The sequence below is a fragment of the Pituophis catenifer genome, unplaced genomic scaffold (genome assembly GCF_029215685.1).
Source record: "Pituophis catenifer annectens isolate HBS135680 unplaced genomic scaffold, rPitCat1.0.hap2 SCAF_7, whole genome shotgun sequence".
Lineage (NCBI taxonomy): Eukaryota > Metazoa > Chordata > Lepidosauria > Squamata > Colubridae > Pituophis > Pituophis catenifer.
Window position 1 is genome coordinate 42,602,376 of NW_027256887.1, and position 59,310 is coordinate 42,661,685.

Consider the following 59,310-nt stretch of genomic DNA (forward strand, 5'->3'; position numbering starts at 1 on the left):
CCGGGTACAGCACAGAGACAGCATTGGTCGCATTGGTTGATGATCTCTGGAGGGCTCGAGACAGGGGTTGCTCCTCAGTCCTTGTCCTATTAGACCTCTCAGCGGCTTTTGATACCATCGATCATGATATCATGCTGCACCAGTTGGAAGGGTTGGGGGTGGGGGGCACTGTTCTACAGTGGTTCTCCTCCTTTCTCTCTGACCGGTCGCAGTCTGTGTTGACAGGGGGGCAGAGGTCGACCCCGAGGCCCCTTATATGTGGGGTGCCACAAGGATCGGTCCTCTCGCCCCTTCTATTCAACATTTATGTGAAGCCGCTGGGTGAGATCATCCGTGGTTTTGGGGTGAAGTACCAGTACGCTGATGACACCCAGCTGTACATCTCCACCCCAGACCACCCCAATGATGCCCTCGAGGTGATGTCCTGGTGCCTGGAGGCCGTACGGATCTGGATGGGGAGGAACAAACTCAGACTCAACCCATCCAAGACCGAGTGGCTGTGGCTTCCGTCGTCCCGATATAGTCAGTTGGCGCCATCTCTGACTATTGGGGGCGAGTCGTTGGCCCCCACAGATGGGGTTCGCAACTTGGGCATCCTCCTGGACTCACGGCTGTCTTTTGAAGAGCATATGACGGCCGTAGCCAGGAGGACTTTTTATCAGGTTCGCCTGATTCGCCAGTTGCATCCCTTTCTGGATCGGGACTCGTTACGCACGGTCACTCACGCCCTTGTCACCTCATGCCTGGATTATTGTAATGCTCTCTACATGGGGCTCCCCTTGAGAAGCACCCGAAGGCTCCAACTGGTCCAGAATGCGGCCGCGCGGGTGGTAATGGGAGCAATGTGGCGCTCTCATGTAACCCCCCTCCTGCGCGAGCTGCACTGGCTCCCAGTGGTCTTCCGGGTGCGCTTCAAGGTTTTGGTTACTATCTTTAGAGCGCTCCATGGCTCAGGACCAGGGTACTTACGAGACCGCCTCCTGCCACCAATAGCCTCTCACCGACCAGTTTGCTCCCATAGAGAGGGACTCCTCAGGGTGCCGTCGGCCAAACAATGTCGACTGACGGCCCCCAGGGGGAGAGCCTTTTCTGTGGGGGCACCTACCATCTGGAACGGGCTTCCCCCAGAATTACGAAACATCCAAGACTTACGCATATTCCGCCGAGCCCTGAAAACATTTCTATTCCAACAAGCCTTGGTACTACAGTGGTTTAAAGCACCCTGTTATTAACACAGCTGCCTGCAATTTACTGCTGGTTTGAATCTCTCCAAGGCTCAAGGTTGACTCAGCCTTCCATCCTTTCTAAGGTAGGTTAAATGAGGACCCAGTTTGTGGGGGCAATAAGCTGACTTTGTATAAATATACAAAAGTATGAAGGCTATTGCTTAACGCACTGTAAGCCGCCCTGAGTCTCCAGAGAAGGGCGGCATATAAATCAAATTAAAAAAAAAAAAAAAAGCTGGTCTGGCCTAACTCCCCCTTTTTAATTGGCTTTTAAACTGTCTTTTAAATTGGGTTTTAAACCTCTTTAGATAAATTTGGATGTTTTTTTAATCTTTGAGCCTAAATTACTTAATCTGTTTCTTAATAGTTTTTAACTTCTATATGTATTTGTATTTATTATGGCTGTTCACCGCCCTGAGTCCTTCGGGAGTAGGGCGGTATACAAATATGAAAAATAAATAAATAAATAAATAAATATTCAAATGATCATCCACGAGGACTCCAATATCCCTCTCACAGTTACTGTTTTTGAGCCAGGTCTCGCTGAATCTGTACTTATATCTTTGATTTTTCCTGCCTAAATGTAAAGCTTTCCTTTTCTTCACATTAAAATTCATTTTGCTAGTTAGGGCCCATTGTTCAAGTCTGTCAAGATCTTTTTGGATCTTGAGCTTGTCTTCTGGGGTGTTGGCTATTCCTGCCATTTTAGTATCATCTTCAAAGTTTGATGAGTTCCCCTTCTATTCCCTTATTTAAATCATTTTTGATAAAAGAGATTGATTTTGAACAAACTTGTTGGTTTTGCCAGCACAAACCTTTTGAAAATCTGTAAGACAAATGTTTGGAATTTGACAGGGCAATTTATCAATACCAATCTACCAATCAATTATTTCTGTGATGTTCTGTAGGTAACTGCAAGTTATTTAATAGTTTTAAATAATCTAGTTTGGTCTAGTGGTTAAGGCATCAGGCTAGAAGCCAAGAAACTGTGAGTTCTAGTTGTGCCTTGGGCATGAAAATCAGCTGGATCTTTTCGGGCTAATCACTATGTGAGGTCAACCCCACTCACCTCACATAGTTATTTTGAGGAAAATAGGAGGCAGAAGTGTTAGGTACAGTATATTAGCCTCCTTGAGTTATTTATAAAAAAAAATAAATGCAGGACAAAACAATCTAAAAAAAATAAACCTCTGATCAATCCTTGTATAAAAATAATAATTTCATTAGAAATTAATGTTTATTGCCATTTTATGAACTACTCTTTAGAAATAAGCCTCACTGAATTTGGTGGAAGTATGTAAGTGTTGGTTTGTTTCATTCCTATTTTTCATCAGAAGTTTATTCCACTGAGTTTATGAGCTTATTCCCATAAGTAGAATATATTTCATTGTATCATTACTCTGGGTTAAGTAATTAAAATATCCAACTGCAATATAGAAGCAGGATGCATTAATGTCTTTAATTATGTTAAATTTTTATACATCTCTTGAAATTATTAATAAAGAAATAGCTGCTTTTTTAAAAGCCAAGTTGGCAGTGTATCAATTATAAAAAAGAACAAAACACAAAATAAATGTCATTGACAACCATGATTCAGAGCATAATAAAGCATAAAACACAAAGCACTGGCACAGGAACTAAGATTTTTCTCTAAGATGTCTCAGCCAATTCTATGGGAATAGAGCAATATTCGTATTTGGTTTCATTAATGTTAAACATTCAACTATTAATAAGGCCTACTATGTTAGATGATATAATATTAAATGCATACAATTGATTTTGGCAAAATTATGATATAACACTGAAACTCAGTTCAAATATGCATAATCAGAGCTTGAAGGGCTGTGCACTAGAATGCTGTTTAGTAGAGTGACTAGATCTGGGCTATTAAAATATAGATAACCACTAGATAGGAGCAAAGAGTTACAACTTTCTATACCTCCTGTCTAATGGGCATCTGAATTCTTGCAGCCAGATCTAATAGCCCTATATCTAATTACATTCTTCTGCATCAAAAGCCATAAGCATCTTGGCTGATATTCAGCTATTTTTAAATTTTCCCACAATGCTTCTGCCATAACATTGTTTCAGTGAATCATGTGAACTTAAATTAGTGCCTCTCAGGCAAAAAAGTATTCAAAGAGCAGACATTTGTTATAATCCTTCCTGATGCACTGGGCCCCAAAATAGCTGTCTATTGAATCTATTTTTTTTTTTTGGCATGCCTTTTATATTGAGAATGCTTTTCAGTTGTTTCTAATTTAAATACAAAGTTGTTTACCTATACAGAGTGCATGCAATAATACTTCTAAAACAAATGAATTGTAATATAATTCTGTATTCAATCTTTTTATTTCTAACATACTTGTGAGCCATTGACATCATAGTAGTAGACCACATTAATAAAAACACATGTTGCAGGAAGATGACAATAAATTAATATATTTTTAATAAAAAATGTGCTAGATTGAAGGTTATGATTCATTTGTATTTATACTATCCACCAAAAATAAAATAGGATAGAAATTGATAGCCTTATTATTACTCTAACATTTCAAAATTATAGTAAGCGCTTTATCACTTTAATTAGATAGTTCAAAGCAAGTTAGTTACATAGTAACCTGATTCATACTTTTGTGTTCTCATTTAGCTATGATTTATTGAATAAACTAGACATGGTTAAAAAAAAGTTTACAGACCATGATGGCAGGGCACTCAATTTGTTAATCAAATCCAGATGAACTACATTATTGTGATCCAATGAGCAAACCAGACCTTAGATCCCCTTGAAAGCCTTGAGTACTAGCTCAAGTTCTGAGTAGCAGACCTTTAAATACTTGGAATGTACTCCAAGTAGGACAGCCTGTGGAGACAACCTGCAAACTACTAGAAAGAGCAGCTAGGCGGTTCAAAGGTCAACTGTGCCACTGTGGGTCAATATTACTGAGTTCAATAATGCTTACTCCTAAATAAGTATACAGAGGATTGCTGCCTTGTTATGCAAATTCTCTTTCAAGGACAGCCCTCCACCTTTTCCCAAAGAAAGTACAATAGATTTAAAATATGTACTAGCTCTTTAAGAGAGTAAGGCCCTTATGTAGGCTCTTACATTCTTGCAGACTATCTCAGTAAAGTTTCTATTGATGTTTTTGGTTCTCAAGCAGTTCAAAAGAGACAGATGATAGGAAGAAAGGATAGCAATAAGAAATGATAGGATAACAATAATGTGACAACATAAAAGAGGACATTGGATCATTGCCTTGGGTTGTCTCCTTGCAGCTGTCTCAGTCATAGCACAGTAAGTAAAGCTTTAGGAAAACAGAGGAGGGTCTTGGAATTCCAGGGTAGGCAATCTGTAGTCCATTGAAACCTTGCATCATTCCACCAAGATTTAATGATTTAATTAATGTTCAGGATGATTTATGAAGTCATAACAGTTTATGTGTGGGTTCTGATTATACATAATATCTCTCTGGTAGGATGGGTAAATAGTTTTCTTATTTTTATGTGACTTTTTAAAATATTTGTTATAAAGCTCTGTTCCTTTTTCAAAATATACTTTAGGAAATGTCTGCCCAGCCCCAGTTTCATGAATTGTTACATCTCAACACAAACAAAATAAAGCAGCATCTTTATTTAATATATAACCATAAGTACAAAAATGTTTATTACATAAGACCTGTTTTGTTTATATTATATTGCTATAAGCCAATACAAAGAATGAGTTCATAATTCCATTTTATTTCCAATATATTATATTGTTTCAATACCACAGCCCTGATGCATTTCATATAGAGCACACTGTAGAAACAGAAATTGATTTTAAGTTAAAAAATATTAAACAAACTACAAGAAGCCCTTCAATCCGAAATAGAAATCAAACATACATTTCTATTCCTTCTACTTGCTTAAGCTAGGTTGATTAAAGAAAAACTATATGTTCTAGACTGCCATTTTAAAATTCACCCTTATTAATTCTGAGGAATTTCTGAGCATGTGGGTGTAACACTCCCCTCCCCCCAATTCAATAAAGAACTGAAATATAATACAAAAAGAAACCAATCAAAGCACTGAAAACAAGCCTACATAAATGTGTTAGAGAAACAAAAGTTTCAAAGAATAATAAGTATTAGCTCTGGGATTTATAATGAAGCTAATAAAATTCAGGCCAGTAATCTTAAAACGTAATGAACAGCATTTTTAATATTGAACACATGAGAGGTTAATGAAGGCTGGAACGTTGTGTAATGTAAAACATTTCAGATGTTGCAGTTCACCAGATATAATTGGATTCAGGGACTGCTTGGCTCTCTTCAGCCTGTTTAGGTGATGGTGTCTGCTGCCTGTGCTTGGTGCCTGTTGGCCTCAGGGCATTAAGAAGATTGGCTCCATACCCTAAAAAAATAAGCCAGTTCAAAACTAAAGAACTACCAAAGGAGATCTGTTGTTGTCATTGTTAATGTTTCACATTCAAAAGTATTCTACATTTGAAACAAAGTTCCAGGGTGTAACAATGTCTTTATCATTGTAGAACTGTATCACTTCCATTTCATTGCGAATAATATTACTTTTCTATGATTTTAATGGATCTATCATGTTACATCTTTCTCCTCTACAGTTCAGAAAACCAATTCATGTCATCAATTTCAAAGCACTTAACATATTATTCCAACATAAATCTGTAAGTTTAATAGCCTAAGGTGGCACAATATTTCATTGTTTCTGCAACAATATTGTACAATAAATCCAGCCATTCAACCTTCCATGATATCTCATTTCCATTTCCATATCTTCCTAATTCAATGGTTCTGGTAGAATAAAAAATCTTTTTCTGTTTTATTTTTTGTGCTTGAACATGCTAACACCTTTTCTATGCCTTTACAAAAACACACTTCTAGATAATGAGGTCACCATTAGTATTTGTGTGTGTGTATGTGAGTGTGTATGTGTGTGTGCATGCGGAGGAAGGGGGAGATGGAAGGGGAGGGGAGAGAGAGAGAGAGAGAGAGAGAGAGAGGGAGGGAGGGAGAGAGAGAGAGAGAGAGAGAGAGAGAGAATGGAAATGGGTGGTAGACTGTAATAACCCTAAATTGTGAAACAATGGTGGTAACATTTGAGAGAATGTTTTACAGTGAGGGTATTCATGATCATGTCCTTGTTCTTCAAAGTAAGAGCTTAGGCTATTGCCCAGGCTGATTCACAATTGAGGAAATGTACTACCAGTAGTTCAATCGTTTGCATTTGGAGAGCAAATTTAGATAGCTGTGAGGTAATGGATAAGGCAGGAATACCAGAGGGAATCCTGGTTATTTGGCAAGATAAAAGATTTAGATTGGATTCATTAGATAAAGCATATGAATTTTTTGAAGATCATTTTATTGCAAGTGAAGAACAGGAAAGCAGAGAAGAGATAGGAAGTAAAAGACAAGAAGAAATACAAGTAGAAGAAAAGACTTCGCAACAAGAAGAGAGCGAAAATGAAAAAAGAGAACGAGCAGAACGAGAAGGTGCAAGAGCAAAAGAACAGACAGCGATAAGAACAACCTGGAGTGTAAAACCTATATATAAATGAAGTTATGGAAGAAGAAATAAAGATGTTATCAATTAACAGAAATGAATTGAACTCCTCTATGAAAAGGAAAAAAAGTTTATGTATCTACAAAAATTAAAATTGGACCTAATTTGTCTTCAAGAAGTGCATATTAAAAAAATAACATGGCAACCTATTGGAATACCCCAAAATGGGGAAACTATATTCTGCATTAGCACAACAAAAGAAAAAAGGGGTGGCATTATATGTTAAAGAAACGTTAAAAGCCAAGCAAGTATATTCACATGAAGAAGGGAGAATATTGATGGTTGAGGTTGTAATAAATCAGAAACAGATTCTTTTGATTGCAATATATGCACCAAATAACAAACAAGAAGAATTTTACAAAAAGCTCCATAAGAAGATAATTGAAATGGCCTATGAAAACATATGTATGATAGGAGACTTCAATGCAGTTGTGCACGTCAAACTAGACTATAGATGCAATAAAAAAAGTTAAAAAATTACTCCCCAAAACTTTTTTTCGAAATGACACAAGAAATAGGCATACAGGATATATGGAGAGAGTTAAACCCAAAGAAAAACTAATATACATTCTATTCGAACAGACATCAGTCGTGGTCTAGATGGGTGTCATGAGAAGAGATGTCCAAGAGGTTGATATAGAAATGAACATATGGGCAGATCATAACCCAATAAAAATTAGGTGGAAGGGACAAAGGAAGAAATTGAGATGGACACTGAACCAAACCATACTAAAGGACAAGGAGTTTATACAAATAATGGAAAAAGAAATAGACTTCTTTTTTAAAGAAAATACAAAATGTTTGGGACATGGCTAAAGCATACATGCGAGGATTAGCTGTAACATATATAGCAAGAAGAAACAAGAAAAAGAAACAACAGCAAAAAACACTACAAGAAGAACTCAAAAAGCTAAAGATAGAATTGCTGCAAGAGCTGCAAAAAAGTAATGTAAAAGAGAAAATGGAATTAATAAAACATGAATTAAACCTCATAGAAAAAGAAGAAATGGTACAAAAAATTAAAATGGCAAGACAAAACTTTTTTGAAAATGCAAATAAGCCAGGCAGATGGCTAGCATACAAACTAAAAAAAGAGAAAGAGAAGAAAATGATACATAAACTGATAGATGAGAAGGGGATCCTTCACCATCAAAATGAAGATTAAAAAAGACTTCCGGTTGACGTCGTGGCGAGAATGGCTTGGAAAATAGCGGTCTCCGCTGAGCCATGCGAAATCCAGCCGGCAACTGCTGTCGGGAGACCCTATGGGGGTCAAAGCTGACTTGTAGGGATGGCGAAGAAAGGAGAGGTGCTTTGTGGACCATGAGGAACTCGCAATTTCCTCGTTAGGTCCAAAGCAAGCTCTCCTGAGCAGTTGCAGGGACGATGGCCATTTTTGGCAAATCATAAATTGGGCTAACCGGGACCATAAGATTTGTGCTGGAGCGGTCCATGGACAGAGCATTGAAACTGGGTAAGATAACTTCCAACTCTTACTCTAAAGACTTAAGTACAGGAATTTCAAAAAATAATCTCCCCACCAGCGAGATTGGCCAAGATGTTCTTAAACAGATCCCCGGAATGTTGGAGGTGTGGTCATAAACAAGGAACATTCTACCACACGTGGTGGACCTGTCCTAAGATTAGAAAATACTGGTGTAAGATAAGAAAGTGACTGGAGGGGATAACTGAACAGAGAATAGAGATGAAGTCGGAACTTTTTCTTTTGGGCATTTTTGAAGGGAAAATGGAGAAAAAATTGCAATATATAACATTACATATATTAACTGCAAGTAGAATTGTCCTAGCACAAAACTGGAAACAATCAGATATTCCTCCAGACCAAATTATAATAAAAAAAAAATTATGACTGTGCAGAAATGGACAGACTGTCCATGGAAATGAAGGAGAGGGAAGAAACCAAGTACTATCAAAGTTGGAACAGATGGTATTCCTGGCTTGAGAGTAGACGCAAAAAATAAGGGATAATCTGCTTCCAATATAATATGTAGAAGGTAAAATTGTTGAAGAAATATAGGATATGAAACTGAATTACGAATAGAGGTTATTACAATTCAAATAAGGATGTAATTTAAGATAGAGATATATAGAATTAGAACTTTTGTAAATATGTTTGTTATGATAGAGATAATAATATAGAAATACTGTCATTAGTGAAAAAATTTTGCTATGTCTTTTTCTGTATTTTTTGTACTGTTTGTTTTATATGTTGGAATTTCAATAAACACTATTTTTTTAAAAAAAATCTCCAAGTGTTAAGGAAGTGGCGATTAGACACATGGAGAAGATTAAAGGCCGAAAAATTAAGAGGTGAAAGAAATGCCCAAAAGAAGCTTTAAAATACAGAAAGCCTGGAAAAAAGCTTAAACAATCTGAAAGGTGATTTTGGGAGAAACCGTCTTTCTTATTTGTATCTTTAAACCCCCTGGACTTATCGGATAATCAGCTATTTTTGACATACTGTTTAATGTTGGAGTTTGGAGCAGGAGAGCCATCTACCGGAAGAAGAGGAGTACTACAGCATGAGAACTTTTAATGAAAGTGACCTTGATTCTATTTTAGAAGACTATTTGGATATTTTGAAATACATAGTGAGTTTCTTTTCTTTTTTGAATATTTTTAAGATGAACTAAATTGCAAATAACTAAACTTTATTGAAACTGGTTATTGAATTGTGGACTTGAAAGATTGGAGGAAACCTAGTGGATTAATTTGGATTTGGATTATTAATGCTATTTGACAGAACATTCTACGAGGCAAAAGAAGAAAGGTGATAGAAGAAAAGAGAAAAGTAGAAAAGTTAAATAAGACTTTAAAATTTGGACAATTGGGAAGACAAATAAATGGAAAACCATCAGGCTGTAAAATACTAAAGAACTTTAAAGATTATAAATTTAGGGGATTTGGAGGTATAACTATGGGATTGATTAAATCCTATTAATAATTGGCTCTGTTGGAGTTTTAAAATATCGAAACATTGGAACCTTAGAGGTATATTGACTAATTTTTATCAAATTGTTACAAAATGGATTATCAGGGGATAATAGAGGTACAGTAGTGGCCAAAATTGTGGAAATCTTTTGGGAAAAGTGTATTTTTGAGGTTTGAAGCTGTCATCTTTTGGCAATGAACCAATCAGATCACAGTAGGATTCAGTTATTGATGTCATGTATTGAAGCTGAGAGAAGGACATTTGTCAGTGTGTTATATGATCACTATCAAGTTGGTTGGGGTTTTTTTTGTGTTCTTTCATTTAGTGAGCTTGTAAAACATAATAAAATTAAAGTAATGGTGCAAAGAGTTGACTGGTTGCCCAGAAAGCGATGTAAAATAGTATTATTAAGTGAACAGTTATAAAGAAATTAGAAGAAAAATTGGTGGAAACTTAAACAAAGGTGGCATTTCTAAGTTCTTGAAGATGTATAAGGAGACTCAGTCACTATAAAACCACACTGATAAAGTCAGGAAAAGGTGGACAACACCTTTGATGATAGAAGAATTAAGAGACTGTGCCTACGTGACAGAAGAAAATCATCTGGGTGTATACAAGATGAAAAGGCGCAATGCAATATGAAGTTGAGTGCAAGGACTGTTCGGTGCAGACTGTAGGACTTTGGCCTAAAATCTAGAATTCCACAAAAAAAGCCACTTTTATCTCTCAAAGTTTTAAAAGCATTACATTCTTGATCTATATCTTTCCATTGATATATAATTTTATGGTACTATTCCCCAAAAAAAGTGGTGTTATTAGCCATCAAATCTCAAAAATAAACTTTTCTCAAAAGATTTCCACAATTTTGGCCATTACTGTATATGAAGAAATAATTTTGATGCTCAAAAGTATGCATGAAACTATAAAGAACAATAAGGAGACAAGGGGATTGTCTAAAGATAAAGAAATGAGTGTAGAAGTCTCTCAACAACTGGGGGAAAAAGATGAACATGATATTCAGAAAATAGATGAGAAATTAGAAGAAGCAGTGGAAGAGAAAAATCAAAATGAGATGCAAGAAGATAAAGATAATGAAGAGAAAGGATTGATAAGTAGGAATTAAATAGACAATTCCTTAAAAGTTTATAATAGAACAGAGAAAAAAAAGAAAAATCTCTTCAAAAAAAGAGAAAGGTTTAGAGGAAAAAAAAGAAATATCTTCAAAAAAAAATGACTTATGGATGGGTGCTCAAATGATACAGCAGAAAGAGACAAAGGGCAAACCAAAGGGAATACTCAGTGGGTATAAAAATATCAAAAAAAGTTATAGGATTCAAAGAGAGAGAAATAAAAGGATGATTAAAAAGTCAACAAATGATGGAACTCCAAAAAGGTTAAGAGATGATGGATAGTGATAAAATATATTAATAAAATGGAAAAGTAGAAAATACAATACTAAGAGATAATATGATTTATTATAATTAAAAATAAACTAAGGTTAGAAGGTGGAAGTTTAAGATTAGGTAATCTAATTGGATTATTAATGTTAACAATGTGTTAAAATATATTGTGAATTTAAACTCATAAGAAATTGTGGGGATTTGAGATATAGTCGTCGGATTGATTAAATTTTGTTAACATTTGGCCTTATTAGTAGTCCTAGACATTTGGGATATTGAAATTATGGTTGAATAATGAGTAATTTTTAAAATATTAAATATTAGTGACTTAGTAGGGGATGACAAATACATGGTGCAACAAAATGTTATTTATGTTTAAATGAATTAATGGAAAAAATGATAAAGAATTATAAAGAGAGAATGGTATTGTTGAAGTTGGAAGATTAGGATTATGCATACTTATTTGTACGGTATTATTATTGTTAGCATTGTTTAAAAATGACTTTGACCCAGTCAATACACTGTCAAAGAAAATAATCCAGAAATTCTATGGAAAACTTTACAGTCAAGAAAATGTGTCAGAAGATACAATAAAACAATACTTAGAAAAGGCCAGATTACCCAAAATAACAGAGAAACTGATGTTAAACGAAAGAATAACAATGATGGAATTAACAGAAGCAATTAAAAGGCAAAAAAACAATAAAACACCTGGACCAGATGGGCTTCCAACAGAACTTTATAAACATCTACAAGATGTCTTAGGCTTGTCAATGTTGGAGATCTATAATGATGTGCTGTTAAGGGCCAATCTTCCTAAAATATGGGCAGATGCAAATATTACCTTAACACCAAAAGAAGACTCGGATTTACAGCAGATAAAAAACTATAGACCAATATCATTATTAAATATAGACTACCAAATATATGCCTCAATAGTAGCAGAGAGACTAAAAAGATTCCTGAACGAATTTATACACCCGGACCAGAATGGTTTCTTACCCAAAAGACAAATTAAAAATAATATGAGAATCATTTTGAATACAATAGAATACTATGAAGTACACTCTAAAAAAACAGATAGCGCTGATCTTCTTAGATGCACAAAAAGCCTTTCATAACCTGAATTGGCAATTCATAATACAACAATTAAAATGTATGGACTTTGGTGAAATATTTATAAATATGATTAAGACAATATATTCTAAACAAATGGCAAAAGTGATAGTAAATGGATACGATAGAGAATTTCAACATAATTAAGTGTGCAAGACAACAATGTCCTCTGTCTCCCCTATTATTTATACTAACTTTAGAAGTCTTGATTAGAAAGATCAGACAAGACCCAGAAATAAAAGGTATGGAAATATATTTTTTTTTTTACAAATTACAGACGTTTGCGGACGATCTAGTATTTATCCTAGAAGAACCATTAGAAATGGGACCTAAATTAATTTTAAAAATAGAAGATTTTGGTGAAGTAGTAGGATTAAAAATAAACAAAGACTAAGATCTTGTTAAAGAATCTTACAAATAAACATGAATTGATGGAAAAGATGGGTGTTCATATAACTAAAAAAGTAAAATATTTAGGAATTTGGTTAATGGTGAGATGTGCAACCATTAAAGAAGATAATTATTTTAAATTAATACAGCAAATAAAGATAGACCTGGAAAAATGGAAAAACTTACAGCTGTCAATGGTTGGAAGAATAGCTACAATAAAAATGAACATTTTTCCGAAGTTATTTCTGTTTTAAACAATTCCAATAAAACTAGAAAAAAAGTTTTTTGAGGATTTAAATAAATTGATTTTAAAGTTTATATGACAAGGGAAAAAGGAAAAATAAAACTGAAAATGCTACAAGAAGCTAAAAATAAGGGGGGATTTGGATTACCTGATTGGGAGTTGTACTACCAGGCCTCAGTGCTTACATGGGTGAAAGAATGGGTTAATTTGAGGAACAAAAGAATTTTGACTTTAGAAGGACATGATTTATGGGCAAAGCATGTAAGCCATTTCCTCCTTTCAGTGATCCATGAAAGTGCATCTATAGTATGTAGATAATAAAGTTGAAAAAAGGTGAATAATATTTTTACAGAACTATAGATATGTTGAGGCTGTGTGTGACAAGGAATGGCTGGGAAGGGAGGGGCCAGGCGAGGCACCCCTTGACGTGAGTGACATTGAGTTGGCCACGCCTACCCAGTCATATGACTATCAAGCCACACACCACTGTCACATGACCATCAAGCCATGCCCACAGAACTGGTAGTAAAAAAATTTAGAACCCACCCCTGGCTTATATGATGTTTATGCTTGATATTATTAACTACTGTGTTTCCCCAAAAATAAAACCCTGTCTTATATTTTTTTGAACCCTGAAATAAGCGCTTGGCTTTTTTGCCATGCACTCAAAAGCCCATTTGGGCTTATTATCAGGAGATGTCTTTTTTGGGGGGAAATAGGTAATTATAGATAAAACTGAAGAGAGCGTTTAATTAAATAACGGAAAATGTTTAATAAGGATATGTGAAGAATATGATGAATAGATTTTGAGAATAATAGCGATAGCTATTGTATGTATAAGAGTTATTATTTGTATTTAAAAGAGATTATACCAATCAGTACACTGCCATTGTGGATATGGAAATTTTATATGTAATAAAAACATTTATAATAAAAAATAATATTAAAAAAAAGGCAGGAACACAGGAGAATGTGAGTTCTAGTCCCGCCTTGGGCACAAAGCCAGTTGGATGACCTTGGTCAGGTCACTTTTCTCAGCCTTAAGAAGGAGGCAATTGCAAACTATTCGGGGGGGGGGGGAGGGGGGCAGGAACATGCCACAAAAACTAAAGGGACTTGTCCAGACAGTCTCCGAGAATCAGCTATGATGGAATGGAAGAAAAAAAGTACTTACACTGTCAAAGCAACAGCCATTATGTTAAAATGTGGCACTGTGGCATTACTGAAAACTGTTGCTTGGAACCCAGTTGTTTAGAAACAATAACTGATAATTTATCACCATCAATCATTCTAGACTTACATATTTAATGGTCAATAGTTGTTTTGCATGCTAGGATTTCAGCTGAAGATTACATCCTTCAGATAAGATTACATTGTCACTATGACCCGATTTTGGAAATTTGTCACTTACCCAAAAAAAAAAAAATGGTGCAGAAGGGGAAATCGGCCACGAAAAAAAAAAAGTGAATTTTTTGGTCAGAACCCGATTTGGTCCTGGTCAGAAGTGTTTATGACCAGAGGTTCTACTATAACACTCATACAGACATATCTAAAAACTTAGATTTATTAGGACTTACTTTTATTGCAGTTCCTTCCATGCCATCCATCTTGACATTGACATACATTTGGCTCAATACAGATTCCATACAATCCACAGCTAGGTTCACAGACAGCTATAATGGGTTATATGAATATCAAATGTCTTTCTCCACAAGAACCTTATACTGTATTGTATAATTCTTATTAATATGATGTGAAGACAATAACCCACTCTTGAATCTGCCACTCTTCCCTTTTCTTCCAGCCATCAAGATATCTAAACCAAGTAACAGTACCCAAATTCAGAAAACCTAAACTGTGGCAAGATTTACTGACCTTCCACCATGTTGCTCTTGAAAGAAAATTTTGAGGTATAAAGTAGGTAGTCTTTGTTTAGCAACTGCCTCATTTAACAATTGTTTGCAGTTATGAAGGTGATGAAAAAGTACCTTTATGAGTAAACCTTTCATTTATGACCTTTGCAGATCAGTAAAGAAAACTGAAGTAAGATCATAAGTACAGACATGGTTTCGCTTTCTGACTTCTTCACTTAATGACCAAGTTGCTGATTACAATTGTTTTTGCTAAACAAGGACTGCCTCTATTCCATTCAAAGACTTTGCCTTTGTGTTGAAGGAGTTAATGAAATACTAATCTATGTTTTAGTATATTGCCCTGCTTATGCCCCTATTACAGGTAATGTCTTCCTGGTTGATCACATTTCCAGATCAACTGGATTCATTCTGTTTATAGTTATGATGGCCCAATTAATATAATTTGATTTCTATGAATGTAACTACTTTTTGCTTTACTAACTGTAAGATATATTGTACTAAGATCATATCAATTTTATAATTATTTAGTTTTATTATGATTTTTATTTGCTGTCTCAGAATTTGTTGTCTTGTGTTTTTATTTGATCAATGATTGCAGTAAAGATTATTGATTGACTGATTAACTATTTTTTTATTTATTTTTTATTTTACTTCAAATTTATATACCGCCCTTCTTCCTGGGAACTCAGGGCGGTGTACAGCCAGATAAAAACACATAATATAAACATTAAGAACAGATTAAAAGGAAATATCTCAATTTGGCCAAAAATTAAAAAACATACAAATTTAAAATCATTTAAAAGGCATTGTTAGGCCAGCCCGGCTTGTTGGAAAAGGAAAGTTTTAAGGGCACGGCGGAAGGCACGGAGGTCTTGGATTCTCCTTATCTCTGGGGGCAGCTGATTCCAGAGGGTGGGTGCCCCCACAGAGAAGGCCCTCCCCCTGGGGGTCACCAGCCTGCATTGCTTGGCTGATGGCACCCCGAGGAGGCCCTCTCTGTGGGAGCGCACGAGTCGATGGGAGGTCGTCGGTGGCAGAAGGCGGTCTCTGAGATAACTAGGTCCTATGCCATGGAGCGCTTTAAAGGTGGTAACCAACACCTTGAAGCGCACCCGGAAGACCACGCAGGAGCGGTGTTATGCAGGAGCGCCATGCAGCTCCCATAATTACCCGCGCGGGCCGCATTCTGGACCAGTTGGAGCCTCCGGGTGCTCCTCAAGGGGAGCCCCATGTAGAGAGCGTTGCAGTAGTCCAGGCAAGAGGTGACGAGGGCATGAGTGACTGTGCACACGGAATCCCGATCAAGAAAGGGGCGCAACTGGCTGATCAGGCCAACCTGACAAAAGGTCCCCCTGGCAACAGCCGTCAGATGTTCCTCCAAAGACAGCTGCGTATCCAGGAGGACTCCCAGATTGCGCGCCCTCTCAACGGGGGCCAAAGACTCGCCCCCGATAGTCAGCGATGGAGTCAGCTGACTATATTGGGATGCCGGGAACCACAGCCACTCAGTCTTGGAAGGGTTGAGCTTGAGCTTGTTCCTCCCCATCCAGATCCATACAGCCTCCAGGCACTGGGCCATCACTTCAAGGGCATCGCTGGGGTGGCCTGGGGTGGAGATGTACAGCTGGGTGTCATCAGCGTACTGGTGGTATCTCACCCCAAAGCCACAGATTTATTTTTATTTATTTGTTTAAATTTCTATACCGCCCTTCTCCAAATAGGACTCAGGGCGGTGCACAGCCTAAGTAAAAACAAAGCATACAAAATTTAAAAAACAGTATTAAAATAATTAAATATTCTGGCCGTAAATTAAAACAACCCAATTTAAAATCAATTTAAAATTTAGCTCAAGCCAGCCCAGATGATCTTGCCCAGCGGCTTCACATAAATGTTGAACAGAAGGGGCGAGAGGACCAACCCTTGCGGCACTCCACAGATGAGAGGCCTCGAGGTTGACCTCTGCCCCCCTGCCAACACGAACTGCGACCGGTCTGAGAGAAAGGAGGAGAACCACCATAACACGGTGTCCCCCATCCCCAACTCTTCCAACCGGTGCAGCATGATACCATGGTCGATGGTATCAAATCTTCTATTAATACTTCTTAAAAAGTTCTCCTACTTACGTTTTGAACAAAGGTCTCCCTGGTAACCTTTGGAGCACTTGCATTTATTTTTACCAGTACATTTACCTCCATTTCGACATGGCTGATGGCATTTGCCTAGGAATAGAAAACGTGACACTAGTGCCTTGCTTTATTTAAATTAAAACTAATCCAGTTTAGATTTCCAGTTGCTGTCATGTCTTTGGTCAATTGAGACTTTCACATAATGCTTGTTGTAATGTAATCTAAGTTGCTATGGATACATATGAAAATAGGAATTCATAGATTGCTGCTACAGGTAGTCCTGGACTTATGGTCACATATGGGACTGGAATATCAGTGGTAGAATGAAGCAGTCATTAAGCAAGATGCCCACATGACCACTTCACTCAATGATCGCAATCCTGTTGTGATCATTAAGCAATCTCCCAGCAGAGATTAAGCAGATGGAGCAAGGCTATCTGCCAGGGGGGAATCTGTGGGACTGAGATTCCCTTCTGGAAAGTAGCCCTTTTGCTGTTTCTTCACCTCTAATGTGTGATGGCTTCTCCGGATGCCAGCTCAAACAATGAGGAAGAGTGGCTCCGGAGACTTTGGAGAGGGTTTGGAGGAATGCCGGGAAGTTGCTGAGGGCCTTGAGAGGCCAGGCACATTGGAAGGATCATTGGAGGAGCAGTCAAACACCCAACTGGAGAAGAAAAAGAAGAGATACAGAGCTCAGAGGCTGCACTGGAAGTGCACAGTGGACAAGGTGCACAGCTGCAGACAGCCAGTGGGGATGAGGAAGAATTGTCCCCTCTACCTGATCCACAGACATGCAGGGCAGAACAGAGGCAGGCTCAATAGAAGTTGGCCAGGTTATTTGCGAGGAGGCAGGCGTACCCCTCCTAATGAGCTATACCATGGTGTCAAACTCATGACGTATTGTGACGTATTGTGATTTTTTTGCCTTTGTGGAGCCGGGGTGGGTGTGACCTGCGTGTGACGCATCTGGCCCACAGGCCACCGGTTTGACAGGCCTGAGCTATACCAATGAGCGCCTATTTAGTTGGACGGGTGGAGCAGGGGGTTGTTGGAAACAATTGCTGGTTCTCCTGCCATGTGCATGCTTTACCTTTCTGACTTCAGTTTCCTTGACACTGGATTGTGCTGCTCTTGCCTATGTGTTTGGACCTTGGTCTTGTTTGTAGATTTTGCACTCCTACCTTGGATTTTGGAGTGGACTTGGCCTATGGACTTGGTAGACTTTTGGTTTTGGATTTGATAACCTTGTACCCTGACTGAGCAGTGTTGGACTCAATAGGACTTTGCATTGCGTGTAAGTGGGGACCTGGGAATTAACATTAAAGGGTTGGACTATCAATAAAGTCTGTAAAATCTCTGTGCATGTTGTGCATGTGGGCTGGAACAGGACACTGAGATTCCTTCCTTTCACTCCCCTTTCAGCTCCGAGATTCTTCCCACCAGAAAAACTCTTTCGTCTTCTAGAAGGCTTCTAGAAATGAGGTGGAGTCCTTTTGGAAGATGGCAGTAGCTTACAAGCTTCACTGTCAGCTTCCCATTGACTTCTAGGGAGGCTGGCAGAGAAGATTGAAAATGGTGATCACATGATTGTGGGGTATTTGGCAATTGTTAGATGATTGTGATCATGTTACTGTGAGGGTGACATTGCAATAGATGGTGCTGCTCTACTGTGTTCAGCTGTGATCTTGTGTTCGTGATTTCTGATGCTTCCTGCCAGCTTCCACAAGCCAAGTTAATGGAGAAGTCAGGAGAAAGTCAAAACTTGCTCCCTGTCCCACTGTTTTTATGCTCACCTATTGAAATTCTGTATATCAGTTTAGGTAAGGAAATGTCTCTGAAACAATGACCCAAGAGGTCACAGGATTGTCTGTGAATCTCTTCTGTGACATTCAGATAATCTCTGAATGTCATCATATCTATTCACATGGGCTTAAGTGGAAACTTATACAGAATTGTATAGAATGCTATACCACATTAAATTTTCTTTAAGCTAATGACTACATATTTTCTAGTTGGTATCCGTGTTCTAATAATCTTCAAATAGTCATCGATTTACAACCACAACTGAGCCCAAAATTTGCTAAGTGAGATAGTTAAGTGAGTTTTTCCTTATTTTACGACCTTTCTTGACATTGTTGTTAAACAAATCAATGCAGTTGTTAAGTTAGTAACACGGTTGTTTAGTTAATTTGGGTTTCCCATTGACTTTGCTTGTCAGAAAGATGGTCACATGACCCTGGGACACTGTGACTGTCATAAATATGAGTCAGTTCCCAAGCATCTGAATTTGTTCACATGACAGTGGGGATGCTGCAATGGTCATGTGAAAAACGCTTATAAGTAACTTTTTTCAATGCTATAACTTTGAACAGTCATTCAATGAACTGCTTATGTCGAGGACTACTCATATATCCATTATAAGCTGGTTGGGGAATTCTGGCAGTTGAAGTCCAAGTCTTAAAGTCGCCAAGTTTGGAGACCTTGACCTAGATTGTTAATAACTTATTATAATCAGGAATGCTTATGTATCTGGGATTTCTCATATCGAATGATAACAAATATAGTATCTAATTTTCATCTTTGTATTAGTATATAAACAACAATAAAAATATGCCCAATAGAAGGACTGTACTATGATAGGTAAGTTACACTTGGACTCCCTTGTACATATCAGGGGTGGGTTCTAAATTTTTTTACTACCGGTTCTGTGGGCGTGGCTTATTTTGTGGGTGTGGCTTGGAGGTCATGTGACTAGGTGGGCGTGGCTAGCTGGTCAGAATCATTTCTGGAAGGTCCTCGCACTTATGACCAGTCCTCGCACTTACGACCGACTCATTTGTTTGCTTTTAACACTGATCAGCTGTAGGACGGCCCTTTGAAGCCCCGCGGCAAGAGTTTAAACAGTTTTTTTCCCTCTAGTCATCAGCTGGGACTCAGGAGGCAGCAATAGATTGGAAGTGGGAACAAATAAAAGGTAAGAATAACGTGGGGGGGTGGGGGGGGTGGGAGGGCGGGGGGGGAGAACCGGTTCAGTGACATCATATCATCACCGCTACCGGCTCGGCCGAACCGGACTGAACCAGGAGGAACCCACCACTGGTACATATCATCTTTTGATATTTTAGAAATTTCAAGTAAAATATTTCAAATTTAATTAAAAGAAATTAAAACAAGACTCACTAATTTCACACTGATCCCCCTCCAGTCCTGCGGGACAAATACATTTTTCTGGATAAAAGCATATTCCTCCATTGAAACAGATGTTTGTACAGTTTGCTGTGGGATATAGTATTAAAGTATTACATATAGTATAACAGACGATTTACATAAAGTTTTAGTGAAATTCAGTAAAATTTTCAGTCTTTTTAAAAGCTAAAGAGCTCAACAAAATGCAACATCCTGATCTACAGTACATTTATATATGCAGATAAGTAGCATATTTTCTCTGAAGTAGGCATCTTAGTGTCCCCTCAATGTTGTGGACTACAACTTCTGTATGGTTTTAATATTGACCATGATAGCTAATGGTGATTGAAACTGAAATTAAAAACATCTGGAGTAATGCAGCTTGTGTTCATCAGATCTGCAACAGTAAGAAAGTATGATGCTTGGGTCTGATTTATCTGTTTGCATGGTGAATGGTATTAAACTTCTACCATCCTTTAAAAAAAATCCCAATTCAATGAAAATGAAATTGTTCAAGAATCCTCCAGGCTCATTCTACACTTAATTTTACTGAGAGTCAGCTAGGTCATGCTTCTTTCATTTGATGTTTGTGATCAAAAGGAAAGTGCATCCAAGAATAAACACAGAGAATGCAGGGATATAGTGCAAACTTTAAGCCAACTACATGCTAAGAGGTGGCAGTACATGTTTCTTTCCAGGTATCTATTTCTACTTCTTTCCACCATACCTTTGTTACAGTTGATGCCATAGAAACCAGGTGGGCAGATACATAATCCCGGCATGATGCAGAGTCCACCATTCATGCAATGTGGTGTACACAGAGCTGATTTAAAGAGAATGAAGAACCAATATTACACTGAACAATTATCCTTAACATATTGAGGGGATAGATCTTAAAATATACAGCACTTTTCATTCCACAACAGAAATAACATTTTCTCATGCAAAGAAAAGTGTTGATTCACTGGTAAATATTCTAATGATACAAGTAAGATTTGAGCTTGATTTTCAAGTAAGATTTTTCTATAACTAGCTTATATGAATACCAAACTGCAGCTAGTGGAAGTAAATTGAAATTTTACTTAACAACATTTTTGATGGGCTGTATATACATATATTTCTTAAGTTCATGAAACACAAATAGATTATACTTATTGGACCTGCCATAGGCAACAGTCAGTGCTAGTCAGTGTTCCTGATCCCAGGTAGCCAGGAAAGAACAATTTCATCTTTCAGTTCCTGTAATTAACTGCCATCCAAATGAAGGCCAGGAAAATGATGCAACTGAAGTCAATGTATCTACAAGAAACCAGGTTCCAAAAGGCCATGCAAGTGCACAAGTTAGGAACATTTTAGAAAGAGATTCCATAATACATTCTTCTCTCTTCTAAGGTAAAGAGGATTAGGGTTAGTCCTGGCAAATAGGACTGAACTAAAAGTATTATTGGAGTAATGAAATAGGTCTTACTCAGTCTGTCCTTTTGGACAGACATACGCTTAATTTATAATGAAAATTGGACATTCTCTTGAGAAATGATGGTAGAATAAAACAACTGCGGTACTTCATATTTTCAAGTTAATGTGCATCGTACTTAATGTTTTGCCAAAGTTGTCATTAAGTTGCTGGCCTGTTCTTTTTTGCCTTTCAGATCTTTTAATGGAAACTTCTTTATCTTTTGTATAAACAAACAGTGCTTTCTTAAGAGCTGCAGTTCATTAAATACTTTTCTTATGTGTTTAACTTTAATTTTAGGAAGCCTTCTAGCCATATCCAAAAATTCCTCCAAAACAATATTTTGGAAAAAAGTGACTGCTTAGCTTCTTTTTGTTGTATAAATAAAGTACAGAAGAGAACTGAAGAACTCTTTTTGATTACCTTTTTCACAGTGAGGACCATAAAATCCATCTGGACATTCACAGATGTGCCTTTCATTACAAAATCCTCCATTTCTGCATCCTCCAGGACATTCAGCTTCAAAGAAAATGACATAGATTAAATTAATTTATTTATTTGTTGCTTAAGTACACCAGCTTCTATTGATGATGTGATGGTTAGGGATTCCAAAAAGAACGTCTCTATGTCATAATCTCTGATATTTTGGTAGCACATAACATGTGTAAGAAAACTATAATCAAAGGCATGCATGTCAAAATATAATTTAAAGGAATATTAAGAGAAAAATGTAATGAAAGAAAATTATTCTCCCACTTGCAGAGTCAGGGAAAGTTCTATAAACATTTTTTTGGAAGGAATAACCCAATTTAAAACTGAAGGACTTAACTGTGAAATCTCAATTTAATGGAGGACAAACTGGCAACTGGCTCTTCTCTTACTGGTAAACCTTTGATCTTCCTTCATCTTTGACCTCCAACAGGCCCATCTGTATTTAGTAAACAGTTCCCATTGTATTTTTTTTTAATTTTTTTTTAAATTTGATTTATATGCCACCCTTCTCCAGAGACTCAGGGCGGCTTACAATGTGCTTAGCAATAGCCTTCATTCTTTTGTATATTTATACAAAGTCATCTTATTGCCCCCACAACTGGGTCCTCAATTTACCTACCTTAAAAAGGATGGAAGGCTGAGTCAACCTTGAGCCTTGGCAAGATTCGAACCTGCAGTAATTGCAGGCAGCTGGTCTTAATAACAGGGTGCTTTAGACCACTGTACTACCAAGGCTCTTCCTCTTCAGGTTTTTCTTTGGATTTCTTTAGCAATGTTCTCCAGATTTGCCCTGAGCTACAAAGCCTTCAGCAGTGTAAATATGGTCCGGTCCAACTGAGATTTGCCAGACTGCACAGATCTTCAATAACCAGAGCTAGGTTCATCTTAATTGCCAGCTATTACCTCCATTTCAGTCATTTAAGACAATTTCTACTGCCTCATAATCCCCTTTCTCCTCTTATGCAAAATGTTTTATGAGAAACAAAACTATACTATAATCCCAGCTTCCCCTTATCAGCCAAACTAGTGCTAAGTGTTGTTTGGGCTTTGCACGGGTATGCAAATAGCCAGCAGGAAGATGTAGCTGAATATAGGCTATCATAAGCTACCCTTTTTCTTGATTATTTATCTTATGATAACTATCTGATTTTGTGAGCTTTTTCTGAAATCTCCCTGTTTATTTTATTTTATTCATTTGTATTCTGCTTTTATTATTTTTACAAATAACTCGAGGTGGCAAATATAGCCAACACAGCTTTCTCCTCCTACTTTGCCCACAACAACAACCTGTCAGCTGGGGTGGGCTGAAAGATTGACTGGCCCAAAGTCACCCAGTTGGCTTTCACAACTAAGGTGGGACTTGAACTCATGGTTTCCTGCTTTCTAGCCTCGTGCCTTAATGGACCAGGAATAGGCAACTATGCTGGCTTAGGAATTCTGCATATTACACTACTAATAAGATTTGGCTCATTAGTATTTGTTATTACTACAACAGATATTTCCCATTCTTTTGTTTCAGAATTGGGAAATAGGATCAAATGTTGATATTCCCAACATACTGAAAACTCTGAAAACAGACAAATCTTTATTCAGCTCACTTCCAGGTACCTTGTTGACATGTTTTGAAGAAGATGGCATTCTGTGGAGTTTGCAGTATGATAGTGCCTTCTGAATTCATTACAATTATTGTAACTTCAAATGCTGCCACTCCATCTTGTTTTCCAAGACAAGGAAATCCAACTTGAACAACTACAAACAAAAGGAAAAGAGGTACACATTTTTAGTGGCATATTAATGTTGTTAAGGACAATATTTTATTATATGGGAAATCTGAATTTGAAAAATAGACACGATATATGGTGCCCTTCCTCATGGCATTTAGAAAAGAAGTGAAACAGAACTCTTTCACAGATCTTATATGTTATTGGGGCAGTGGACGGCAGAGGAGGGTTGATAGATATTTTTATGTATTATTGTATTTTATATATATAATTCCATATATATCTCTGGTGGTGGTGCACCAATTAGAATGCAGTATTACAGGCTAATTCTGCTTGATTCTCACCAGCTCAAGATTGATTCAGCCTTCCATCCTTCTGAGATTGGTAAAATAAGAACCCAGATTGTTGGGGGCAATATGCTGACTCTAAACCGCTTAGAGAGGGCTGTAAAGCACTGTGAAATGATATATATGTCTAAATGCTAGTACTATATACTGTGAGCCACTGGGGTATTCGCAGAATCGGCAGTATATAAATATTATAATATATGTTAAAATATGTAGTTGATTATCTATTGGAAATTCAATATTAGATTGAAATATACAGTACAAATAAGTTATAGGAGAAAATGCTACATTTATTCTTGTAGAAAAGGTCATATCTAATTAGATTTGGGCTTCTCAGCTTTCCTAATTCTCACCCAATACACAAAATAGGTCAATATTTTGGGAATTGCAGCTCTTCTCATAATTCTAGGATGCATCAGGATGGGGAAGGTTCCTTTAGCTTGGTATGAATAACCTCTGCTGTCATCCCAAATCCAAGGCAAATGAACTTGTTCTAAGAAGTACAGTCTAGACACTGGCACAATAACTTTTGATAGCAGGGGCTGCATGCCTCCATTTCAGTTCCTTAAAGTGATTCATGTATTTGCTCTTCAGCACTGTAATGGCACCAGTGCAAATCATCTTTCAATCCAACCTGTTCCATGAAGTCACCCTCCAACCAGAGAATTGATCATCGTCCGAAAAAGCACTCCTAGTTCATGTTCTTTACTTCAACCTCTGGAACAACAGCAATGTCCTGTATCCATATTTGCTCCCTCATTTTAAACCATCACCAGTGCAGCTACAAGTATAAAGGGTGCCTCCAGTATCTGTATTGTATGTGACCAAAGCCATTATTTCTATGCTAGTGCCTTAAAGGATTGTTTTAATGTAATTGCAAACTTTGCCTTTGTGTCCAGAATGAAAGAAAGAGAGAGGTCTTCACTATTCTAGTTTCTGCCTGGCCAATCTCTTGATTAAAAAAGAGAAGAAAGGCAAAGAACAAGAGTATTCTATATATCTTCAGCTGGACTCTCCTCATGAGAGACGCCATATAGAATATATGTAGTCTTCATAGCAGAAGCTTTTGGTAGCTATTCTACATCAGTTTTCTTTGGCTTAAAAGTTATGGAGTAAAACATTCTTAGCAAATATTTCTTTATATTATTTTGATACCTTTTTCATCCTTTGCTATTCTTACCTTTCATTCACAGAAAAATAATTTTTTTCCTACTTAGCTAATGTTCCACTGAATTATACTTTATAAGTTCATTTTGATGTACAGAGACAGATTTCCAGCTCCCATTCTGAATGTAATTGCTCTTTATATGATTTTGAAAAAGATATAAAATATTACTAGTCTTGAAGCCAATTGTATATTATTTCAACATTGACAAGACAAGAGTCAGTATCCTCCTTTTCATCTGAGGACAGCAGGCTAGGTTGGAAGTGAAGATACCATTTTGCCTTTTAGCATCTCAAGGCCACTTATAGACCTTCAGCATCTATAGACTTGAGTCCATGATTCTCTCTACCAAATGAAAGGGCTGATTTTTGTTGATCTTAGAACTGGATGTTTCTGTATCTTTTTCTTGATTAATATGAGCACATTTCACTGTGCAAGAATTTTAGTGATGCAGTCCCAACATTTGGCATTCCTCCTTTTTTCAGATGTGGAACATAAGATGCTTAGATAATAAAAGTTCCAAAGACTTTCATTGTTACCAAATTATTAGATAATTTGATTGCAGACACATGTACTAACATTTACAAACAGATTATTCTGTTTCTACTCCTCCACTCCACTCCATCCCATCCCACCCCATTCCATTTTTATTACTCTACTCTACTTTTTATCCTACTTTTTTGTATATAAGTGAAGATAGTAAACTGTAGGAGATGACCAGGCTGAGCCTGAGGAAGGGTGAAACGCATCATCAGTCATGAGTCTCTTGATACCCACAAGAGATCTAAGTCCAGCCCACCTTGAATTCCTGTGACTCTTCTACAGCCAACTTGCTTGGGCTGTTAGTAGTTCAGATTCTTGTAGAGAGCTAAAGCTTGCAATAGATCTTTATACCCATTTGAACTGCCTGGATCTCCCTGGTGCTTCACATAAACATACCTATTACTCCTGCCTCCTATATTCTCCACAATACAACCTGGTGAGATGGATTGGGTTGCAAGAGAATGATTGGCTCAAATCATCAACAAATAAGTATTTTTTAAAGTCCTCACAGTTAACATAGGGTTTTTTTTTATCTTTAATGCCACACACACACACAATCCCATAACATGTTGGCTCACCATTTTTCTTCACTCATCCTTTACATGGACAACATTGGATGCATAAATAAAGATGGATGCTACAGACCTGAGGTTTGGTGAGGTATCATTCCAAGCAGAGGGATGTTTACCGTTGGGTCAGCCATTATTCCTTTATCCAGAGAGCGCAAAGAGAGGAATTCATAAAAATATTCAGCCTGCATGAAAAGTGATGTATAAAAATATATAATAAATATATTTATTTTAATAATGTTGCTCTATTTTCTACTTGAGTCTTATTTTGATGAGAAAAATACAACTAGAAGTACAACTCTGTGAACTCAACATTGTGTCATTTTCTTCTGAATAAACAGAGAGAAGGTCCAATTACTCCATATTTTGCATGATTTTATGTGCTTTGATTATGTCTTTCTTTGGTTGCCTTTCTTCTACACCAGGCCTGCACAACTTGTAGAGGGAAATTAAAAATAATGGCAAGCCCCAAATAAATGGTTGGTGTCCCAATCATCTGTTTGGTGGTTAGTGGTGAGAATGCAGTGATGGACTGTCAGTATCAGTGGGGCTTGGAGGCATTGGAGATACCTCCATTGGAGATTGGAAGGGTGTCTTTAGGAATGGCAACATGGCAGATCCTTCCTGGTGGTGGAAACATTTGATGGCAGTGGATTTATTTTTTTAGTTGTGCAGGCCCATATGTTGTGCAGACTTATTCTAGACTAACGAATTTCAAACATTTGAGCTGTTTCTTGAGAAGGAAATGTTTAAGGCTCCTAATCATTTCATTTCGTTTCTTCTGCATTTCTTCTATTATATACTTTTAAAAATGTGGCTAACAAATTGTATCTAGTATCCCACAAATTGATCTACCAGAGATTTGCATAAGACTATTAAAATATTGACGGTTTCATTAGCAATCCTTTTCTGAATGTACCCTAACATGGAATTTGCCTTTTTTCACTCTATGTGTCTTTATACATCACTACATATATTTCTTTGGGCAATAAGAAATAGGTGAGGACTGTACCAATACATATATGTATAGCAGGGGATTGTTTCCCCATTTATACTTACTTAAAACTGAATCTCATGTATTATTTGGTTGATTATCCAGTTCAAAAGGGGCTCTATGGAGTTCTTTAATTAAACTGGTTTTTATCATTCTGAATAGTTTAGCTGCAAATTTGACTATCTCAGTATTTAAACCCTAGTTTAAGATAATTTATAAAAAAGCGGGAGAGGGTCATTTCCCTTACCTGGTTGCCTGCCCTCTGCTGTTTCTCAACAAATGTCTGTGTGCGTGTGTGTGAGAGAGAGACAGACAGAGAAAGAGCAACGGCAGAAAGGAAACCCTTTCAAACCGCGTTGCCTGCAATTCTTGTTACTCCCCTCTGTCGTTTCTCTTTCTCTCTCTGTCTCTCACACACACAGATATTTGATTGCTTAAAAGAGACATAAGCACATGCATCCCACAATCTTTCAGAATTGCCTGCCTTTTCATCTTTTCTCAAGCAGCATCAGCCAGGTAGAGTGGGGGAGCTGATTCCAACGGGCCACATGGCTTTCTGCTTCATCTCCAGAAACATCTCCAGGCACCCAGAGGGACAGAACTCCCGGCCCTCGGTGGATCAGCTGATCCGCAAGCTTGCAGTTAAGGAGCCAAGATGACTGGGAAAGAGAAGGGCTGCCTCCTGGGCTGGCCACGCCCACCCCTTCACTAGGTCTTATTTTGGGGGTAGGCCTTATATTAGGCCTACCCCAAAAAATCAGGGGAGGGCTTACTTTTGGGGTAGATTCAGGGGTGAAATGCTCCTGGTTCGGACCAGATTGCTCAATCTGGTAGTGATGGAGGCGGGTAGTTTCAAGAACCAGTAGCAAAAATCCTTGCCCCCCCCACATGCCCAGCTGAGCCGCACAATCATCAGAGGCTTTTTTTTTTTTTACTTTTAAAGGCATTTTTTTCTACAACCTCTTCGGCCAAAAAATGCTTTTAAAAGTAAAAAGAAAAAGCCTCTGATGATCGTGCGGCTCAGCTGGGATCGTCAAAGGCATTTAAAAGAAAAAAAAGGTTTTTTTCTTTTAAATGCCTCTGACGATCCAAGCTGAGTTGCCTGATCGGCAGAACCATTAAAAATGGTTTTAAAAGTATATATATAAAAAAAAATTGGCCACGCCCACCCAGTCACATTACCCCCACCATCACCAAGCCACGCCCACAGAACTGGTAGTAACAAATTTTAGATTTCACCACTGGGTAGATTGTATTTTGGGGGAAACATGGTAGGGATCTACATTATTGATTCCTTTTCTTTTTTAACAAGTTGTAGTCTGTAAAATAATAACTTATTCCATAAATGCCAAGTTTATTCATGAGTCCTCAATAAGTAGTTTCATCAAAGGCTTTTTGGAAATCCAAATATACAGTGTCAACAGGGTTACCCTCCATCCACATGCCTGTTAGCTGTCTCAAAAAACTCCCCAAAATTGTGAAAATTATCAACTTTTACTTATTTATGATGTCTCACTCCAGGAGAGAAAGAAAACATGACATTATTTTTCTTCCTGTGGTATAATTAAAGAGAATTCTGGATCTTGGAGAAAGAAAGGAAAAAAACCTTTGAAATCATTTGTAAAACATGTTTTCAAATACCATCACTGCTAATTAAGGATTACACTAAAACATTTTACTGTGTCAATAATAAGGCTTTCCTGATGTGATGAAAGAAGAGTTCACAACCTATGGTTAAAGTAATTGATCTCTTTGAATTTTAGAAAACATCCGTAGACTCTACAAGCTGCTTTTGGCCATACTTGAAAAGTAGTGAGCCATTCTCCTTATAGCTTAGAAAATGGCTTTGAAGTTTGGGACACAATTCTTCTAGCACATCATTTCCACCAGAATTTCCACTGCTAAGTGATAAAGTCATGTGATCATCATGTGATCTCATTGCTTAACGATGGCAATCCCTACAGCCCAGTTGCCAATATTAAGTAAGGCTTGTGGGTCTTTAAGCAAGCACCTCCTTGCAACTTCCTGCTGGTTTCCAACAACCAAAATAAGTGGGGAAGTCAGCAGAAGATTGCAAGTCCCAGATAGCTTGCAAGAAGACTGGCAGGCAGAAGACTGGCTGCTACTAGGTGGTGGAGGCAGTGAAGGGCTGTGCAAGGGGCCAGAGTTACAGTGCAAGCCTAGTGAGGCTTGGGATAGCAGCTGCCAGGTGGGAGAGGGTGTATGACACAGCACAAATGGCAGAAAGGCATGGTGTGAGCATGATGAAGCTTGGGATGGCTACTGCCAGATGAGAGATGCAAATATGGGAGGGCTCATGGTGATTGCTGCTGCTGGGGGAAGGGTGCACAAAGGTCTTTGAGTGGCCAGGGATGTGTGGTGTGAGCACCAGCAAGGTTCTGAGAGGGTGTGTGGGTGGGAAAGACATATTGGCACAACTTGTGGCAAATCACGATCATGTGACTGCAGGATGCTGCCACCATTGTATGTGCAAACTGGTTACCAAGTGGCCAGATCACAATCACCTGACCATGAGGGAGCTGGGATGACATAATTCATTCATTCATCATTCATTCAGTGTTGTAACTTCAAACTAGTTGAACCACCTATACTTTTAAACAATGAAATGTATACGCTGAATTTTAATCTGCCATTACAATTGTCAATTTGACAACTGATTAAAAATCCTTAGAAAAGCGACTTCCGGTTTGCTTCTCGTTGCTGCCAGACAGTCCCTTGGGACCGCCAGCCCCATTGCCTGTAAAGAGCCGCCTTTACAACGGAAAGGTGGCTCGAAAAACTCCATTTCCATGAGGAAATGCGAGATAGAGCCGGCGAGGGTAGGTAGAACTCTCTGCGAAGCCCCAAAAGTTTTTTTTTACTTTTGGGGACGAAGCAGATGAGGCTCCCTAATTCCCCCGCCGCCGCTCCGGGCTTTGGGAGATCTCTGCCTTTTTGCAGAGCCAAGCGATGAGAACAAACTTATTAAAGAAAATTAGCAGATGAATCAAAGAGGATGAGATCTGGACCTGTGACCCTGAATCGCAAGTATTTTTATTTATTTAAAAAAAAAAGTTACTGAAGAAGGAAAAAAGAATTTTAAAAATGGCGACTGCCGAGGCTTGATAAGGGGCTGAAAGGGAAAGTCCTTCCGTTTCTTAATAAGCTACAAAGTAGCGGAATAAACACTGCTGGCTACAACTGAAGAAAAGTTCTACTTTTATGTCTTCTTTTTCCTAGAGATCTGATATTGATCTTGTCTGGATGGAAGCTTTTTTTCTCTTTCTTTGCTTTTCTTTTCTTTTTTAAGAGAGTTTGTCTGTGTGGAAATATGGCGTTTAGACTTACAAAGCCAGACAAAGAAGCAGCGGGGGGGGGATTCCCCCATTTATAAACTACATGAACAAGTTCTAAACTTACAGACTCAGAAACCTGATTTTAATATAGTTGAATTTCTCCTGGAGGAGATTGTAAGAAGGGATGAGATTGTGAATCAGAACTTTGAAAAATTTAAGCAGGAAATTAAAGAAATGGTGCAATTAAAGTTTGATACTTTGCAACGAAAGATTGTAAAAGTGACTAATGGTTTTACAGAAATTGTTATGAAGTTGGGTACAAATATTGATTTATTAGAGTCTAAAATGGAGGAAATTGAGGATAATTTGGACAATAAAATACAAAGAACTGGACTTCCGGGTTGGCTCCGCAGCACCATTGACGGTCTTTTTAGACCGCCGCCCGCGTGATTCCGTTGAGCCATTCTGACAGCGTTAATCAGCTGTCAAACGGCTTGAAAATCTCCCCTTCGGGAAAAGAAGGGGAGGAGAGCAGGTGGGTGAGGGTAGAGCTCCCTGAAAACCCCTGGATTAATTCCAGGGGTTAGGAGGGTGAGAGCTCCCCGTTCAGCCCACTGAAGCTCCAGATCCGGGGGGACTCTGTTTTTTTTTACAGAGCTAGGTGTTGCGTCCAATTTCTGCTGTCAAACAGAAGATTAAATGATTTCAAAAAAGCAGGCGGAACAGAAGCAGGAGGACAAGCTTTTTGCAAGTATAACACTTAACTCCGGGGATACAATGTTTCTAATTGGATTTTCTGAGCTGGAAGTTAAGATGGCGTTTCTTTGTTGCGATTTTAAAAGGGAAAGTTAGAAAAAGTTTTTGCTAATAGACTCGTGCTCAGAGACTGGCTTTAAGTTGCTGGAATAGATTTTGAAGAGCTGTTTGGGAAAAGATTGTTTATAAAGAAATTGCTGAATGCTGCTCAAAAGGATGGCTCTGACTTTATGATTTTATGGTTGTGGGAAGAAAGAAAATTTCTTTAAAATAAAATGGCTTCTAAGAAAGGAGATCTTGAAAGTGCTGGATGCTATTTGGAGGTGTCAGAAACGAAACAGTTGTCTGATTTACAGAGTTGTAAGGATTTTGATGCAGAACTTACAGAATTTATAAAAGAAGCCATGAATAATCATACTGCAGCTATAAGTAACCAAATAGCAATTCTTAAAGGGATAACAACAGAAATGACTGAGGAAATCAAAACAACTACGGAGCATGATGACAACTCAGGAGATATTGCAGCAGAGAGGGTGGAAGAATTTTCTCAAGAATTTTCGAGCTTACTCTCTGCTCTTTTCGGAAAAATTGATAGAATCCTTCAAAATTATGACTTGGTTTGGAAAAAAGTAGTAAATGACCAGACTTTCGAAGTTTCAGAAGATGAAGGAGACTTGTCAGTGGCATCTATACATTTAATAGAAAAGAAACAATTGAACTTTTCTTCACAAACTCTTGACAAACTTTGGTTTTACAGACGAAGGAATGAACTGATTTATATAAGCATGAAGAGGCGATTTGGGGGCTCTAAATCAGAGGAAACTTTTTTAAAAAGGGGACAATTTTTGCAGTTATATCAACCTCAAATTAAAATGAAAAACCTCCTCAAAATAGAAGTAGGAGGGATGCAGAAAGATTGGAAAAAATATAAAAAGAAAGCAAGAATGGAAGATTAACCTTTTCTTTTGGCTTTGTAGTTGTTCTACTCATGGTTAAAAATGATTATGTTGTAGGTATTATAACTACTGAGGGGGGAAAAAGTATAAAGTTAAATATTGATTTTTAAATATGATGTACTAATGGTTGATTAATCCTTTTTGGTTTTTTTAGTTTATGTATTAATGGTTAATTATGTTGTTGATTATCTTTTAAATTTTAAAAAATTGGAGGGAGGAATAATGAAGGGGGGAAATTTAGAAACTTAAAAAATGTAGAAATTTAATTAGTGAATATCTAAGGTTTATTTTTTGTTATGAGATTTCAAAATAAGAAACCAAGAATGGAAGATTAATTTTTTTTTTTTTTTGGCTTTGCAGTTGTTCTATTCATGGTTTAAATTGATTATGTTTTAGGTGTTATAACTACTGAGGGGGAAAAAGTATAAAGTTGAATATTGATTTTTAAATATGATGTATTAATGGTTGATTAATCTTTTTTGGTTTTCTAGTTAATGTACTAATGGTTAATTATAAAAATGTAGAAATTTAATTAGTGAATATCTAAGGTTTATTTTTTGTTATGAGATTTCAAAATATCTGAACTTTGAGAAAAGTAGGAGGGGGAAAAATGTTTTTAGGTTTGAATGTTTAAGATTTGTTAATGGTTTTAAAATTCTTAGAGTTATTGGATTACATGTTACTTTGTGTTTATATAAAGGGAGGTTGATGAAATTGTAAAAGGGGAGTTAAGGGGTCTTGGGAGTTATTAAATCTTGCAGTTAGCTAGTTTATTTTAGCGAATGTTTGGTGAAATCTATGCCCTGTTTTTGTTCTGGGAAGTCGGGGGTGGGGGGTGGTGAGGAGGGGTTGAAGATTGAGTTTACCAAATTGATTTTTTTTTCTTTTTTTCTGATGATAGTATGAATGATTGTTTATATTGTATACTTGTTTGATCAGAAAATAAAAACTTTTTTATTAAAAAAAAAATACAAAGAACTGAAAATGATTTGATAAACACTCAAGATAATAGTTTAGAAGAAAAACTTAAAATGGAAGCTGATCATAAGACTTGTAATGCAGAAAATATGCAACAACGGATTGAAAAAGAAGTTTTAATGATGCAATATAATCTCACAGAATATGCAATTAGACTGAGAGGATTACAGGAGAACAACAGAGATGACTTAAGGAAAATATCTTCTGAAATTCTGGCTGGGATCTTAAAGGTTCATCCTGAGGAAGTATTTTGTAGAATTGACAGAGTTTATAGAATAAATTCCTGGATTGCAAAGCAAAGGCAACTGCCTAGAGATGTGGTGATTTATTTTACAGATAAAGAAATAAGAAATAATATTGTGCAAAAATCTTTTAATTCTACTTTGCAATTGTTTGGAAGAAAGATTTGGATATATAAAGAGTTACCGCCTAAGATGTTATTGGAGAGAAAGAAATTTGGTTTTCTGGTGACTGAGCTTAAAAAATGAAATATTTTATTCAGGTGGGATGCGCCAGTTAGTATAATATTGAGATATCAAGGAGAAAGATACCAATTAAGTACTGTTGAAAAAGCGGAAGAATTTTACCAAAAAATTTCGAAAATGAGTACAACATCTTTAAGCACAACACAAGATAAGCAGAAGGAGTTGGTAATAAAGGAAGAACATCGAGCTACAGAGGCTTTTGTAGATGAATCGCCTTTGGATTCTTTAGACACCTCAGCTGGATTATCTATAAATAAGAGAGATGTGGTATCGGATTCTAACGTGATGATTCATCAAGTCACAGACAAGCATGGAAATCAATTAGTTGATACACAACTTATAGAAAAGAAATATGAGTCACAAAAGCAAAACCAACAAGATCAAGTTATAAATCAGAATGAAAATCGATCAGTCGATATACAACTTGTAGAAAGGAGATTAGGATGGAGACCAAACCCACAAAAAGTCAAGAAAAAAAGAAATAGATCTCGCAAAAACAAAAATTTCTAAATTAGGCAACAGTGAAGCCAGTTATTTAAAAGATGACTGAATACATGAAAAGATAGTCGAGGCGAAGTATTGGTTAACATTATCCTGAGGAGAGTGACAGACTTCTGCAATGCTGCAATTTTGGGATGTGAAAAGGGCCTTAAATTGTTGGATTGGAATTATCTATTTTGGACGCTTTTTTGATAAATATATTATGTTTATGCTGAGCTACATGGCAAGAGAGCTATGCTGGGGCATGCAGAAGATCTGGTTGTTACCCCATTAGGATGGTGGGAATTAATAATCCTGAAGAAATCCACTATTACAGATATTATATGGAATACAATTATAATGTCACTCGGGTGGTTGTTTTCTTTCTTTACATACATGAAGATATTTATTACTGATGGGGGCAGATGATAACTGAGGATTTTGAATATTCTGCTGCAATCAGGATGTTACGTTACCCTAATATGGGTGATGGAGTTACTAATCCAGTGGAAAGACATCAAGAAGACATTATATGGATTAATAAATTTAAAGTTATTGATTTTATCTATATAAGGGAATATTTTTTTAGTAGGGTGGGCAGAAGAATAAAGATATTAAGAATTGTAATGTATGGTTATCTTGTAGGAAAGTGGGTGGAGACAGGCTAGTTTATTGACTGTTTAGTTTAAGAAAAGGGATGTTTAAGAGATATATCTATGGGAGTGGAGGAAATGGATAGACTATGAGTTGAACAAATGTTAAATTAGGATTTATTGTATAGTTTTGTAGTGGAAGGCTGCTTTGAAATGTTATATTAATATACACAAAAGATTAAATGTTAAATTAGGATTTATTATATAGTCTTAAAGTGGAAGGTTGTTTTGAAATGTTATATTAATACAGATATATGTATGGGGGAGGAGAAAAAGGGCAGATTATTGCTAAATTGGGAGTTATAATAATATTACTATACTAAATTAGAAGTTATTATACAATGTTATAGTAGAATGTTATTTTGAAATGTATAGTAAAAGGGGGATGTAATAATACTATTAGAAAGAAAAGGGTCAGTATTAGGGGGATGGAATAAGGGGATGGTAAAGTATTATATAATCTGTTGTGAATCTGGATTTTACTTTGTAGAAGTCACAGGGGGAGGGGTGGTGAGGGGGGTTAGGGAAGAGGGGAGGGGAGAAAAAAAAGGGGGGGAAATTTGTATTTGAAAAACTTTTTCAATAAAAAAAAATCCTTAGAAAAGGAACAAAGAGAGAAACACATGAGAATCTACTTGTTTGATATTTACATTCTGTGAATTTTATGTTGCTATCTGACAAAATTACAATATTTGGAAACTGAATTGTCTAATAGTCCTGCTGTGCATATTTAAAAAGACAAATAGCAAAATATTTTTATTAAATGATTGAGCAATATTGCCTGATGAGAAATACATTTTTGCTCCACTGGATACAATTTCTATCTATCTGTTCAGTTTATCTCACCTTTCTCCCACTTCATCAAATTACTGAGAACTACTGAGAAAAGAAGAGACACTGTTTGCATGCAATAAATTCATGCACCATAGTAATGGATTATATACTGTTTGGTTTCTTCTAGGATTTTTTTCTCTAGCATTTAAGTGTTTTATTAGTGCAGTATAACAACTAGAAGATATGATGAACTCCAATCAAAAATATATTACTAATATATTCAAAAGGAATATATAAAATAGTAATTAAGTGAGTGACAGTTCAAGAATCTAAAAATGTATCTATAAAGTATTAATAAATTAATTAACCAGCTCAATTTTTAGCATATTATATCTATTACACCATTTAATGCAGAGACACTGTATGAGGGAGATGGGTAGTTTCTAAATATGATAATAAATACATGTTATTTCAGGTCAATGATATTTATATAATATACTTACATTCTTAATACTTTATTTAGAGTAATGCATTAGAGTAATAAATATAGATAAGAAGAAAAAATAGATATTCTACAACTCTGGTTCCTTATAATTTAGTATACTATCTACCGGTATATGAAAAGATAGACCCATAGAAACTTTGGACTATTCCTCATTAAGTCAAATTTTAGCATGCCATGCAGTTTCTAGTAATCTATGCACAGTACTCGGTCCATTTATGTCAAGCTTACTCTATCACTAAGCACTGCCTTGAAAATTTCAAAGTAAAGCACTGGCTGGTTCCCTTTCATCCAGTTTGCTTTCTCTGCCAAGTGCTTAAAAATAAAAGAAGTGTACTAATTAAATTCATCAGGCCAAAAAGGAAAATAAGCTTGATGTAACGAGATGCTAAAGTCACTTTAGCCCGGAAAGCTTTGTTTCCCTGTGGGCTCAGATGTGTGGGGAAGAATTCTGAGTTACAGTCCAACAGGATCTTACTTGAGAGTCATCAGCAGAAAATAAACATTGACTCAACATCACACTCAGGAATCTCTCCATGTGCAAAGAAAAAACTGCTTTCTTTCTTTAAGCCGCTGCTGGTTTATGAGCAAAATTGTGTCAACAGCAGACTATAACTTGTTTTTAATTTACTCTTACAATCATGCCTTATCTTTTATAACCCATTAAATCTTTATATAAAACAAAATCTCTGATTGGTCAAAACATTTGCCACCCTTAATGCTCACTAGTTATTTGTCACAGATCATGCAATACTGTAGTCGTAAGGAGTTGTTCCATCAGGATAAGACTGAGGAACACAAATCTTGGATCCATCAGGAAGAGAACCCCAAAGGATAGCCATACAATACTTACAAGTAGGCTGAATATTATGCTTGACTATTCAAATAGTTAAGATAATTACGTTAATAAGCTAAAGTACAGGTAATTCTCAACTTATGACAGACCACTTAATGACTGTTTGCATTTACGATGCGGAGCACCTGGCATGCATCACATGACCACAGGAGGCATGACTATTTACAATGGCTGAGGTTGCTTTACAGATCATAAAACACTTGTTCTATGGCCCGTAAAGCAACCCCAGCCATCGTAAATGGCCATGCCTCACTTGATGCATGCCAGATGCTTGGCAACTAGTTATTTTTATGAATGGTTGCAGTATTCCAGGGTTACATGATCATGATTCACCATGTTTTTTGCCAGTTTTTGGCAAAAAAAATCTTTCCAAATGAATGAATTTGCACTTACAATTGCTGTATTTGTTTAACGACTGCCAGTCATGTGGACGCCTCAACTTATGACTGTAATGACTATGACCGGATTTCTGGTCCCAATTGTGGCTTTAAAGTAAACACACATTGGCCTAGAATAAGAAAGTATATTATATGGATGCAAACTAAGTTTAACAAATAATTGATATATTGTGACATGTGATAATAACCTCTGCATAATTATAATATACAAATAACAGTGGCTAGGGAGAAGTGATACTTTTATTATTGGATAATAAGACTAATGACATCTGTTCCCAGATAATTATTCTTCTAGTATCGGTAAGTGAAGTCTCCAGAAATCTTCTGACAACACTGAGGCAGCAAATCCCTCAGAGGTTTTATGCCAACAATTGGAATGACACAGGGGCTAACTCCCAAATAAATATTTTTAGAATGTAACAATTGGTTTGGATATTATAGGAACTATAAAATGTTCAGTATGTGCTTCTGATTTTAGCATGTGTTATAGTAAATATAAACTATCAGCTTTTATTAAGTTCCAGCCATTTTTATTCTGCAGTCTTTCAAATGTAAACTTGCTCTACAATGGAACTGGTATAGAATAGTAAAAGTGATGAAATCCTATCAAAAGCTATCGTAAGGTGGTTCTTTAACCAAATTTCACTTGAATGTTTGTAAACTGAAGGGTTTATTTAACTTTTATTCTACAAGTTTCACAATTTTGAAACAAGTTCCAAAATTTCCACTATACTCATAGGGAAAGCAAGAACAATGGTTTTCAATTGAGGGCAGAGGTGGTATTCAGAAGGTTCTGACCAGTTCTGGAGAACTGGTAGTGGAAATCTTGAGTAATTCGGAGAACCGGTAAATACCACCTCTGACTGGCCCCTCCCCCATCTATTCTCTGCCTCCTGAGTCCTAGCTGATCGGAAGAAAATGGGAATTTTGTAGTAACCTTCCCCTGGATTGGGGAGGGAATGGAGATTTTACAATATCCTTCCCCTGCCATGCCCACCAAGCCACATCCACCAAGCCATGCCATGCTACGCCCATCAAGCCATGCCCACAGAACCGGTAGTAAAAAAATTTGAATCCCACCACTGATTTAGGGCACCAGATACTTTTTTAAATTATTTGGATAATTACAATTTCTATAATGATTTGATTCCTGAGAATTCTGAAGTTGAATCCACAGATCATAAAGTTGCCATATAGTTGCCCACCCCATCATAGCCTGAGGGGGGGACCACCAAAAAAGGTCTTCTGCAATATGCCCCACAAAAAGAGAGAAAATGATGGCTCATCAGGGCAGCTGTAGAATCTCATTAGGGGAAATATTGTTTCAGGTTTCCTTTTGTGGCCATAGAAAGAAGTAATTCTTGATTATTGTAAATTTTCAAGAAGCTGGAAGAAGAGAAATTTTTTTCTGGGGACTATGCCAAAGACTATAACATTTTTAAGGAGATGTACATCTTTCTTTCAAAGCCATCTATAGTTCTATGGTGGTAGTAACTGATGAGAACCAGCCAAGCTGAACTCTGAGATTTTAATTAAAATTTACTTAATAATCTACTTTTTAAAATTGGATTGCTGTACACAACCCAAAGTCACCTTTTGTGAGATAGACAGCCATATACATTTGATAAATAAATAAATAAATGAATAAATAAATAAATAAATAAATAAATAAATAAATAAATAATATCTCTTTGAGTTCTTGAAACTCCACTTTTTTTAATTAGGAATTTACAAGTTTATGTTTTTATGATTAGGGAGGACAGCCTAATTAATTACTCAACTAACTCTGTTTTTCCTTTTGACTACTTAATAGCATTTTTTCCAAATTCAAAAAGACAAACTGGCTTTTTATTTATTTATTAAACTCAATTATATAGATAGCTATTTCACAATCAGCAACTCTGGAAGGCATTCAACAGAGATAAAACAGTTAATAAATACATTAAAAATACAAAAGCAAACTAAAGAAAATATTCCTTTTAAGAGGAATATGGGCAATTATAAGTTATATTTGGTTAATGTAGCAAGAATTTCTGAGCAAAGACAATACCTTGATTTTATTTTACTATTACTATTTTTTTTAAATGACCACACTTAATAAAACTATACCAATAATAATTTTATCGATCTGCAGACAATTTATTTTGATCTGTATACTTCTTGTTGTTGTTAGTTGCGAAGTCGTGTCCAACCCATCGCGACCCCATGGACAACTTTCCTCCAGGCCTTCCTGTCCTCTATCATCCCCTGGAGACCATTTAAACTCACACTGACTGCTTCAGTGACTCCATCCAGCCACCTCGTTCTCTGTCGTCCCCTTCTTCTTTTGCCCTCCAGTGAGTCCTTCCTTCTCATTAAGTGGCCAAAGTATTTCAGTTTCATCTTCAGGATCTGGCCTTCTAAAGAGCAGTCAGGGTTGATCTCCTCTAGGACTGACTGGTTTGATCGCCTTGCAGTCCAAAGGGCTCGCAGGAGTCTTCTCCAGCACCATAGTTCAAAGGCTTCAATTCTCAATGGGTCGGACACGACTTCGCAACTAACAACAACAACAATACTTCTACCCGGTTTCATACTAAGTGTCACATTTTTAGGCTTTTCTTATTTTTATGGAATTTTTATTTTCTGTAACCACAGGAGGGAGCTCCAACATAAGGAACGTCTAATCAAGCTTTTCAACTTTGAAATAAACATTAAGCCATTTAGACTAAAGAAATCTTTGGAATTGTAGTATAAAGAATAACAGAATATTATGAGTTTAATATATATTAGTAGGATGTAGCTTTAATGTCTGTTTTTCTTTAAAGTGTTTCTATATATGAGGACCCAGATTGTTGGGGGCAATATGCTGACTCTGTAAACCGCTTAGAGAGGGTTGTGAAAACACTATGAAGCGGTATATAAGTCTAAGTGCTATTGCAATTGCTATATGTTTTTTTAATTCTCATCTTGTATCATTTGGACATTTTATATTATGATATCTAGTCATCACTGGCTTTTTTCTCATCTAATATCTTTTAGCTATGTGCTTTTTTCTGGACTGTTCAGATAAGAGGAAATTTTGAGGGTAAAATCATTTTTAATCTATAAAAAATAAATGGAAAACTACAAACATTTTTGTTCTATAAAGAAACAAGGCAAATCTGAGAAGACCATCCCTAAAATAAACTAAAATAACAGAAGCAGCAATTGATTGTGATAAATTGGAACTCCAACAATCAATAATCAACTGATTCTTCAGTTATTTTATCACAAGTTAAAAACGTTCTCACAGGTGAATTGTATTCAGTGGAAAATAATATCAACTATTAATTGAACAGAAATTTTAAGCTTTGGGAGTTAAGTCTGATTCTTTTAAGGCTAACCTTAATGACAAATATGACAAATTAAGTTGCATTAGAACACCAGGAAAAAGAAATTAAAGATTTGCTGCCAGTCCTGCCCCCGTCTGCTCTCTCAGGAAAGTAAGACTCGTGACTCAATTTAGTTGAAGCAAAGGAACTTTTACTGAAAGAAACTGATTGCAGCATAGTCAGGCAGAATCTGGTGTTCCCACGCAAAATACAAAGCTATTCTTTCCAACTCCCAATCCCTCCTCTCATGACCAGTTCTCCAGCCAGCCAATGTGATGCTAGTATAATGTTTTGAGAAATGTGAAACTGATAAAATTCTATTCTCAGGGCAAAGAGCCTTGAAGATCCTGGTACAAGCCAGTTTGGTGATCTGGTCTTCTTCAGTTGTCACTTCCCCCTCCCATTTCCCACCGTTAGATACAGAGGTGTGAATTGCCCCAAATGCCTCCCTCTCCCTTCCCCTTTGATGGCAGGATCCCAGCAAGGTGCCACGCCGACTATGGAGATCCTGACATGCTGCCCCCCCTTGACAAGTATGTTAGTCCTGCAAAAGAAGAGAGAGAGAGAGAAAACAAGGAAAAGATCATTTTGGTTTGTCAGCGTATTGATTGTAGAAACATTTAAGGAATTTGGTGGCTTTAACATGTTTGAGATCCACCCACTCCATTTCAGAAGGGCGAAAGTCTTTACATGCCACCAGGTACTGGATCTTCCCACAGTGTTTGCAGGAATCCAGTGTGTCTTTGACTTCAAAATGTTGCTCCCCTTCAATCATGAAAGGCTCAGCCGGAGGTGGTCACATCAGGCCCAGGGGGAAGAGCATCTCAGGTTTCAGCAGATTTCTGTGGAAGATTGGGTGGATGCATCTGAGTGATTTGGGGAGTTCGAGTTCTACTGTGACTGCGTTAATCAAGTGTTTAATGGGAAAAGATCCCAGTTTTTTCTAGGGTTGCCTGGATTGCAAGTTCTTGGTAGATAAATACATCAGATCCCTTACATTAAAGGCTTTAGGCTTTGTGCATTTTTTGTCTGTTTGCTTTTTATAGGTGTCCTTTGCCTCTTCCAGTGATTTTCTATCCACTGGCCAGATGTTCTATAATTGGGTCACCTAGTCTGAGAGAGGTGACAGAGAGGGGTTGCCATGGGTAATTAAGGTATTGAGGCAAAGTCTTGGCCAGTGGCCACTTTGAATGGGGTGAAGCCTGTGCTGCTATGGATGGAATTATTATACACTACTTCAGCAAATGGGAAGAGCTCCATCCAAGTGTCTTGTTGATACTTTATATAACACCTAATGTACTCCTCTAGAACCCATTGTCCATTCACACCCCTCATTAGTTTAAGGGTGATGACTGGAGCTTAGCCCTGGGAGGTCCTCCAAGGTCCCCGAACCTCCTGCCAAAACTTTGAGATGAATTGCACTATGTGATTGGAGATTATTCCTTGTGGAGCCCCATGCAATCTATAGACATATTGAATGAAAAATTTAGCCAATGCATGGGCGGATGGGATCTTTTGGCAGGGTATGAAATGTACTTGTTTGGAGAATAGAACCATTACAACCCAGAGCACCATATTTCCTGACCTCTCAGGAAGTTCTACAATGAAGTCCACGGAGATTTCTTTCTAGATTAGATTCTGCTATTGTTTGAAGGAGCCCTGGTGTTTTCTCTTGCCGTCTGGCTGAGGCACATACTGGGCAGCTTGCTATGTGCCCTTCAATGTCCTTTTTCAGTGATGGCCATCAAAACTGTCATTTGACCAAATAAGAGTGTTTTTACGAACCCGAAATGTCCCACAATTTTAGAGTCATGGCTTTTCTCTAAAATTAACAGTCTCTGACTTTTCGGAATGTACAGTTTAACTCCCACCCACGCCAAACCATCTCTCATGGTGCACTCATCCTTATGTTTCTGAAACCATTCATCTCCTTCCTGGGCTCCTTTTAAGGTGGCTTCAATGCATTCTGCTTTTGCTTTCGTTTGTGCCTTGGTGGTTACTGGTGCCGCTAGTTGGTGGGAAGGGATGATTGGTCTGATTATTTCTGGCTTAGAGCTATTATACTGAGTCATTCTAGATAGTGTGTTAGCTAGGAGGTTTTTCAGGAGGTATTTCAGAGTGAAATTGAAGTGATTAAAGTATTGTGCCCATGAGGGCGACAGCTTTTGGGGGAGGTTTAGGGCCTATAGATTTTTGTGTTCTGTCCAAACCTTGAAAGGAGTCTTGGCCTCCTCCAGGAAGTGTCTCCATGTAAGCAATGCCCACTGCACTGCATATACCTTTTTCCCAAACGACAAGTTCATGATGGGAAGGGCAATTTGTGTGAACGAGGAGAAGTATTGCCGATAGAAGTTTGTAAATCCCCAAAAGCTCTGCAGTTGTTCCCTAGTGTGGGGTGAAGCCCAGTCCAGTACCACACGGACTTTCTCTGGGTCCATTTCTATCCCTTTGTGGGATATGTAGTAACGTAAGTAGTCAATTTTGCTTTGATGGAACTCACATTTAGAAAGTTTAGCATATAGTTGGGCAGCTTGGAGTTTCTTTAGTACTGCCCAGACCAGCCTGACATGCTCCACCATAGTTTCAGTATAGATTAAGATGTCATCTAAATATACTAATGCCCCTTTGTATAAATGTTCATGCAACACTTCATTTATCTGTTGTATGAAGACTGCAGGGGCTCCTTGCAGTCCAAGCAGCAGGACTCTAAACTGGAAACATCCTAAGGGGCAGTTGAATGCTGTTTTCCACTCATCTCCCTCTTTGATCCTAACTCAGTAATATGTTTCGTGCAGATCTAGCTTTGTGAAGGTTTTTCCCTTTGCCAGATGGGCCAGCATGTCTTTCATTATTTTCTCTGCAGATAGCGTTTAACCCTCTATAGGCCACACATAGATGAAATGACCCATCTTTCTTTTCTCGGAACTGAACCAGGGTAGCTACCTGGGGTCAGACTAGTTGGATGAACCCTTGTTCTAGATTTTTATCAATGAAGATCTGTAACTCATCCAGTTCCTTCTGGATCATTGTGTATAGCTTGAGTTTCAGTAATTTGGCCCCTGGTAGGATATCTATGGAACAGTCAGTGGGCCAGTGGGGGTAGGAGTGCGTCTGACCCCTTTTTGCTAAATACATCACATAGATCTTGGTACTCTTTGGGGATTAGTAGGTTTGCCTCCTTCTGTTCCTGGGATGCAGCTCCCATCTCCTGTCAGGGTTCCTAGACCCCCTGGTCCCTCCTCTGATTTTTCCCTAGGCTTGTTCATCATATTTTTTAATAGCCCCCTCTTCCAGTTCACATAAGAGTTCAATTTCAGCAGCCACACTAGTCCGAGCACCAGTCTCTCCATGCCAGGGGCCACTATAAAGCTCAGAGTCTAGGTATGTGCCCCCATCCGCAACTCCACGGTGATATACGTTGCTGAGATCCCCCTGCTACAGAATCATCCAGCTGGCAGAAAGCCACTGGCACCCTAAGCTGCTTAAGTCTGATCCCTAGTTTCTTAACTAGGGCACATACCAAGGGCACATACCTAGCTTCTCAACTAGGGCACATTGACCAGACATCTGGTGCAACCTGAGTCCAGCAGGGCTGGCAAGCTTGCTTTGAGTCCCAAGGATTGGACCATTAGTTCTATTGGAATGGTCACTGGGGTGATGAGGCCACTTACCAGGAGGTCATCATCAGAGTTGGTCTTGGTTCCCCCAGAGCCCTCTGCTGGCTTGGTCGGCATTCCATTGCCCCTCCTGGGGATGGGGAGAACTCTATGACTTGTACTCCTTCCAGGGCTGTTTCCTGGGTCCATGACTGTGGATTGGTGGGTTCCTTTGCAGACCCAGGGGTTCATTTTTTTGCTGGGTGGCCTTGCAGGAAGGTTTTGATGTGGTCCCTGGCCTTGCAATCAGCCAGGGGATCTTCGAGCAGCTTGCGGAGGATTGCTATGAAGTGGTTGAGACTTCTCAGCTCCATTGAATTGTCATTGTGGAGAATCACCATCCACTGGGCAGCTGGCCCCTCCAGGACCATGGTAATGCATCTCACCTTGGCCTCTTTGGTGGATATTTCTGAGCCATACTCAACCATATAGGTCCAGACCTGGACCAGGAAGAATCCCAGTTTCTGGGGGTCTCCATTAGACTTTACACCCAGGGCGAGTGTCTTGTGGGCTCTCCTCCCCCCCCCCCCGAGGCTGGTCCCACAAGTGCTCCCTGCCAGGCAGCCATCTCTGGTGCTGGGGTGGTGGTAGCTGCTGCATTGGGATTGAATGTTCCATCGCATCAGGTGCACATCAGGTTGCCCTAGCCGAAACAGGATTTTGTGCACTTTGAGGTTCTCAAAGGCCCTCACATGACCTTTATGGCTTGTTCCATCATCCAGTCTGCCCAGTCGCTCTCTCCACACTCATCACTTTCTTCCTCCAGCCCTTCCAGCTCAGCTAGCTTTCCGCGTCGGTGGCTGCTTCTGCTGCCATGGGTAAATGTCACCCCTTGGGGTTTCTTTTTCCACTCTTCTTTTCTTCCTCCAGCCATTTGTATATATCCAGTCCTCCCAGAGGTGATCTCATAGATGCCTCTCCCCAGGCTTCAATTTCTTCTTGTTCACTCCCTTGAGTTGACATTATATGCACGGTCCCCATGGTAAAGGTAAAACTAGGTTGACCAAAATTGCAGATTCTGCCTAATGTCAGACCTGCCCCGGTCTGCTCTCAGGATAGTAAGACTCGTGACTCAGTTTAGTTGAAGCAAAGGAACTTTTACTGAAAGAAACTGATTGCAGCAAAGTCAGGCGGAATCTGGTGTTCCCATGCAAAATACAAAGCTATTCTTTCCAACTCCCAATCCCTCCCCCCATGACCAGTCCCCCAGCCAGCCAATGTGATGCCAGTATGATGTTTTGAGAAACTCTTGAGGTGTAAAATATTCCATTCTCAGGACAGCCTTGAAGATCCTGGTACAAGCTGGTTTGGTGATCTGGTCTTCTTCTGTTGTTACTTCCCTGTCCCCATTGCCCACCATTAGATACACAGATTTAGATTGCCCCAAATGCCTCCCCCTCCCTTCCCCTTTGATGGCAGCATCCCAGCAAGGCGCAAAGCCAATGATGGAGATGTCCCCTCACGCTATAACTGCTGCTGCCTCCTCAGGCTGCTCCAGGTGGAGGGCAAGCACTGTGCAGGTGCAGAAAAGCTCTTTCTCTCCTTGCCCTCTCATGGCTGCCAGCTGACTGAAGGAGTTCACGGTGACTTCACAGAGCTTCTTCTCCCACCCCCTTCGATGCATTTATTGGCATGCAATTTCTAATTTCTAACTGGCCTCGTAGCCAAAGGGCCAGATGAGGACCAGGGATGGGCGTAAAATCCCCAGGTCTAGTCTACAGGTTTTCATGAATAGTAGCAAAGCTTTTGAATATTTTATTGATAATGCCAATAGAATGCTTAAGTCATTGGCTCTGACAGATTAAGGCAGTGATGGCAACCTTTTCGGCACCGAGCGTCCAAACCGCACCAGTTGTGAAAAATGCAGTTGTGAAAAATGTAATACACATGATAAATGAACTATGGAATTTAGAAAAACAAACCAAGGAGGAAGAACGGATACCTGTAACAGAACTTTTACAGACTAGATTTGGGAAAATAATCATTGCTTAAATTTATGCTACAAACTACAATAAAATAGTTCTATAAAAGCTTTTTCAAGAAGATATTCTGATTCCTGGAAATATGGTTTCCTCCTCTAAATATGGACAGATTTCCTTTATCTAAAAGGAACTCTAATCAGCATCCAGAATTTAAATATCTTAGACTATATATCCAGACCATCTATTTTCATAGTATATAGAAAGAATAATCTGCAGAGAAAGGATACATATATTATTCTTCAGTTGATAAAATTTATTTGAGAGTAGATATGTGCTGGATTTCTAACACACTGTTAAACTGTTTATAGACAGAAATTTGCAGCTTCTACATAGATTATCCAGATCGTAATACCATAATTCTAAGATTAATGAGATGAATCTTTAGACTGAATATATGGAGTCTGAACGAGCTTTTACTACTACATGGGGACATAAATTGAATTGCCACAGGAATTAAGAAGTTTTCTTGTTAATTGAACATCTTATGTTTCTTTATTTACAGTATGGAATTCTAGCAAAGCATTTATGAGATGATTATTTATCTTTCTGGCATCAAATAGCTAGAAAGCTATGCAAAAGGAGTAAGATATATTGATGAATGAACTGAAGCAGTTAGAATTAACTGCTTAACCTTGTTGTGAACTTAGAGCAAGTGATTCATAAGCAGCTAGAGGTAATGGATTTAGGTGAGACTTGTAAAAGTTGAACTTTGTCAAATAGAAACATTTTGAAAAAGATTAAATTGCAAGTTTTCAAACTGTAAAAAGCACAAGACAAAGAATGTATTACTTCTATTTGGGACAAAACTAGACATGTCTACAATGAAGGCCATGAAGGAGCAATTTGTTAAATAGTATAGCTAATCCCTGAGTTACGAGTGTTCATTTAGCGCCCGTTCGAAGTTATGAGATAAGTGCCCCCTAGTGTTTACAAGCAAGTCCCAAAATTATGAATGTTGCAGCACCATGGCAATTTTTCACCTTTACAAACGACTGCAGAGGTCTGCAACATTCACCCTATTCCCTCTGCCCCTTCTCCCCAGTATTGCTTCCCCCTCCCATCCTGCCACGCCGGACTCACTTACTTTACAAGAGCTGTCTCCTCTCTGCAGCAGTTTCTTTGCTTTTAAGGGAGAGGAGAGTTGATGGAAGCTCCTGATTGCTGTAATATCGGATGAGTTCAGGCATCCATCCTCTTTTGCAGAGATTAGGTGCCTGAACTCTCACGAGATCACAGACCCCAGAAACTTTCATTCTCAGCGCGAAAAGTCTTTGCGGTACCTGTCTTCTGCTCCTCCCCCCAACTCCTTTGGGGGGGGGAGGAGAAACTTTCAACTTTCATTGAATAGAGTCAATGGAAGCCCAGGAGCTTCCAATGACTCTATTCTCCCCCAAAAGGAAAGAAACTGTGGCAGAGAGGAGACAAATCTTTGCATCATGAATCCGGCACAGCAGGGAGGGGGAAGCATGAAGTATCTTACTGGGTTGGAGAGGCCTTGGAGTCCTGTTCCATCACTAGGCCTCCCATGACCTTCCCCACCCTGAGATACCTCATGTGTACTTGACAAACCATGCATTCGGCTGCGCATTAAATTAGCGAATGCATGGGCGAAAGCAGGGAGTGATATTGTTCAGGGTACAATAATTATAATTATAATTTATTATTTATTAAATTTTTTTATAATTTATTATAAAAAAATTTATTTATTATAAAAATTTTTATATAAAATTTATTATAAGAAAAATATTCACTCCCATGAATCCTCGAGTTATGGATGGAATGGGCAGGCTTCATTACATTTGTAACTCAAGGATTATCTATATTCAAGGTTATATAATAGACAGATATTTGAATTGGAAGAGATTAAACAGTATTTGAATATAATACTACTTACGAATATACTACTACTACAAAATATACAGATTCCAACAACAGGAAGTTTTTAATAAATTCATACCAGAAGATGAAACTAAAGCTATAAAAAATGAAACTGAGCAAAGCTCCAAAAGCTAATGACATCTCTGAAATACACTCCAAGACTTTTCAAGAAATTTTGGTGAAACCACTAACTCAGGTAATGAATGAGATTCAATAACATCAATAATTTTCTTTGTTACATAAAAAAATCCCTTTCATCTCTCTAATCTATAAGGAAATAAACAACTCAACTTATCCAGAGTCCTACTGACCAATTTCTTTATTGAATGTAACTACAAACATTTTAAGATGATAATTACACACACAAAAAAAGAAATATTGTTTAATTATATTAATACATCCTGACCAGACTGAATTTATCCCAAAGGGATAAACACATAAGGGACAACATCAGAAATTTATTTAATGTTGTTTAACAAGCAGATGATTAGGGTCTTTTTTGGTGCAGAGAAAGCTTTTGATAGTTTGGATTGGACTGTCATATGTATGACTTGAACAATGTCAAGAGGCTTTAACTTTTTTCACATGTAAGAGATGAGTAGGCTGAGCCCAAATGTGGGATAAAACACATCATCACTTTGGAGTTACTACATTCCCACAAGAGACCCAAGTCCAGCCTCCATGAATTCCATTGACCCTCGACTAGCACCAATTTGACTTGTCTGTTAGTAGGTCAGTTTTTTGTCCATAGGTTGCATGTAGTAAACATTTAGTGCTTTGTATTCAACTCCTGTTGTTGGTTATTTATGCCTGACAGATACAGAACATTTACAAAATTCAACCCTGAGCTAATATATTCTATTTATTGAAAAAATATGAAACAAAGGTAAATAGTACATGTCACAAAAACATACCATACTGAAGGGGACAAGAAAAGTATAGTTTGCTCCCTTTGTTCTTACTTATTCTTATTAGCATGAGTGTTAGTGGTAAAGAAAATATGTCAAGACAGTAAAAACTTGGGAATTAAATTAACAAATTACTCAAATAAATGACTCCTTAGCATTGATAAGGGACTACATACTCTAGCATGGTCCAGGGCCAGAATATCAGATCAATAAAGCTAAAACTCAGATGTTGACAAACTAAACTGAAGAGAAAAAGCAATCTCTGTTCTAAATAAATCTAAGGATTTATTATCATTACAAAAAAAGATTAAATACCTGGGAATTTACTGGACAGAAAACAAGTCTAAAGATTAAATATATAAAAAAAGAAAAATTAAAAATCTTTAATTTGTAAAGATAATCACAGATTTGGAAAAATATAATGGCAGCTATTTCAAGGTGGAGAAAGTTACAATAGTCTTAGCTAAGAAGATTGCAGCTGTTCAAGTAACATTTGCCAAGGCTGAAATTTGTCTTCCACATTATTCCAGTGAAAATTGAAAACAAGGCAGAGACAAGTAACAAATTTTATATGGTCTAATAAAAGACTGAGGATTAAAAGTAACATATCACAGGATTAAAATAATGAAATAATGAGTTTGGAAGCCTTGAATGTTCCATTGTATTATTGATAGCTATCTAACCTGGATTATATTTGATCTATGGGTCACCTTCAAAGAGGGAGCAAGACTTAAAGATGGCTTTCACAAATATATTTAGACAGATTTTTTATTTGTTTGTTTATTTAATTTATATGCCATCCATTTCCCTTACATCTGAGCAGCTAACAAATTATCAAAATAGGTGAAAAATAATTAAAAGATTAAAAGATCAAAACCAACCAACATAACAATATTAAAAACAGTGCTAAAACTACACCTACAAGAGCCAAGAGATGGATGGGACAGGGATGAGATCTTTTACCCTGTCAGCCACCTTCAGCAGTGAGTGCCCCCCTCAGGACCCCAGGCCAATGCCCAAAACCAGGTTTTGATACCCTTCCAGAAGGCCAAAAGGGAGGGGGGAGTTCTCACCTCTGGTGGAAGAAGTTCCACAGGGATGAGGTCATAGCAGAAAAGGCTCTTCTCCTTGATCACTGCTTCAATTTCTTAGCAGATAGGATCTATGGCAGCCTCTTCCATTGGCACGAATGGGGCAGGCATATCCCATCGAGGAGAGATGGCTCCTCAGACACCTTGGAACCATGCCATGTGGGGCTTTAAAGGTATGACCAATACCTTGAATTGGATCTGGACGCAAAATGGCAACCAAAATGGATCACACAGGAATAGTATTATATGTGCAGCCCTATGAGATTCCAAGACTGTGCATGCTGCAGTATTCTGCACCAGCTGCGGCTTCTGAATACTCTTCAAGAATAGTCTTATGCAGAGCATGTTGCATTAATCAAGTCGATAGATGACAAGGGGATGAGTGACGATGTGCAAAATGTGTGCATAAACATAAATGACTTATACAACATTAAGGTATGGAACATTTATAATCAGAAAAAAATAATTTCAAAAAGTGCTCTTGAAAATGAATAAATGTTTTAGCAAACAAATTCCAAGGAATCAATAGCAATTTGTTTCGAAAGTAATATAGTAATAGTGTCTAGTGTAGTAAGTGTTAATATATATGACCACAATTGAGCTCAAAATTTCCCTTGCTAAGCAAAGTGGTTAAGTGAGTTTTGCCCCATTTTACAACCTTTTTGCCACAGTTGTGAAGTGAATCACTGAAATTGTCAAATGACAATTTCATCCATTGACTTTGCTTGTTGGAATCCGGCTGGGAAGGTTATAAATGGTGTTCACATGACCTCTGGAAAGTACAACTGTTATAAATACAGTATATGCCATTTGCAAAGCAGCTGAATGTAAACCACGTGGCCATGGGGATGCTGCAATGGTCTGAAAAACAGTGCAGTTGTAACTTCGAAAGGTCACTAAATGAGTAGTTGTAAGTCTATTACTACTTGTATGTGTAACCTAGCAATTATTCAGTACATGTACTGTATATTAAAATAAGGGAAAGATATGCCTGATCCTGCTTCACCACCCTTAATAAATCTGTGTTTACAGTGAAAAGCTGTAAACTGTTGGCACTTCAGAATAGCCCAGGTCAAGAAACAGTTATGGCTCTAGTAACCATATTTTCTTAGAAAATATAAAAGACAACCTGAAAAAGAGGCATATTTTCTAAGGATAAAATATTTAATTGTGTACATTTTCATAAAAGAAAATTCAAGAGCAAAACAAGAAAATAAATAATTAAATAAAATAAATCTAAAGGACAGCTTTCTGAAATAAAGGACTGTCCTTTATAATAAAAGACTGTCCTTTATAATAAAGGACATGTGGTCACCATAGGCATGGCAAAGATTCCAGCAATGTTCTTTATTGTGGTAAGGTAGAATAGCAGAATCTTGAAAACATGTCCAAGTTTCTCTCTGTGCCATCTTACACTAAACAAAATCAAGGCAGAATTATTTGAATTTCTTTCTTATATTTTCCCCTATTTTGTGACTGCGTAATCTCTTCTACCAGTTTAACAGTTTGTTCCTTCCTTCCCAAAGATCAATTCTACAATTTTTCAGAAGTCCTATACTATATCTTCCACAGCTACATTCATATAGAGTGAAAGAGGTAATACAAGTCCTATTCCACTATTGCCTTCTATGTGGTCCTTTTATGAACAAGTTAAGAAAATTATAGCGAATGGTACATGACTATATGCTCTAAAGAACTTTGCATACGACTATACCTCAGTGGCAAAACATCTTTATATGAAAAAGGCTCTAGGTTCTTTGCAGTGCAAAGCTGTGCATCCCTTTTTAGAGGTCCTGCTGCATTCAGTCTGGCTTTCTTCCAAGGGAAGATATATAGAATTTCAATTGTGTATACACTCTTAGTTCACGGATTTCAATTAGTTCTTTTCAGCATGTGGTTCCAAATGCCATTCACAACTAAAACGAACCTCTTCAATATGTTTGCAACTACCGTAGCAATAAAATGGAATAACAAATACAATATTGTAGTGGAAAAATGGAACACTGCCATTTATTGATCCATGAAGTTTTATGTAATAGTATTTATAAACAATCTGGTATGAGGCACTTCATTCAATAAAGGTACCTTATGTGATGAACCTGCAGCAACTCTGCAAGGCTTTAAGAGAATGTCTAAAAATAAATAAGTTAATGTTCAAGTTTTCTTTAAAAGAGCTTTTTTTTTAATTTACAGGCAACAGTAATAATGATATTAATAGCACGTTGGATGCAGAGTAATTTAATCTTCATTTAATACCAATTAACACAAGGATACATGTTTCAGCCTTCTTCTATCTCTGTAAAATTTAAGATCCTTTTATTTCAATGGAATATCTTATCCATTGAATATCCATTGAATACCAGATAAATAGATAGATAATCTTTTACCTGAGAGCCAGTCTGGAGTAGTGATTAAGAGTTAAGGTTGCAGAAAACCAAGAAATCATTAGTTCTGCTTAAGCCTGGATTTTTCATCATTTCACATCAGGGAATGTATGTGTCTGTCATTCAGAGATAGTTGCATAGCTGCTGCATTTATACATCTGCAAATGTTCATTCTGGTTAGGGAATGCTCAAACAGCAAAGCACAGAATAGGTAGTCACATCAACCAATCACCATGCAAGATCCACACCTCCGCACAATACACAGTTGGGATTTGGGAGACATGCCCATTGGCCTCTCTGCAGCTATCAACTCTTCACAGCCTAGGTATATGGCGACGTTAATACGCAGTTGTGGATAACTCTAGTGGTGAAATCCAAATTTTTTTACTCCCAGTTCTGTGGGCATGGCTTGGTGGGCGTGATGTGGCTTGGTGGGCATGGCAGGGGAAGGATACTGCAAAATCTCCTTTCCCACCTCACTCCAGGGGAAGGATACTGCAAAAATCCCCTTTCCCTCCCCACTCCTGGGGGAAGGATATTGCAAAAACTCCATTCCCACCCCACTCTGGGGCCAGGCAGAGGTGGTATTTGCCGGTTCTCTGAACTTCTCAAAATTTCTACTACCGGTTCTCCAAACTGCTCAAAATTTCTGCTACCTGTTCTCCAGAACCTGCTGGATTTTACCCTTGGGTAACTCTAAATCAAGCTTTAAGCACTAAGCCATCTGGGTGAATTTGGACCAGTCACTCTGTCTTAACTCCAGGAAGAAAGAAAAGGCAAATCACTTTCAAATTCTTGCCAAGAAAATTACAGAGACCTGTTCAGGCAGTTGCCAGGAATCACGCCTGATTCAAAGGCATGTGCATGCGCTCACACACACAAACACAAAACCTAAGAATTATTAGTTGAAACACATGTCATACCATGAGCATTAAAAAAAGTAAGCCATCATGCTGTTTTCATTTTTTTCATTTTGCTTTGTTTTCCTCCTATTTTCTCTGAAATGTTTTTCAGGGACTCATTCATTCATTTTATGGAAACTGTTGCATCAAACCATACAAATGGTTTGAATACCATTTGTAAGTCTGTTTTTATGTCCTCGAATGCTCTCTCTGTCTATCATAACCTTTGTTAAACTGGCCTTCAGCTGTGGTATATTAAGATCACTCCCAGGAGCCATGTTGACGGGATATGGTAGCTGTAGTCTTGGACTGCACCAAATTGGAGAAGGCCATTTTGTTCTTTCTGGAAAGCTATTCAGCTCCTAGGTGAACCGATATTTTAGAATGACCTATCATCACTTACCCAAGCCTTAGTTATATCCATATCCGATTTTTGCAGAAATCTTTGCTCTTTGAAAAACATAAATAATCCCAGTTAGAGTAAAATGAAATAATTTGCTATGTTCCAATAGGAATACAGTCTCATGATCACATCACTCCTATTTTAAGGAATGTACTGCTTGCCTGTTGTTTTCCTGGTTCAGTTCAAGATTTTAATCTTTAAACCCCTTTAAATGGTTTAGGGGTCTGGTTATCTGATAAAATTTGTAAAAGGGAAACTTTTAATGTCTTCATCCACAGAAGCCCAGAAAAGCTTTTCTCCTAGAATCTAAACAGATTGCTTTGGGAATTAACAAATGGTAATTCTTTTTCTCTGATTTAGGGCATCAAGATAGAACTTTTTAATTGAACATTTGATTTGTTTTAATAATTATAATTATTTTTGAATTATTGGATGTTTTTCTATTGGGTTATTTTAATCTTCATTTTTCAGAAATATTATTTTAAAATCCCAATATATAGGTAATATATAGGTTGATTGGGGAAGTCCTCTATTTTGTTGTGGCTTTACACAAATTTTATTTTGTTTTTACAAGATATGAAAGTAGTTAACTATGTGTGTCCCTAGAAATACAATGTTACGGATAGAATAAAAAAACCAACCAAATGACAAAGTGAAAAAATGACAATAGACAGATCATGGATACTTAAAAATTATCTTGTTGAAAAGTTTGGATTGCCTGAGCCCTGTATAACCTTTTTAGAGTATTGATGGCTGCAGTTGGTATGTAGGATTAGGATAATGATGCAAAGTGGATAGGTCCTGGATTTCCTGGATTTTTTTTTCTTGGATCCTGGAGGAAATTTGTAGATTTCATTTGCTTTTTAAATGGTGTTAGGTCCATTGCAGAGCTTACTTGCTACTTCCTTTTAGAACATTTATGACTCTATGACTGTAACCTTGTTGCTGGTATCCTTAAGATTTATATTGACTGTTTCCCTATGACTATCATTAAGTGTTGTACCTTATGATTCTTGACGAGTGTATTTTTTCTTTTATGTACTCTGAGAGCGTATGCACCAAGACAAATTCCTTGTGTGTCCAATCACACTTGGCCAATAAAGAATTCTATTCTATAAGCATCCAATGGCAGATGTTTGGATCATCACTTTTTAGCCTTAGTAATCAGATGTGGTTTGGGGACAAGAAGGAATTCAGGGGCTACTTAGAGCCCTGAGACTTCTGTTGTACACTTCTGTTGTACATAGTCTAGGCTGCTCATTTCTTCATTTAAGTGTGGTAGCATTTAAACAAAAGTATAGCAGTGGATTTTGGTTAAAACCATATTACAAAAAAACTAATGAATGTACACCAAACATCACTGTAGAACAAAAGCTTATCTGCATGGATCCAGTTTTCATCTTTTTCTCCTAATATTTAAAGCAATTAAGAATTCAGTCATTCTTCCTATTTATGTTTATATCCCACATTTTGTACAACAGCTGATTAAGGTTGCTTAATGGAGTCATCAATGTATAGCAACTGCAACTGCATATAACCTGGCATCCCAGACAACACATTCACTGTGCTTCCCTGTCATCAGATATATATCTTTTGAGCTCGATGCTTCAGATGAAAACATGGAATGCAAAAAAGCTTATGGACTAAATTAAAAAGAAAATAAAACCAAGGATATACATATCAAAAGCAAAGCTCTGAACATTTAATATTTAGCTTCTGCCCTACTGTGGTATTTTGCATCTCAGTGTTACGGACGTGCCCCCAGAGATCAAAGTATCATGCTGTAGAGATCCCACTTCATTTAGCAAGAGAGTCATGTGCCAGCCATCTGTTATAGCTGCTGACAGAAAACAGCAGCAAATTTCTCAAACTTTTGCCAGAAAAAAGGCTTTATTGCTCAGCAAAGATGAATTACAAGGTAACTTGTAAACCATTTCTGGACTGCAGTCATTTACATGGTATATACTACACTACAAAATTATGTTTTTCCCCATTCTTTCCACAGATGCATAACATATGGTAAATAGAGTTTTCAGTGGAATTTATTATTTTCTATAAAAGCTTTTCAAAAACAAAACATCCCTTTTGCACACTGAAACAGTGAATTACTATTCTGTTTTGGGCAAAATTTGAATTTCAAAGCTTGCAGCTATCTACTGGGTAAGATAGGAATAGCATAACTGAGTCACAGTAGCCACACTTTTAAGTTGTGATACTACCTTGGAAATCTGTGTCTCGTAAAAGTTTGCCTACCAGTGATCAATCATCTCCTTCAAATACTGACTATTAACTAGGAAAACCAGTTTGGTGTAGTGTTTAAGGTACCAGGCTAGAAACTAGGAGATTGTGAGTTTTAAACTGGCTTTAGGCATGAAAACCAGGTGGGTGACTTTGGGCCGGTCTCTCCCTCTTAGCCTGTCTCACCTCATAGGATTGTTGTGGGGAAAATAGGAAGAGGAAGGAGTGTTAGGTAGGTTCGCCATCAATAAAAGTGGGATATTAATTAATTAATTACATCAACAGCACAATTGCATTAGCATAGGCTGTTCTCAAATCCACCCAAAAGTGACTTCAGTCAATTTACCTATATTTAAATATGGATACAAATCTCAGGCTGCTGGACCTATATGGTCCTTAAAAACTTTGGATGCAGCCGTTGTGAATCCTAAATGAAGTGATAATATTGAATAGAACAGGATAGATTGTTAAATATTAAAGCAGTCATATTATCTATATTTAATTTGAATTAAATATACACGTCAATGAAATGAAATCATATTTAGCTTTTCTTTTGGTTCCATTCCCTAAGGAATATGTGGTCTCCAATATGCCATCTAAAGGTCAAGCATTATTCTTAATTTTGAACAGTAGTCACAGAGTACCAAGAGTACTCTGGGACTACTGTTCAAAACTAAGAATAATCTTAGAGTAGAGCCTAAGAAAGAGCTGCATGCAGCCTCCTATCCTATTTGTGCTGCTCTCAGAACTCCCCAAGACTGTGCCACAAAAATTAAACAGCAAGATGACCTTAGGTTGGACAATATTTTGTCTTTCAAAACAGTTATTTAAGGCTTTAAAAGAAATGTACTTAAGTATTGGCCCTGGCTCAAAATACTCATTTTGAGGGACTGCCCTTTACTGTTTCTATTTGGAACTGAGTTTCATTAGAGAGACACATACAGAGAAAGTACACTGTATACCTTTGCATATCATAAGACTTGATTGATTCATATTTCATCTGGCAGATAATTCAAAGTTTAATTTTGTATTGCCTTTTTGATATAATTCTAAAATACTTTCTATTACAAAAATTGATCCAGTTCAAAATATTTCTCTTCTTCCCTCTCTGTCACCTCCACCCCAACAGTGCCAAGTTATACCAATCTATGCCTTCTACCTACCTTTCCTGTTGCTTGCCAGGTGAAATTCATAGACTGAATGTTGACAGGGATAGCTGGCATTCTTTGTTGAGCTTTTCTGAAATCATGAGTAAATGGGGCCATCTTCTCTTCTGAAACAATCAGAATATCCTCTTCAAAGCCTGTAAAATAAAACCAATTAACTTGAAACAGGCAGCAAATTAAATACTAACATGGGATGAAAAGCAAGCATTCAGTCTGAAGGGTTTTTATAGGAAAATGTGCAAGCTCTGCCAGAGAGTTATTCTGTCACAATTATGACAGAAATACATATGTACTGAGAGACATGCCTATTCAGTCACTTATGGCGATAAAGAATGTATAACATATAAAAAAGGATCACCATCATGCATTATGTATGTTTTTTGGGTTTAACTCTATAATGTCTAGAAATAGTTGTTCCGCGTCATTCCTCCAGGTTACTCATAGAGTAGAAATTTAAACATTTAAAAAATTCTGTATAAAAATCTCTTGATTGACCAATTATGTTTAATCAAGTTATTTTTGACTCTTAGCAATCACATTGATAAGAAGTCAGTACCCTTCCACAAAACCTTGTAGAAAAGAACTGCTAATCTAGTCATGTTTACAGTTGCCATTCTGTATGCAACACATGAAAGTAAGTTTTCTCTGTTCAGTGCTAGAATTACAAGGGTAGGGGGAAAGGCACTCTCTTTCAGTCTTTGCAATAGTCTCCGTAACTACTTTTTCAGGAATTTTGTCTAGGGGAAGCCAAATACCCCAAGGGACTTTTCATTTTCTTTCGTAATTGCCTTGTATATATACCCATGTGGAGGCCAGAGGAAAGAACCGGCAGACCAAAGGTTTAATCCATCATTTGGTAGGTCTGCATCTTTCCGTTATTTTTTTCTTAATAGCTATCCACGGGCTTACACCAAAGATACCTCAGGCAATCCATAACCATCCTCGATGACCAATAGCCATTGGTAGCCTTATCCTTTATGAAACTTCTTGCCTACTTGTCCAAACTGGCAGCCATAAGCATATCTAGTGACAATGGATTCTAAAATTCTACTCTAGCGCTGTATCTACCATGGCTTAAGAATTGTGGAGAATCCACGCGCCGATGGGGATGGGGAAAGGTAAAAACCCGGTGCCCTTCCCACGTTTGAGAACAAATCTCATATTTCCCACCCAACAGCCTGGCACTAGATGACTAGGAACGGAGCTGCGATATACCGGTATGTCCGGACACAAACCCAGATTAGAGAAGTCTGAGCGAGGGCGCGCGCAGACGGCGGGCAAAAAGAGGAAAGAGATCCTTTGGCGCGCCCTCCTTTGCCCGACCTAGCGCGAGCCCCTGCCTCACCTACCGATCAGCACGCGGGCTTGGTGAGCGTCAATCCACATGTAGAGGGTGTCTTCCTGGCGCTGTGCGCCGCGCAAAAGCGGCAGGCTGGCGAGGCACAGGGTGCCGCAAAGCCAGAGCGCCGCTGAGCAGAAGGCGCTGATTCCGTGCCGCGCCATGCCGCGCTTGACTTATCTGTTCCACGCGGGGGACGGGAGACGCAAAAAGGACGCCCTTCCTCGAGGGAGCGCCTTCACGCCTGCCGCTGCTTCCCGCTCGCCCTTCTCCTCCGTCCCGAGCGACGTCTCACTTCTGCACGGCGGGGGCGGGCTGGCGGCGGCTGAAGGTGGGCTTGCCTTTTGGCAGCCGCAGCGGTTGTGAGAGCGGGGCTAGGAGTAGGGAACGTGTGTTTCGGAGAAGTAGGGGAGCGAACGTGCCGAGCCAGTCCCGCTAGGCGGCAGCAGTGACGGTCTGCCAAGAAGCGGCCCTTGGGGAAGTTTGAGGAGAACGCGGCCTAT

The 59,310-nt window shown here is 37.8% G+C and overlaps 1 protein-coding gene across 1 annotated transcript; it reads right to left on the minus strand.

Annotated features, from left to right (window-relative positions):
- Window positions 1-5,108: 5,108 nt before the first annotated feature.
- WIF1 (WNT inhibitory factor 1) lies at window positions 5,109-58,971 on the minus strand. The gene is made up of 10 exons (XM_070947222.1): window positions 58,818-58,971; window positions 57,466-57,605; window positions 26,459-26,567; window positions 23,646-23,786; window positions 21,969-22,064; window positions 20,820-20,915; window positions 20,087-20,182; window positions 16,904-16,999; window positions 14,484-14,579; window positions 5,109-5,621 (listed from the first exon to the last, which is right to left on the minus strand). The coding sequence occupies exons 1-10, from the start codon at window positions 58,969-58,971 to the stop codon at window positions 5,500-5,502; spliced, it is 1,146 nt and encodes a 381-aa protein (XP_070803323.1). The 3' UTR covers window positions 5,109-5,499.
- Between the last annotated feature and the right edge of the window lie 339 nt (window positions 58,972-59,310).

Coding starts and splice junctions, on each gene's coding strand:
- WIF1 (XM_070947222.1), bottom strand. CDS start 58,971: ATGGCGCGGCACGGAATCAGCGCCTTCTGCTCAGCGGCGCTCTGGCTT. Junction 23,787..26,458: donor GATACCTCACCAAACCTCAG/GTCTGTAGCATC, acceptor TTTTGTTTGTAG/TTGTTCAAGTTGGATTTCCT. Junction 22,065..23,645: donor CTTCAAAACATGTCAACAAG/GTACCTGGAAGT, acceptor TTTTCTTTGAAG/CTGAATGTCCTGGAGGATGC.